The sequence below is a fragment of the Mytilus trossulus genome, chromosome 10 (assembly GCF_036588685.1).
Source record: "Mytilus trossulus isolate FHL-02 chromosome 10, PNRI_Mtr1.1.1.hap1, whole genome shotgun sequence".
Classification (NCBI taxonomy): Eukaryota; Metazoa; Mollusca; class Bivalvia; order Mytilida; family Mytilidae; genus Mytilus; species Mytilus trossulus.
In genome coordinates, this window is record NC_086382.1 from 44,153,051 (window position 1) to 44,225,139 (window position 72,089).

General features: G+C 32.4%; 3 protein-coding genes across 3 annotated transcripts in view; all 3 read right to left on the reverse strand.

The window, feature by feature from the left end:
* Positions 1-28,458: 28,458 nt before the first annotated feature.
* Positions 28,459-50,367, reverse strand: LOC134687931 (uncharacterized). Its single transcript, XM_063548391.1, has 7 exons — positions 50,254-50,367; positions 43,066-43,249; positions 36,161-36,549; positions 35,219-35,297; positions 33,392-33,424; positions 32,236-32,268; positions 28,459-28,910 (listed from the first exon to the last, which is right to left on the reverse strand). Exons 2-7 carry the CDS (start codon positions 43,148-43,150, stop codon positions 28,459-28,461), a joined length of 1,071 nt encoding a protein of 356 aa, XP_063404461.1. The 5' UTR covers positions 43,151-43,249; positions 50,254-50,367.
* Positions 50,368-55,491: 5,124 nt separating this feature from the next.
* Positions 55,492-60,765, reverse strand: LOC134686277 (trypsin beta-like). Its single transcript, XM_063545947.1, has 7 exons — positions 60,695-60,765; positions 60,089-60,159; positions 58,641-58,804; positions 57,781-57,859; positions 56,501-56,678; positions 56,047-56,183; positions 55,492-55,683 (listed from the first exon to the last, which is right to left on the reverse strand). The coding sequence occupies exons 1-7, from the start codon at positions 60,732-60,734 to the stop codon at positions 55,531-55,533; spliced, it is 822 nt and encodes a 273-aa protein (XP_063402017.1). The 5' UTR covers positions 60,735-60,765; the 3' UTR covers positions 55,492-55,530.
* An 8,242-nt stretch (positions 60,766-69,007) lies between these two features.
* LOC134686280 (trypsin beta-like) overlaps positions 69,008-72,089 on the reverse strand; it is a 5,387-nt gene continuing 2,305 nt past the window's right edge. Inside the window, exons 4-7 of the mRNA XM_063545949.1 lie at positions 71,411-71,489; positions 70,131-70,308; positions 69,545-69,681; positions 69,008-69,190 (exon numbers count right to left, since the gene is read on the reverse strand). Coding sequence (XP_063402019.1) covers positions 69,038-69,190; positions 69,545-69,681; positions 70,131-70,308; positions 71,411-71,489 — 547 coding nt within the window. The 3' untranslated portion in view covers positions 69,008-69,037. The remainder of the gene's footprint in view (positions 69,191-69,544; positions 69,682-70,130; positions 70,309-71,410; positions 71,490-72,089) is intronic.

Sequence of the window (72,089 nt, forward strand, 5' to 3'; positions counted from 1 at the left end):
ACTTTAAAAGCATCTAACATGCATTCCCCACATTTATCACTGATAAAGAAAATTTATACTGCTACCAGGAACATATATATTGTTCCCAGCTGTCACATTGTATTGGATTTTGACATAAAAATTTGTGTACAAAATATTTTCCAGCTTTTTCTTTCTTTTAAATATATCTTTTGGTTTTCAATTCTAGTGTTTATATTTATTTACCATGCATAGATGTATTTTTTCACCTGTGAGTGTCTGGATTTTTTTTAACATGATAGCCAAACCCGGGACTACTATTATCATCTTCCGGAATCGGATCCGATATTGTTATGGTCTTCTCGCGGCAGCCATTTTATTTTCAATGTTGTTTTTGACAGATGGAGTGAGATACGATTTTACTCGAATTTACACATTATTTGTCAGCGATTTTCTGTATAAATCTAGCGGTTGACCAAATTGAACATCGCTGTCATGGATAGTAATGACGAGAATAAGTTTGAGATCGTTTATTAGAAAAGTTTGGTAAAAATGTTTGGAAAGTTATTTTTTATTTTCTTTCAAGGTCCGTCGGGCGTAGCTAGTAACCAAGTAGAAAGTCCGACTGCAAAAGTGTCGCAGACCTCGGACCACTGCTGATTTGAACCCCTGCGTCCAAATTGAAAAGATACGAAATTTCGTCTTCTACTTCAAAATTGCCGCCAATAGCGTGATCAGTCGAACTTATCTTAATAGACTACTGACGTAGTTGACTACGTATTGATGACAATCAATATTCAATATTCCTACGACTTTAGAAAATTGGGAAATCTAAACTACTTGTCTTTAGAGATTTTCGGCGATTAAATATTTCATACATTTGTTCTTTGACATCTTAGCCAAAAGCTCAGGGGATAATAAAATACTTAAGGATTCCTAATGTGCTCTACTTCCTATGTGCAACTACAAAACTTTTGGGAAAATCGACAATCATATAAGGTTTTTTTCGTCATATTTTTTGTAATCCAGAATAAAAGGATGAAAAAAATGTCAAATAAGTTATAAATAACATAATATCCAGCTAGATAATAACAATGGCACGTATTTCAGCATTTATTAGGTAGAACACAAATCCAGGGTGCTCGCATAAGGCAGCTTAACTGCCTAAAATCATACAGTACACGACTTCCACATGTTCAAGCCTCAAGTATGAACATATGTTGCTCAACCTCTTCTAGTAATGGCTGACAAACCTTTTAAAGATGGTAAATTGTCATTGTCAAGGAGATAACCTAAGCACAGTAAACTTTGAAATCGAATTGGTGACTTGTGTTTCATGGCGAGTCAGTTGTGTTGCAATTGAATAAGGTTGTGGTTTTCGAAAAACTCATTACAACATCCAAAAATTATAAATTCGCCATTTTTTTTTTAAACATGAAAAAGCAAACTTATAAATCAAAAATGTTACAATCTTAAGAATTAAACAAAACAATAGATATGGCTGTATTTTATGATAGGTAAAAACTAAAATAAATGTACCTTAATACGGCATGTATTTCTCATGTAACGTATACATATTACCAGCTATATCTATTAAAAGATTTACATCACCACTTACTAATTCCACTTCCGGATTTTATTGGAGTTCGTGTTGCTCCTTATTTATTAATAATAACTGTTGATGTACAAATGACACAACATGAAAAAACTCACGAATAAGCAACACGAACCCCACCAAAAACTAGGGGAGATCTCAGGTTCTCCGGAAGACTGAGCAGATCCTGCTCCACATGAGGCACCCGTCGTGTTGTTCATGTTATAACAAATCCGGTAAATAGTACAATTTGGTAGGTCACATTTATGAAAGGGAAGGGATTTGTAGTTAAACATAAGGAACATATCCAATATCATCTGTAAAACGGTTATATATTCCATAACGGTCAACCAACTCGTGATGGCGTTTGTAAAATTTAAGAACGGGTGATTTCAACTTCACCATGATGTAGATCTTTTGGTGTAATAGCTACCTAGTTTACCTTGTCTTCTTATTTTAAACACATTAACTTACCCTGGAAAGTCAATTGTGGTCAAAACTGGTCATTTTGTATTTTATATGCAGCACTGAAACAGTAATTTGTATCGTATAGTCAGCTTTTTAGATATAGCCACTGGAGTAAGTACAGAACTGTTCATAAAATACGCATGCAGTCTATTATAATCTATTCTGTATATGTTCATGACGTTTAGACTGTTCAGTTATTTATAAATACACCTGGAAATCATACTGCATTAATAAAAAAAACTACTGCATATTTCTGCATTGACTGCAAATGGATGATTTGAACAGAACTGAATTGTCTCATGTGCGATTCAAGTTGGTTAACTAACTAGTCTAGTATGAACTCACTCAAACAAATGGGGGAAAATCTTTACCGCAGTTTAAGTAAGAAATATCAAAGGGGTTTCTTTTCTCTCTGTCAACGTTCAAATTATCTTTATAACCGACATTCAGATCTCATATATATATATTTATAATATATCTTTTTTAAAGTAATTTCAGAAAACTCACAGACGTCATAGGCGAGCCAGGTCCGCTAGCTTACCTGAAATACCCTTTTCCTGTTCAATCCCGTGTTGTTAAATTCCATGCACTTGATGAAAAATCATTCTTCACATGCAAAGGCGGTCAAAACTATATAACGTACAGTCAACAGAACATATATCATGGAAATATTATTATTGACACCATGGAAACACCTTCTGACATATGTAATGACGATTATCAACACATTTACATCAGTGCACAAGGATCGAATAACATACACAGATTGAAAAAGGAAGGGAAAGAAGTATATGACACGAGAGCCCATATATTTAAGGGAAAAGATTGGAAAGTATTAGACATGCCATTGGACTCCAAACACGGTATCAAAGAACCAGTTGCCATGTGCTTCAACCAAAACTATAGTAAATTTTACGTTGTCAATGAATGGGGGAAATCAGTATTAGTCTTTGATGTTATTTGATGATTGAAAGCATACTCTACCACTTCTCAATATTTTAATAGACATTCTGATTTGTTTTATTCAATTGTTTTCTAAAAAAAGATATTTTATACAGATATTACTCCTAACACATTAATGACCAAAAATAATGAATAGTTGGGAATCGTTAAATTCGATTTAAATCGGTTACTATTAATTGTGTTATATGTCGACAGACAATGTATAGAACAGACCAACTATAATTTGGAATGCTAGATATGTATAATGTTTTATTCTTTAATTTCGTTAAAATCATGAAATGTATATATATTCTGTTTCATAAAATATTTAGTGTTCACAATTATAGGTTAAATATCAAATTATTGCTTTGTCGTCAATAATCTGTAAAATAGGGTTAATACATGGCATTGATTTAGTAATGTAGATATTTTAATTTCAAACATAGAAAACAAAACCCAGTTAATTTAGGCGACAGTGCGTTATCTATGTTTCAATCACGTAAATCGACTTATCAAAACAAACAATGCCATACACAAAAACTGACGAAATCACATAAATTCAAGAAAAGTATAGTCATGTCCGTCAATAGGGTAAACGTCTTCTTGCGTCCATCTTCTATGATTTCAACTCGAATATTGCATATAGATTTTGAAATATACACATGATTTAAACCAATTGTTTAAAATTATAATCCATAACCCACATTTAAATAATGACATGAAATATCATACACAAATTGAAAAATGACTGTCTATCTGTATGGATGTTCAAATTCATGAGTAGAAATCTGCCGTGGTAAAACCCAAAACTACAGAAGGCAAACTGAACATAAAAAACTTAAGACTTAGCATCACAAACTCAACATAAAAACCGGGGATGATACAAGGTACTCTGCAAGGGTATGCATATCCTGTTATATGCCTTATCTTTTAAATTGCTTTCTAAATCTGCATCGTCCGTAGATCCACCAGCACATTGATGAATATACATCAGCACATTGCAAACAGACATTTATTAGAATATGACAATTTAAGAGTGCAATAATTCAAATGTTATTTTGTTCAAAAACAAAAATAAAACTTTTACACATTTACAAACAGGTTAGATATCTAAATATCCCGACTTTGGATCAGTATTTTAATACAAGGAGTTAACAAACGTAACACTGATGACTTTTTATGGAAGTGAATACAATTGTCAATTATAAAAAAGCAGTACTTGAAGTAAACTGTTCTAGAGGTGTATGTTTGGTTTTGAGGTGAATTGGTAAATCTGGTGTTTTTGACTTGCCGTAGTAAAAGCTTACCGTTTGGATTTACTGCAATGCGTTTGAGTGAGATTTTGTACATCGTTATAACTCGATTGAAGTTTCTACGAGTTTCGAGTAACTTCCATTTAATGGTAGTCAATCATGGAGGTGTCATAACTAGTGTTATGGTACCTGTTGGTGACGATGCGTGCTGCCTTTCTTTGTACTTTTCAATGTTAGTGGGTTTTTTGGTGGTTGGAGGGAGGGGGGGTTATGGGGCGATAAAATTGAAGAGCAGTATTCTAAATTTGATCGTACCATGGCTGTGTAAGCAAAACGTTTTGTTACTTTCTTGATTTTTTTTAAAGTATCTTTTAGGAAAATCAAATATCTAATTTCCTTTTGCAGTAATATTGTTTATATTGGTAACACATGTTGTAAGATAAGGTTTAACTTTTTGGAATTTTGAATCATCAATGCTCTTCAACTTTGTACTTGTTTTGCTTCATAAATATTTTGATATGAGCGTCACTGGTGAGTCTTATGTAGACGAAACGCGCGTCTGACGTACTTAATTATAATCCTGGTACCTTTGAAAGCTATAAACCAATATATTTTGTAATGTTGACGGATGCAAAGATATGGTCTTTGTATACAAAGTTATGTTTGAATGGAAGCTGTGATCTTGTTACAGTGAGAGATTTGCATTTTTTCTTTGTGGAATTGCATACCTGCATACCCCAAGTTTGTTTTCATTATGTGATAGTCAGTTACTATTTTGTTAAAGAAATTTATCCATAAAATAAACCAAAACATTATTAATAAATATTAATGTATATGATATTCTTATAAATATTCACATGTAATAACCCTTTCATTGTGGAATACATGGTACTTGTCAGAGAAACGTTCAGAAAAAGCAACTGATGCAGGCGATACTACAAGCATTAACAAAACCAATCAATATACCATGATATATCATTTTACGTTAATTAACCCTATATATTTAAAAAAATATATATATATATATATATATATATATATATATTCCGCACAGATATCTTCTTCTTTTATTATAAGACTTCCTTGCGGCCTTTATATTTCTGTACAAAAAATATAGTTTTTATTACAAAAATAATAAAATTGAATTATCATTAACCCACAAAAAAATATATTTAAAGTATATTGTTAAAATATTTTTTTTTTTTTAAATCAACTAAATTATGATTACAAAACACATCGACGATTGGAATATGAATTTGTGTTCTCTTCGCAAAAATATTTTTATAGAATTTGTATTTTTTTAATATGTGACGACAGATTATACCCAGCTTAAATTTTGATGGAAAACACCTTATGTGTTTAATGTTGGTGGGCCTTGAATAATTATACTGAACGGTTAATCTATTTGAAGATTAGAAGCACTTATCTGTTCACATAATTGTATAGGCAACATCAGTATACCATTGTTTAAAAGTTTTAAATCGAGGGAAATCAAATTCTTGTTACAAAGTAAAACATCGGAAACACATCAATTGTACGACGGAAATAACAAACACAAACAACATTGCGATATACATAGAAACAAACTTTTAGATAAAAGCTGCCATATTCCTGACTTGGTATAGTTCATTTAAAAAAAGAGAGTTGAAACAAGTTTTTACGGCTAGCCAAACTTTCAAGCTTAATGACAATTTTAAATATACTGATAAATTGACAATATCACTTGACGGGAATACAGAAAAAAAAAAAAACGAACACCAAAAACAGAAAAATGTAATCTGAAAAAGTGCAAAAAGGATACATATATAATTCATTATTCGGAGTTTAGTAAATAAACAATGTCATATCAGCATAAACACTTGTGGCGTCACATAACAGATCTTCTTTTCAAATGCTTTATTCTAAGTAATTGTACAGTCTGACTGTAATCAAATGTGTTTACTCTTTTAATATTAATCAAATAAAATTTGTTTGTATTTTATGATATTAAAATAAATGGTGGAAACACGCTATATTGCTAGCGTTTTAGAGAGGTTTGGTTTTCTCAGGCGTAATTGTCTTAATCTTGTTTGTCTTGTATTAAGTGTTCTGTTGTTTTGTTGTGTTGTTTTTAGTCGGTTTTGTTAAGCCTTTTTTTTTGCCAAATCATTTGTATTAACTGACCAAAATGAACTGCCGTCTTCTTCTTTATCATAACAATCAGAAAACAAGGTCAAAATTTAAAGACAATAGTCTATGCTTCGACAAAAAAAAATCGACATATGTTCAATATTTCTTAGTGTCGTGCGAGTATAAATTGGATTTCCGAATGAATTGTCAGTACCTTAATATCGTTAAAAGCATTATATAGGATTTACAAATCAAGTACATAAAAACAATGAATAATACTTTAGATCGTAAATGGCATTGAAAATATGCAATATACAATTGTATCAACAATAATATATCTACTAAATGTATCTAGCATTTAGCATTATAAAACAAGCAGTTCTACGTTTTAATTTTGAACAAACTTTTCACAAATAAAATGTTTTGTTTTGAAAGATTCTTTATTTTTGTTTTTATTTTTCATTCCTTTTCTTGTTAAAACATCCGACTTTTGCAAAAACCATCAACAACAGTTTTAGACACTTTTGGGCATGTTTTGGGATATATAACAAATGCTTCTGAACCTTAATGATATCAAATGGTTAATTGATACTATGAATTGGTATTTATGATAAAATATATTGCAAACATAATCGTGCTTGAGATACAATCCAATAAAAAATGGATCAAAAATCAATGTCATCTTTTTCCTTCTCTTAAAAAAAAATGAAGATACTATCGCTAAATATTAAGAGTAAAAACTAAAAAATATGAGAGTTTTATCTTGTGTTGACATGGCAAATGATATGTTTAAGATTGTCTAGTCTAAACTTTGTCAAACTGTATTTATAAAGTATGTAAAAATGTTTCCTCTATGCTATTTTTTCCCTCCACATTAAAAATAGTCGTTCCATTTTGTTCTTAAAACTGGGAAAGTTAACACTTCTGGTGTCCTCGATGTAATTTACCGACTGAATGGTGCACATATCAACTGACATTTCCTCACCGTCAATAATAAAGGGAATTATTCGGTCCCTTTTCTTTGGGTCATCTAAAGATTGTATTATATTAGCCTGTTTTCCAAACAGCATCAAATTATCCATAGACATATGTCGAGAATGATAGACAATAACAAGTCTACAATTTAAGAGGAGACTTGCTAATCCATCGAGGACGGGTGTGCCTGGTGTAATTATATCATCCGGTAAACCAATTGCAAGGTTTGGTACATTGACTTGTTCCAGCAAATTTTTGTGGCAAAGTCTTGCAGCCATTTCATCTTCTGAAGCATGTAGGAGTACTGCATCAAACCACTGTTCTCCTTTAAAAGACAAATAATCAACTTAACTTTCAATTGAACAAATGCATCTGCGTACAAGCTTTGATACACTCAACATGTGATTCTACATGCATTGTCTTCACTTTGCTCTGTTGTGTTGCATTTTTTTTGTGTACAATATTATTCTGTTGATCTTTTTTTTAATAGATATAAGAAGATGTGGTGTGAGTGCACATCAAAGTCACAATGTGTACTATAAAATATCAACTGAAATTACTTAACACAATTAATTAGTTTCTAGTATCCCTCATGTCTCTAACAGTTTCGCCTATATATCAAGTTCACTGTACTTACTTTGATACAATTGTGTTGCATTGTGTATCTGTATATAATATAGACATCATATTAAAACAGAAAATTAATAAACACAAGGAAAGCTAGTACGAACCTTTGGTATTATTTTTTTAAGTAAACTACTGCTTGGGTTTTCAAAGCTTTAAATATCATTTTTACAAAATATTGTTATTTTGATAAGTTTTGTATTTGTTTTTTTTCAAATCTCATTTCACAAAAATAAATTACCTCGGCGGCATAACGTGTTAACAGTAATGGTCAAGGAAAGAGAACTTTAATACTTGTCCTAAGTCAGGAATCTGATGTACAGTAGTTGTCGTTTGTTTATGTAATATATACGTGTTTCTCGTTTCTCGTTTTGTTTATATAGATTAGACCGTTAGTTTTCCCGTTTGAATGGTTTTACAATAGTAATTTTGGGGCCCTTTATAGCTTGTTGTTCGGTGTGAGCCAAGGCTCCGTATTGAAGGCCGTACTTTAACCTATAATAGTTTACTTTTTAAATTGTTATTTGGATGGAGAGTTGTCTCAGTGGCACTCACACCACATCTTCCTATATCTATTTAATAACATTAATCACTTTGTGTACATACCGACAGAACCCCGGTCTTCTTCCAAATCATTACCGTCTGAAAACAGTGCGAACATCTTTTAAACAAGAATGTTTTGTTTGGTGCTAAGTTTGTTTACATGTGTAATAAAATCTAAATAACATACATTTTAGTACTGACATTGGGTTGTCACCATTGTACAAAAGCTTTGCATCCGTATGGTATTATTTTTAATGAGTTTCATTATTGCAAAAATCGAATCATCATATAAATATTAATCCAAAAAGCAACAGCTTTTAAAAGCATATTCCTACATTTGATTATGAAACTTTTGAAATGTTTAAGATGATATCTTTTTTTATATATTTTCTATTAATAATAAGAGTCTGGAAGTGGAACCTTTTTTGCTATATTCTATACATTTGTTTGTATGACTCTTTCTTTATCCACATTAAAAAATAATGCTTATTCTCTTAAATGTTCATGAAAATTATTTTACCACTAGATTCATTTGTTATTACATGATTTCGTCTTTTGGAACATGGTGCCTTACTGTGATTCATATTTTAATGTCTAATTCTTTAGATTATCATAGCTATTTTATTCCTTTCCACTATTCTATATTCTATTCTTTTTACTCACTTTTCATTTCTTTCATTCTTTTTTTATCAATCATTCCAAATTTTGTAAATCCCGGGATGTCGGTTTATTTTTATTAAACGGGGATATATTTTCCAGACTTAAAATATTTTGTTTTACTTTTCACTCATATTTCTACATATATCTTTAAACTGGGGTCAAAATGCCGTATAAATAAAACAATCGTAACTTACTCAAACGTGCGTCTTCTACTGAATTATCTTGCATCAGTTGAGTACTGGTACGACTAGGTAAGTCTGATTGTGACAATGAAGCAGAGGTAGTTGTCAAGCCTAAATAAAATATGTTTTACTTGAAAACAAATCTAATATTTACTACAGAACAATAACGTAAATGTACATTTATGACGTATAAACGCATGACATGATAGTCTTCAAATCGAATTAAATTTTTCGTTTCTATAGAAAATAATCTCTTTATCTTAATGAATTACTTAAGGGTATAATACTTTGCCGATATAATAAGAGAATAAGTTACAAAGGCCTTTGTGCAGTTGGGTTTTATTTGTTCCATGTTACCAAAACAATACGTTGCCGATCTAATTAGATAATCAGTCACATATTACAAACGCCTTTCTTCGATTGGTTTGATTAGTTCAGTGTGGAGTCATTTATTTTCTTGGGTACCAATTTTCGTGAATAAAGGAAAACTTAATTGTTCGTGGATATTTAATTTCGTGGTTTTGCTGATGTCTGCATACAAGCGCATAGAGAATTTATTATTCGTTGAACATTTAATTTCGTGGTTCATCTGCAGCCACGAAATCCACGAAAATTGGTATCCAACGAATAATAATGAATTCGTAGTAAATATCTCTGTACCGAAGATTTCGCTAAAATAGGGTATCGGCGAGAAGATAAATTTGGCGCATAAATGTTCATTAGTTCTTCCTATTGTTCGCAGAAATGTCCTGTGAACCCTTATCACTATCGTTTAAATGTTACACAATCCTTTACATGTACACTTACAAGAGTCTGGAGGTGGAACCTTTATTTCTGTATCCTCTTCCTTTTTGTGTATGATTCTTTCTTTATCTATAAAAATAATGATTATTCTCTTAAATTATCATAAAAACATTTTTACCATTAGATTCATTTGTTATTACATGATTTCTTCTTTCTGAACATGGTGCCTTTCTGTGAGTACTTTATTGTCTTGATTTAGTTTTTCTTAGCTATTAATAGACCACTTTCGAGTTCATCCGTCACCGGAAAAAACTCGTCAATTATACGCGCCTTTATCATCGTCATTTGTGCGTTTAGGGGCGTCGTCACTTCCTTCCAATGTTGAGCGAGTGGTTGGAAAACTATAATTCTATATTGTACGAATTATTCGGCAAATTGAATTCTCAAAATTGACAATCAACACTGCTGTCATTAGGGAAATGTCAGTAAGTACCTACAGAGCAACCATTATTTCTAGTTTATCCTGCACAAAGACGATCACTAAGACGCTTGATGAACGTAAATAGTGCAGGGATACAGGCGAGCCCCTCTATCTGGTAAATGACCTCATAAAGGCGTGTATAATTGACGAGTTTTTGCCGGTGACGGATGAACTCGAAAGGGGTCTATTCCTTTGCAACTCCGGAGTATCGTTTTTTTGTTTTTTTTTCATTTTACTGGAATATATTTTCCGGACGTGATATTTTTATTTTCTTTTCACTCATATTTCTACATATATCTTTAAATTGTGGTTAAAATGCCGTATAGATATCGTAGCTTTCTCAAACGTGTTTATTCTTCTGAATTCCCGGGTATGAGTATGAGTTGAACACTGGTACGATTTGGTGAGTCGGATTGTAACAATGAAGCAGGGGTAGTTGTCAAGCCTAAATAAAATATGCTTTACTTGAAAAAATACTTTACATACTACAGTACAATTAGTTTCATGTCCATGCAGTACGTATACACGCATGTCATGGTAGTCTTCAAATTGAATGAAATTTTACGTTTCTATAAAAAAAAAATATTACAAAATTGCGAATGTTCATGTGTTCAAATCAACAGTATTAATGGGTCAAACTGGGTTGGATTGTTTTATATAAAAAAATATGTGGTATATTTGCCAATGAGACAACTGTAAACTAGAGACCATTAACAACTATAGGTCACCGTACGGCCTTCAACAATGAGCAAAGCCCATATCACATAGTCAGCTATTAAAGGATCCAATAAGACAATGTAAAACAATTCAAACGAGAAAACTAACGGCCTTATTTATATAAAATGAAAAGAAAGAAAAACAAATATGTAACACATAAACAAACGACAACCTCTGAATTACAAGCTCCTGACTTGGGATAGGCACATACATAAATATTGTGGCGGAGTTAAACATTGTATTGATATGTTAAAGTTTAACACGACTTTCGACATTATTGTGCAGTATCGTGGCTGTCTTTTTTCTATTGGTAGATAATTGGCATAATTGCTCGGAGAGACCAAAAGTTACTGATTTTTGGTAGGAAACCTGACAAGCATAGTCCTTAATTTAAGATTGGAGTTAAGCGCACCTGCCATGTACGTGCATGATTCGAACACACAACTACTGTGTTGACAGGCTAGTGAAACGGCAGATTGTTACTTGGACCACTTCTAAACCGAGTCCACTAAACCAGGAAGGAGGTACTATTCAAACCAATCACTCATTAACGGTACCAATGTGTCTTCAACAGATCTGTATTTAGACAATATCTTTTCAGAGATGCTAAAATCCGAAATATTCAAAGAACTTTGATGAATAGAAAAGTAGAGCCAAAGGCAAAATGGATATTTCAGTATTGTTTAGATGTGCAAAAGAGTCCCGATCTCCCTCCTTCAACCTCACCGCCCCCCCCCCCCCCCCCCCCCAAACTCCCAACCCATTCTTCCTCACCCTAAAAAAAAGGAAATATATCGAAGGCATTCCTTATATATGTACAGCTTGTAATTATATATAAAAAAAATACCTGTTTGTCGTTTAGTCCAGTAATACCCAAACATCCAACAAACTGCAGCTGTTCCGAAAACAAGGCATACATCTTTTCCACTCATGTTCAGCCTGCAAACTGTCAAAAAAATCGTGTTATATTAAAACAAATAATACAGGTTTTTTTAAACGATAAGCAGATGTTTTATTTTTACAAATGCATAAGACAACTACCAAAAAAAAACCAACAGACAAACATGTGAACATCTATAAGGTCTTCAACAATAGAAAAATAGACCATACAGTATAGATCTTTAAGGTATAAGGATCCGGAATATCAAATGAAAGCATAAGCAGCATGACATCAAACAAACAAAACGAAAAATCAATAGATATGTACAGGAACCAACGGCATTTATCAAACTATAAGTTTTTGGTATTGGTCATGCATATAACAAATGGCGACGTTAAAAAAAACATAGGAATATTTGGCATCATTGCCACTAAGACAACTTACTTTTAAAGTTGAAATGAAGTGGTTTAATATAATCATACATATAGGTAATTGCACTTCCTTCAACGATACAAAACTAGTGCGGATTCTGAACTTTTTTGGAAGGAGAAGGAGGGCGATTAACGACCTAAGGGGGGACCGCTCCTATCATATTTCAGTGATTCCCCAAATAATCAATCATTTTTTTTCAAACAAAAGGGGTCCCAGGTCCCCCTGGATCAGCATATGAAAAAATCCATACTGAATATTAGTCGGTGGTATTACAGCAAAATAATAGAAAGAACTGTATAAATCAGTTTGCCAATAAAACAATAAAACGATGTGAAGCAAAAAAATGAGCAAACATTCAACAGACACAAATCACTTATGTAAGAGTTCTCCCAGTTACTGAAAGCTTAGTTCAAAACCAATTGTTGTCTATCAGATCGTTTTTATACATTTTTACAGATTATTTTTTAAAGAACTTTTACTGAATTGAATAAAATTTGAGTTGAATTTTAAAACTAAATCATATCGACAAGTAGATCTATATTTAAATGTTTATAAATAACTTGATCTTTTATCATTTTATAAATAAATATCAAAATTCTATATTTATTTTTAGAATGAAACTTAAAGTTATCTCATTTTTGTTTTTATCAGCTTATTTGATATCAAATATGAATCAAAAGAACTCAAAAGAAAGTTTATTTTTTAAGAAATTAAACACTAAAAGTTTCAACTGTAGGGAAGCGGAAAATACTGTTTCGATTTCAAAATGTTTGTTTGGAAACATCATATATATATATATATATTCAAAAAGCATGTAAAAAAGCACTCCACAAAAATATTCTGTTCTATCAAAGGGTATATAATCCATAAATTAAACACAATAGAAGTCAACAAATTACAAATATAGGTAAACATACATAATCAAGTATAATAACAACACATACCTCTAATATTTCATTCTGAATAGTCCAAACTGTATCCATTGAATTACGTCAGATATAGTTAGTCATAACTTAAAGATATATCTATTAACCACAAAATACTACTATACAGCTATCATAAATTATGTACATGCCGGGTAGATAATAATTTTATAATCAAGATTTTATCCAACACGACATTGTCAAATATAGTTTATCATGTTTATTTAACATTGATCTAGACTACAAACAAACTTGGAGGCAAAAGAGTTGAAGAAGAAATATTTTCTATTTTTTTATCTTCTCTTTCTCTTTATAAGTACGTGTACAGGGTTTAAAATGAGACACCACGTATTCTTTATATTAAGTTAAATGTTCTAAGATGACTTGTAAAAGACAGGTGAAAAATATGAAAAGACACTTAGACTCTTATTTAAAAAGAACTATACCATGGAAAAAAAGAAAGTTAATCAAAAAGACAAACAACGGTAAATTAAACACAACAAAAAGCTGAAGACTGTATGTCTACAACACGGATCCCAAGCAAAATAAGGTGATGTCAGGTGTTCTGTAAGGGTGAAGTATACATTAACAAAGTTAACAATTTTCAAAAACAATTTGCAATGTTTTTTTAACTAAAAAGATAACTTTGATGTACACTACAGTCCAGCGTGCTAAATGCATCTATGCTACTACAATAACCAGGTCCAATGTGTTAGCCGGCATTCTGTTGTAAAAACGACATATCAAAGAATTCATAATTTTGTATAATTAATATAGGACAATGTTTTTGATTCCAAATTACACCATTCCAGACCCTTTTGTTTACACACAATTATTATGACCAATAATAAACAAGTTCCAGGTAGAATCCAATACAGATACCAATACTGATCGATACCTGTTAACTATATGTACTAGATGTCAGGCGCATCAACAAACAGGGTTTTTAATTTTTAGTCGGGGGGGGGGGGGGGGGGGAGGGGGGATACTATTACCAGGGTCATAATCAAATTATCGCTTTGTCATTTCATACAGATTGACACTACTAAATTCAACCATTGTCCAAACTATCTACAAGTAGTTTCTATTTAGGGTAAGAAAGCAAGGATGAATTCAAGCAGAAAGATTTTGAAAGCAGAGAAAAACTGTGCACCTAAATATCAGCATGATTTTATAAAATGAAAATACGAATACTAAAAATTCGGACCGAAATACGTTGCATGTACTTTAATTCATCCAGGAATCTGTGATGTCAGTTGTATGTTATAGTATATTTAAAGGAGTTCCAAGACTAAAATCAGTTAAGTATAATTTCTTACTTTTCAGCTAAAACTGTATGAATAAGATTCATCCTTTGATTCCTCCATGTCATTTTATGTACTAACGGTCAACTGGTTACTATGCGACTTTATGTGCATACTACCACCATCAGCGCCGATGTAAAATACTAATTACTGAGCGCACAGCGTATGTTTTTAAAATTTAGAAAATTTAGTAATCTTGAATCAGCAGTATGTTGTTTTTCAGTAGATAGCAAAGTCTACATAGTTCTGGGTACTCAAAACAATAAGTCAATTTATAGATATCAATGGTACCAGGATGTTAATTTAATACACCAGACGCGCGTTTCGTCTACATAAGACTCATCCCTCACGCTCGTAATTAAAACGTTTTAAAGCCAGACAAGTACAAAGTTGAAGAGCATTGAGGACCAAAAATTCCAAAAAGTTGTGCCAAATACGGCTGAGATACATCTATTCATGTAATAAGAACATCCTTAGTTTTTCGAAAAGTTAATGTTTTGTCAACAGAAAATTTATTAAAAGATGACCATATAACAGATTTTCATGTCCACACCAAATTTCTGACTGCTGGACTGGCATATATTTTAATGATGATAATTATAAAAAAAAAACTAGAGTCAAAAGATACCAAAAGAGATCAAACTTAAAAGTTTTGTCATTGGCACTCATACCACTTCTTCTTTATGATAAGTCGAAAACAAACTCACAATGCAATGGCAAATCATAAAACAACAGTGTATAAAAATACATCAAGAAAAATAAAGACTAAGGAACACGAGACCCGCCAACCATCGGGTTGGTCTAAGGGGCTCCAGAGGGGTAGGTATATTCTGCTCTACACATGGTACCTTTCTTGTTCATTAATTACAAACTCGTTGATACGTCTAAATATCCCTTCGATGAAACGAAAACCAGACTGTGCTTACGACAATTGCAACCTATCCGTTGTAATCTGTGTGAGGTATATTATAAAAGTTTTGTTAATAAAAATGCCCTGTTCAATAGTAACACGTTTCTCACATTTTAGAGTGTAAGATTTCGTAGGAAAAAATCTATAAGACATCCTGACGGAATAGAAAACGCAAAAGACGAAAGTGTGAAATGTCCAATACTTCAAGGTAAAAATCATTAAAAAACCTCAAGACAAAAGAGATGCGGGTAAATAGAAAGGATGAAATCGAAAGGTTTGAAGCTCATAAGACATTATCAATACATAAAAAGTATAGTTACCAAAGGACTTCAAGTCTTTTCTTCTGTTAACTTATGAAAGAGCATTACTAAGAAGATGTTATTTTAAATCAGTTATCGGTAGTGCTCATACCACTGTCCGTCGTTATACTACTTCGTCAAGTAATAGTATTTGGTTTCTAGTTGGATTATCGATCTTTGCAAGTGATTGATTTACCCATAATCCTCCTTTTGACGTCGACATTTAGGAAAAGCAGACGCATTTTTATCCATAGAATTATCTTCTAAAAAATCGACACCAATCTGACACATAAGTTGTTAAAAACCTTATTTTTTTTAAAACTGTTTCAAATGATATTTATCAAGGATTTAATTGTCGATTATTTTGACTCGATGGATACAATTGTCGAAGGGTCATGGCAAAATTATGATTCTTAGCAGACGGCATGGTCAGGTTTTGTCGTCATTCCGAGAAGAAAATAGTTACTTCTACATCGAATTATTTCTAAATTTTATTTCCGATATGCAATTTTGACAATTTTAATTTAGTTTAAATTTACAGCAAACTTTATTTTTGTTGATTAGAGACGCACGTTAAAATGTTAAGATGACTGGATTATTGAATACAAAATTTAAAAAAAATGTTTGTTTTACGATGGATGGGCCATTGGCAAATCTTGTATTCATTTTTTTTTTCTCGTGCGTTGAGACACGATCGGCCACAGCAGAATCAGCAGATGTGTTGGTTTATTTATTTATTTATTTATTTTTGTTGTTTTTGTTTGTTTTGCATTGTTTTTAATTCTTATATGTTCATATACATATTTACACAATTTATCATAGCATGTCTTTTTCAGTTTAAAATGCTTAGGGTATCTGGTAGGAAGGGCGACAATGTGGTCTACATCGGCTAAGAAATTTTTTTTGCGTTCAAACATTGATGGAGATTCGGGTGTTAACAGATCTATAGAGGGTCCAGTAGTAACAACTTTACACAGTTCAAAGGTTATGTCTATGACTATGGCTCCGGTATTCACGACCGCTACTTCTAGTGCTGCTGATGATTATCAGGTAATTTTCCAGTTTTTCCAAACCCATCTCCGTGTAGTAAGGACAATGACGAGCTTGCAAGAAATGTCGATAATTTAAAACATTTCAGGAGAATATGTTGATCTGGCCTTACTATTAGTTTATTCACAGGCCTCTTCTGGGCATAATTAGAAAGTCGTTGTTTCACAGGATCTTTTGATACCCCGGAAAGGGGGCGGGGGTGTTCTTCCTATATTTTTATATATACGAATGTGACGCAAAAACATGGTCCCTTATTTTCATGTCTTGCTGATTAGAACAGGGTTGCTTTTTTATGCCCTGCTGTCGGGAACAGGTTGATTTTTAAACAATCGATTTAAAAAGGACAGATTGGATACTGGATATTATCACAAGTATGTTTTTGCTTACATTAATAAACTGTTTTGTGACAGGTTTTATATTTCTGAACTAGTCTAGAAAATATAGGTCTCTGTCCAGAACAAGGTATACATTTTCCGAGCGTGTCTAGAACAGGGTATACATTTTCGAATTCTAAGCATTTCTAGAACAGGTATTTTTTTCAATATTTCTGTTTAGAACAGGGTATGTTTTGCAATGTTTTCTGGTTAGAACAGGGTATGATTTGCAAAGTGCTGTCGGCAAAGAAATTTACACAATAGGTACATTGTGTAACTGGACAGATGCGTTTTTTAGTCTATATTAGTATATTTTGTACTACTGCTCACTCGACTGTTTTTCAAGATCGACTCAAGTACATGCATAGTATACGGCTAGGCGCACTAGTCGTACGATAAACAATTTCGTCTCAGAATGTCGCAGGATCCAGCTGGTTCTTGGGCTGTCATTGACCCTGACTTATGGCTGCTCAATATGTATCCTACGTCTAGTATTGGTAAATGCAATAAGCATGGGGCGCTTAAAATGTTACGCATTCAATTACCAAGGTTCATGCGTGAATCAATCATGTGCATATACTCATTCTTGTTTAAGATGCTTTGATCAGCACCCACTTATGATTCAGTGCCCCAGACAAGACTGTTTTCCTCAAGGCAGGCAAAATGTAAGATTTGAGCAAACAAGCCTCAGTTTAGACTGAGATTTAAGGCACATGTGAGCAACTCGTTGCAGTATCCCATCAATACGAACTCGTATACTGGGCAAAATATGAAGTGAATTTTTAGGAAATGCAATTACAATTGATCTTAAAGAGATATCAAATTGAGAATTTTTTGTGATATTTATCTTATGTTTAATTTTGTATAAAATTTGGATTGTATTGATTTCGAATCCAAACTGATGTATCATCTATTGGATAAAGGGTGGACTCCATTTAACACAACTGAATTAAAAGAATTAAAAGAATGTAACTTGGGGGTTATACAAAAGTGTAGATTCCTAGCTCCGGCTGAGGGGTTTACTTTTGGCTTAAGGTTATCATATGAAGGTTAAAAAAAAAAAGATTAAATTAAACTACCGCAAATAAATTTAATGTCTTAAGCACGAAAATTCGTATTATCATGTTAAAATCAATCAAGAGCTGTGATCGGATACTTTTAATCTTATTAAATTTTTTTTAAATGTTAATTTGAACCTCTCAATTTAGCAACATTTTATTTTATTTATTAAGAATATATTAAAACCAAGCACTATATTTGATAATTAACAAGCAAATATCAAAATCAAAGTTAATATTGATGTTGATTCGTCCTCTAGTATTGTTATTAATGAGTAAATATTTTCAGATTCGAGCGTTGTATATTCCAGGCTCAAGTAATGCAGGTGCAGATTCTCTGTCTCTTTTACGGGTGATCCGTTCCCGTATATTTGGACCGGAAGCATTATAGGCGAGTGATATGAGAGCCAAATTTACATTTTTAATGCACCTATCTAACACACGGCTAAATTATATATCATTGGAAAGCTAAGAATGTGTACTTTCTAAATATCCCGTTCGTCAAAAGAAATTATGGTGCATTTTTTTTAAATCGAGGTCAAAGGTCATGGGTGCAATTTCAATTCTCGGATACTTCCAGTGGAAAAATCGAGTCAAAACAAATGCAAAAACAAAACAATTTTATGGAAATGCTGTATTACTGTTGGGAAAATATATTTCTATCATAATATTAATTAATTTTGGTTGATTTTAACGGTAACGCATTTTACGTAACGTTTTCTCTCGGAGTCTTTGAAAATCAATCATTAAGTACCACGAATGTATCTATAGTCACCCTTGCATCATCTAAATCTTATAATTCCTCCATATCATTTGATTACACGTATTTACAAACATATATCTTTAAATTTGATATAAATATTCCGAAATAAAATATTTGAAGCAAGGGGAAAATATAACATATGACGTATTTTTAATTGGTTAGAAAAGTCCCATGATGAGCTGTACAATAAAATTGAGGAAGCGAATGGTCTCCTGTTAGTTTGAAAGACTGCCAACTGCTTCAAGATGAGACAACAATAGGGCAGATTTCTTTTTATTATTGTAGTGCAATATGTTGAGTCTGGATCATACCGCAATTCCATTTACATCACTAACTCAAATATGATAAGAGTACTAACTAACATTACTAAAATGAGTAAAGTGCTACTAGTATATTTATATCAACAAATTGACAATTTTAACATAAAACATCACAAGGAAAATATGATTAATCATTGTACGTCAAACTGTGTTTGATTTTACTTTAGTCGGCCGCCGTGTATCTTGAGATATCTAGTTAATCAAACAACACTTGACAAAAGTAGTTTGTACTTTTTTAAAATTACGCTAGTGATGACGTTCGGCTACTTTGGCACTAAGTATTACTTTTTTGTATCTTGTTTCACCGCTTCAAAAGGGAGAACAAGGTTATCCTAATACTGAACCTTTTATTTGGCTTTCTTGTGTTAAAATTCCGTTAGCGTGTAACCTAAATGATCGAAACGTCGGACCAATGAGATGTTCGACCATTTAGGTGTATGGAATATTGCGATATCGGAATATTATAGCTTTATTTTATCTTGTAATCTGATCATTCTTATCGGTCAACATGTCCATACAAAGACAACTTCCTTGGCATGGCAATGATATTGTTTGCCTTTATTAGTGGAGAATAAAGGCTTTTCCCCCTGAATAAGAAACCCAATTTGGAAAAAAAAAGGCTTAAAATTATTCCCAAAAAGACAACTTTTTTCCAAAACAGAGCAGTCTCAGTAGTTATTGTGCATGAATTCAAACTAAAAAACACTCACTTATACATTTTTCATGCCTAAAATGACTGTATGTGCAGATATGAGGATCTAGCTATGTATCATTACTGACAAAAAGGAGTTTCATTCCAAAGTAGGACGTGACTCTTGAAAGGGGGTCTGTAAATCGAAGTTTCAGTCAAATTCATGGTTTATTTGATGAAAATTGCGCATATTTTTCCTAAAAAAAGGGTAGAGGTAGTTTTGAAAAAAGTCAACAATATCACTGTATGGGTATATATCAGTACAGCAGAGGGTTTGCTTAAAGCGGACATAAGATCTACTATATACAGATTGAAATAAAAATTGGGAAATGAACATGAAGGATTTGTCAAAGAGACACCAACCCGTTCAAAAAGCAGGCAACGACCGAAGACCACCAAATGGGTCATCAATGCAGCAAGAAACTTCAAAACCTGGAGGAGTTCTTCAGCTGGCCCCTAAACAAAAATGTACTAGTTTGAAATGATAATGAACGTCATACTAAGCTTCGAAATATACTCAAGAAGTTAAAATAAAAAATCTTCCAAAACTAAGAAAGGCCAGAGGCTTCTGACTTGGGACAGGCGCAAAATTGTGTCGGGGTTAAACATGTTTTGGGAAATCTCAAACCTCCCCCTATACCTATACCAATGCGTGAACAGATCAAATCTTGCAGAAAATTGGATGACATCATACCGGACCGATGTTGCCTTTTAGCCAACCAAAGTCATACGGAGAACTTATTGTTTCTGTTGTTAGGTCGACATTGTCTTGGATAAAACTTGTACCCCAGAAGAAAAACAATGCCATGTAGAATGTATGCCCCATTTTCAATTTTTCTAATCTCCTGATCAGTCAAACTTGTTTAATAATTATCAAAGGTGTGTCCATAAATACGGTGCATTTGTAATGATAAACATAAATGAACTAGAGTAAAAAAAAATTAAAGATTATATACATTCTACTAAAGCCATACATCTAAGAACTTTGTCAATAGGAATAATGTACGCTTTATTGACTGCCGCAGATGTGCCATCATCCAAAGACAATACAGAAATATTTTTAAAGCAGGTGTCATAATTTCAATTGAATAATCCAGTGAAATGTTTTTAGATAATGGATATTCATCTGATTGATTACAACTTTACCCTCTATCTGCTTCTGTAAAATACTAGTAGCTGCATAAAGTGCTTACAACAAGTTTCGCAGTCATTGCTCAGATCTTTAAAATTGACAGAATATATATCACAGTCATTTTAAACGGGTAGTTTTCCGTCATTACGGCATAAGACAACATTATAGAGATACTGTATACAATACTGGATTTACCTTGGTCTTGTTGAGGCTGTTTACATATAACTATAAATTAACATTTTATAGGTTTTGTTGAAGCTGATAATATGTTGTGTAGTTTTCTCGGCGGCGATCCTCGAGCAGAAATTAAGCCCGGTTAACTGATCAAGTAATCAGTAAAGTTGTAAACCAGAATACTTCCTTGTATACATGCACGTCGTCTTTAATCGTCGAAATGTAAGTAAAAGCTGTTTTATGCTCAGAATTAAATAGCTCTTTACTTTCTGATTTCAAATTGTGTAGCAAATATTTAGCGATGCAAGCTCGATGGTATAAAGATTTAATCTTAAAATTATCATGAGTTATTTTGTAAGTCAGATCATTGTAGGAGATATATGTAGTAACACTCAATACTAGTTTGCTCCTCAGAGGATACCTTATGAAGTTGTGTAACTTGCTTATAGTCTTTATACAATTGCAAAATATACAAACAGAAAAATCAGAATAAGTTGTAGATCTACTGCCCTCGTTGGTATATGAGAAGAGACTGGTCGTTAGAATTGGTACATGTAGTACAAAGTCTTTGTACAGACAAAACTTACTTTTGAAATATTTATAGCAACTCTTATGATATTTTGAATTTTCAAATGGGATGTTTTCATTTTTTTTAAATTCATCGACCAGTCTTCTGTAAATTTCATCTTTTCGTTTTCCCACTGCGGCAATACAACTGTATCTTCGTTTAAGTGTTTAACTGCATATTTTCTCTGTAGTAAATATATGACAGACTATGTATCTGTGTCAATTAATGGATCGTTTTTGCTTTTTAGCATAGGAAGGGTTTGATTGTGAACTGGACAGTGAAAATTTGACACGACTCGGAAGATTTTCGACAATTTTCCGATACGATTCCTTATTTAGAAAGGGGTGAATTCTACAGAACTCAAAAACTATGTTTTACTTTGATTTGATCTTAATTTCGGACGATTTTATATCTATTTAAGCTACAATGAAGTTAAAGATAAAAATATAACCGTTTAAATATGATTTATCGTACTCTAATAGCACTATTAGGACACGGAAATCGACTAATATATTCAGTAAAAAACCGACAACGAAATAGATAAGGGATTCCGGAAACGATGGTGATTTTACCCAACATCATAAAATTACAGAAATTCGTGATTTTAAGAAATGTTGAGATAAAGTCTTAATCTTGAATGAAAAAACGATAACTGATGAGTAATTTGGTGTGTTCTAAAACGGATAGAGTGCAAAAGCATTTAATAAAAAAATAATTGTAGATCCGAAAAGATCAGGATTATGAAAATTTTTGTACAAAATGTCAAATATTTAGAAGGAATGCAAAAGCATGCGGACTTACAGTTGTAAATATTGTTTTACATTATTTTAAGAATCTAATTTACTTAATTATTCTGTCTAAAAGAAGAGATACTACTAATTTCTTTTGCTTGAAAAATATGTCGTTATGTCAAAATTTTCAACTAATTTCTGAAATAAACATCAATTTTACAAAAACTGCACCGTACGATTTTGTGACGACCGGGCAAAAATCAAAGTTAAATCATTATTCTTTTATTTAAAGCAGAAATTAGCCGTGTGTTAGGTGGGTGCATTAAAGTCCTTAACTAGACGTCTTTTTCAAATATTACACTCGACTATTAATTATACCAGACATTCCTAATATGAACTTTCATATGATCATTTCGAAACTGGAATAGACTTTCAAATAAACAATTCGGTAGTTGATAGTACAGAAAAGTTTACCCGGGCTTTAAATTGTTAAACAGTTTCAGGAAAGATTTAGGTCTTGCCAAAGTATGGCTTTCGTCCTTGCTGGACTTGTTGCTCTTACTGCATATATGTTAAATTAGTACACATCGATCAGGCTTGATTAGGCTTAAGCATTTACAATAAGCTAATTGATTATGAAGACTTTACTTAAAATTAAAAGTAAGCGATGGTTTTGAGCGTTCAAGGTTGCTTCAGATGGACACTAGGCTGACTTTTTAAGAGGGATATTGCATCGTGTTTTGTCAATATTATCCGGTATATGAAGTTCTGCATACAAAGCTAGGCTATTACAGGCTGTTTTGTCCTTGGCTTGACGTGGTCTTTTTATGCACGGTTGGGGAGTTGAAATGTTCAAAATATGAGCAATGCATGTTCTAAAAATCATGCTTTAAACAAGAATGATGTCAAAATTTACAAGAAATATGTAGAAATTCAATTGGTTTCATCTAAGACCGATCAGTTTGGTAGAGGGTTAACTATACACATTCCTGCGCAATTAGACAAAGGTATTTGTCCAGTGGCTTTTATTGCATTGCTATTTGCCAGATAGACTTGTAGTAGGTGGCCCGCTATTTTGTCTTTTGATGGTTAGCTAGTTTGACTAAATACCAATGTTCTACAATACTCAAAATATCTATACATGCTTTAGGTATAAATATTCTCGTTGTTCGTCGAACTCATTCACCATAGGTATGGACCTATAATGGTTTAATTTTATAAATTGTGACTTGGTGGAGATTTGTCTCAATGGCACTCATACCACATCTTCCTATATCTATATGTGGATATAGCTTGTATCTTTACATATACGAATTCCCATTTAATTGCGCGTGTGTTGCTGATTCTCCTATAAGGGTTTGGATTGTTAGGTCGTCAATTATTAAGAATGTGATTTTGGAACGAGCTAATTTGGCTTTGAAAAGGTCGGGAGTGAAAATTTGATGTTAGGTTTGTTTTTACCGATGGTTAACTATCTCTAACTATCTCTAAGGTGAAAAATCGCATTAAAATAATGCGAAGATTTGAAGATCCTCCCAGCTTTATTATAGTGCACATTGGGAATTGATATAGATTTAAAAATATCAAACTAGGTTACTTTCATCATTTGCTTGTTCATTTATGTCAAGGTTATATATTGATTTGCCTGATACAACTTTGATTTGGTCTCAAGTTTTATTGCCAAGACTGCAATGACGGTCTTCAAACAATGGGAATTGTAATGTATGGACAAGTGCAGGCGTAGGTTAAACAGTTCCATTGTTGTCAACATGACAAAGCATGGATGTTACATTTGATATCCTTACATAAAAACTTAACACGAGGCTCTAGCAGAAGATGGGGTGTATTTAACAAAGAGAAGAACATTTTTTTCTGAACTTAATACAGGGAGCCCTATAAACAACAATTTCTAGTAAGACGGGTAGCATTACTTTTTCAGACGACTATTCCATGCTTTGAATTTTTATAGTTGACTCGTTGTCAGTAACAAATGCCTATATATGATCTTAGTGAACAATTAAACGAAACAACGGCGTTATTGGGCTGTTTTATAAATAATACAAATAGTTGCTTGTTAATTTATAATTTACTAGAACACACCCGCGAAATCGCGGGCATCCAGAGCGTATTTGAAAGGATGTAAAGTGTTGTAGGAAGAATTTTGTAAAAGATTTAATGACTTTTTTAACCCTCCTCCTTTATTTCCAAAATTCCCATTTTTTGTTTACTATTAATTTCATCATGAACATACATTTAGTGTACATGTATTATGAACATTCCAGTCAGGAGCCTGTATTTCAGTGGTTCAGTGATATTTGTTTTTCGTTCATTTTTTGTACATTAATAAGGCTGTTAGTTTTCTCATTTTAATTGTTTAACATTGTCATTTCGGGGCTTTTGCTTATTGCTGAAGGCCGCAAGGTGACCTTTAAATGTTCATTTCGGTGTCATTTTGGTCTCTTGTGGAGAGCTGTCTCATTGGCATTCATACCACCTCTTCTTTTTTTTTGTAAAACATTTAGTGACTTGAGAATTTCAGAAAAGATATCAAAAGTCATAGGTAACTTTGGACAGGATAATTGTTTTTCTAGCCCGGTTCGTCCTTTTTCCACAAAAAAAACCTTTTTTTTTGTTTGTTCTCTATTAATTTTAATGACACATGAATAATGTTAGCGATTATCTGTATATTATGAACATTCATTACAGGGAGGGGGTCGGTGCAGAGGCGGATTATTAGGGCTGCCCCCCTTTTCTGGAAAAGAATTGGTTGCTTATATAGGGAATCACTGAAGCATGACCGGAGCGGGCCCCTCTTAGGCAGTCATCGGGCCCCTGCGTATGAAAATTTCTGGATCAGCCACTGCGGAGGGGCCCTGATCCCAATATCCTGGGCTTAAAAACATGAAAGCCCGAGGTTCTGAATTTATTATACAAATTAAATATCTCAACATCCCGAAATTCGAAAAATGAAATCCCGGATCCCGAAATGGTCAATCCTGAAATTTCGATCTTAAAAACACCCGTTCCAGACGTCCCGAAAGTGTATTTTCTTTTTACAGTCAATTCTCAGTTTAATAATTGATCCACAGCAGTGATTGGTATATTATTCAGACCGAAATTCGAAAAAAGAAATCCTGGATCCCGAAATGGTCAATCTTGAAATTTCGATCTTAAAAACACCCGTTTCAGACGTCCCGAAAGTGTATTTTCTTTTAACAGTCAATTTTCAGTTTAATAATTGATCCACAGCGGTCATTGGTATATTATTCAGACCCTCTCTATTAAATAAACCCTGTGACTGCCGTGGATAGTTAACTTGAAAATGATATCAGACAGAAAATACACTTTATTCGTAGTATATATATTTGTTTCAAAGTAAAAAGAAAAACGCAAACCGGAGGTCTAATCTGACTTAAATTTCGTCCAATGACGGATATAAGACAGAAAATACACTGTATTCGTAGTATTAATGTATGTCCAAACGCAAACCGGAAGTCTAATCTGACTTAAAATTTCACCCAATGACGGAAACATATCCGGACGTCTTTTTTCTCGTTTTTCACCCAAAATAACTCAATCTGAATAATCATATGAATGGATGACAAATGCGATTATGCACTGTACCCATAGGACACAGAGGCATGATGATTAATTTATTGTGGAAAGAAGAGAAGCGACTCCAAAAATGAGGTCTTCTCGTTTAATAGTATAGATACCATATAATGGCATATTCATTTATCAGAAAATTATTTTAATCAAATTTTGCTTGAAATGGCACAGCTATGCGCAGCTCCCCCCAATTTTATTGGCGGTTGACGGTTCTGTGAAAATTTTAACTGTAGGCTAAAATTGTCGCAGCACCGCCAATTTGGCAGATTTTGCTGCGCTTAGATAACATATTTGCAGTTTACAAACTTATTGTAATCGTATGATAGCATTAGCCTCTGATTTCCAGGGTTAATAGCTTATCTTAAACTTCCCCTTTTCATATATTGTCTGCCACCTCAAACATATTCGGCGATCATCATTTAACATTTTCAAAGACACATATGCATTTTTATCAGTTAATTTTAGTTCATAGATCTACATGTATCACACATTACATTTTATATAATAGTTCTTATATCATATCACAAAGTGCATTTCATATAATAGTACATATATCATATCTGTTAATAAATGCTGTGGCCATTTCCTGCCAATAAAAATCTTGTTATTTTTTTATGAGCATCTAAGATAATAGGATTTTAAATCTAAATTTTAAATCAGTTATCGGTAGTGCTCATACACCTGTCCGTCGTTATACTACTTCGTCAAGTAATAGTATTTGGTTTCTAGTTGGATTATCGATCTTTGCAAGTGATTGATTTACCCATAATCCTCCTTTTGACGTCGACATTTAGGAAAAGCAGACTCATTTTTATCCATAGAATTATCTTCTAAAACCCGCCCACCCTCCCTTAAATTAGTAGAATGCAATTCATACGGAAGATATTGTGTTTGGTTTTGTTTGTTTATTTCAGAATTGTATTGTCTACATCGATTAACCATCACTCAATGTGGAAAGATGTACAAAAGTTTTAATGACGAGACGGTCATTCCAGAAAATGGACGAATCCTGGACGAGGATTGGACTTACATGCATATAGAAATTGAATGAATAACCTGGAAAGAAATTTAATTTATTACATTCAAACATGTAAACTTTGCGTTGGTAGCGATAATTTCTGATATCCAGGGTTAGTCGCTTGATTTATGGCAGATTTCGCTGCGCTTAGATAACATATTTGCAGTTTACAGACTTATTGTAATCGTATGATAGCATTAGCCTCTGATTTCCAGGGTTAATAGCTTATCTTAAACTTCCCATTTCATATATGGTCTGCCACCTCAAACATATTCGGCGATCATCATTTAACATTTTCAAAGACACATATGCATTTTTATCAGTTAATTTTAGTTCATAGATCTACATGTATCACACATTGCATTTTATATAATAGTTCTTATATCATATCACAAAGTGCATTTCATATAATAGTACATATATCATATCTGTTAATAAATGCTGTGGCCATTTCCTGCCAATAAAAATCTTGTTATTTTTTTATGAGCATCTAAGATAATAAGTTATAAATTTCATGGGAAGGAAATGATGTTCACCAAAACCAAACTATTTGACCAAAAGGTAACGACCTCGGAAGTTGTCTATTGTATCCATGGTTTTGTTTTAGCGATTCCATACTAACTATCAATCTGAGAACAAATTATGAAGATCGATGTTAGCAACTGCAGGTCAACGTACGTCTTTTAACAAAGAGAAACAGCCTTACCGCATAGCAAGCTATGAGAAGTCCTGACATGATAAAAATGAAATACAAACGGAAACGAGCAAGGACTGTTTCAGCATGTAATTGTAAAAAGAATAAAAAAAAAACAAATATGATATACAGCAACAAAAATCAACCACTGAGTTACAGGCTCCTGTCTAATGACAGACACATACCGGGTTTATATATGTGTGCCGATGCACTTTTTCCTGTGACATTAGTTGTTTCATTTATTCTTTTTATTTATACATGTTCCTACTCTTCAAAAATTATCGCAATGTCTTTCTCCAAGAGTCTACTAATTTTTCAAACTTCTCTTTGAAAGTTGGAAACTGACGATGATTTGTGTCATTAACATATTTTAAATGTATAATTGGGGATAATTCCACTGATATTTTTTCTTCATTCACTTGCAATGGGATTATTCTTTTTGCTTTCTGAGGATCTTCCAGTGACTGAATGACATTTATATCTTTCCCATAACCTGCAACTGTATCTGAATCAAGGCTTTTAGTTTGATAGATAAAAACTAGTCTGCATGAGTCTAAGATAGAACTTAGTCCAGGCAGGAGTTGACTTCCAGGTTCAAACAAATCTTCCGGTAGTGCAACTTGTAGATTTGATATATTTGTAAAATTATTCATTAAGAATGTTTTACACTTAGTTGCTTCATTCTGGTCTTTTTTCCCGTGTAATAATAAAATGTCATAGCGAAAGATATCTGCAACGATAAAATAAACTTGTTCTATCATAAATAGATAACTAGTCCGACAAGTCATAAAAAATCTCAGTAGTATTCTAAAATCGGTCATCAGATCGTAAGCATCTCTAATTCAATTTAAGTCGAAAGCATACGATCTTGAGATATAGTTTTTAAATATACAGTAAAACCTGTGTAAACCGGCTGGCTACGGGTATATGAAAAAGCAGATGGTTTGGACAGTGGGCTGGTTTATTCAGGGTTTCTTGTTGACCGGAAGTTAATGACACGCGACGTCCAATATACTGCATGTGAAAGTTTTGTCTGATCATTAATTATAAACTGATAAATATTTCGTATGATTGTTGTTTTAAATCGGCTTATTCCATTGGCTATAGAAATTGCTTCTCGAATTCATGAAATAATAGTTTAGCCGTTTGTTACACATCCTCATCTGCCAAATAGACCTTGGTAGCATCAGTACTCCACTAGTCAGTTACAACGTATTTACACTTTTGTTATTGAGCTATATATTGCCTCAAAATAACCTTAGATTTACTCTGAATCATCTTTTGACGTCAGGCAACTATCACTTTTTATTTGTGTCGTCAAATGTTTTTTTTTTTAATTATGATGTAAAAGTTTACGGGATTCTGTGTAATTTTACGTCATTACGTATATACGTCTTCGATTGTTCGTCATTAAGTGGGTCACTGGTTTAGGGATTCAAAACAGGGAACCCAGGATTTCGAAAACACGGCATCAATTTCTTACTTCGCGATTTGGAAAAAAAATATCCAAGTTACAACGCAAAATCTTTCCGAGATATTTTCGGCGTGTCTGTAACTTTGATTTACACTTGTAAAGAGTTTTAACAAAACAGCTAACCACTGTACCCTTGTCAGTTCACGGTTTAAGACCTGGTATATAGATTTTCCTTAAAACCCATCTTGTATAAACCAATATGTTTTGTTGCATATCTATCAATACTGTTATCATTTTTTAAATTAATTAGACAAACCTATTTTGACCGGCAATAATTGATGCTATAAAGAGTATAATGACCACACAGTTAGACCACATACCCAGGGGCCGGTTTACAAAGGGTATTCTAACATAGACTATCTAGGGAAAAACAAGGGATCTTAGTTTTCGACTGGAATGGACAGATAACCGGTTTATTTAGGGTCCGGTTTACTCAGATTTGACTGTACATAACTTTTCTTGATAGAGGGTTGTTGCTCACTAAGAAGCTTTTTTGAAAAGTGAGTGTTCCAAATGGTGAAGTTGAAATCATCTCTTCGTAAATTTTACGGACGCCATAACGAGTTGGTTAACCGTAATGGAATAACAGTTTCCCAAATGATATCGGATATGTTCCTAACGTCATGACTACAATCCCCTTCCCTTTCATAAATGTGACCTACCGAATTAGACTATTTGCCGGATTTGTTATCTCATGAACAACACGAAGGATGCCACGTGAGGAGCAGGATCTGCTTACCCTTCCGGAGCACCTGCGATCACCCCTAGTTTTTGGTGGGGTTCGTGTTGTTTATTCTTAGTTTTCTATGCTGTGTCATGTGTACTATTGTTTGACTGTTTGTCCTTTTCAATTTTAGCGTTGTCATTTTATTTTCGATTTATGAGTTTGACTGTCCCTCTGGTATCTTTCGTACCTCTTTAATAAATATAAAACGAATGAAAATAAATCAAACACAAAAAAATTGTAAAAAAATAAATATATATCGGAGTGTAAGTTCAAATAATAAAGGGGATATCATTTTAGAAATTATCTTAACTGTGCCCTGGTTCAAAGATTGAAATTAGGAGGTGGATTAAAAGGACATATAATAAAATATTTGTTGATCTTTGGTATATTTTGATTCATTGATTCATCAAGCCAAGATATATGACAATCAAGGTCGTTCCCTAGTGAATATCATATGTATGGGGTTGGTTACAAACTCATCAAAAGTCAAAATTGAGAAATTAACGTGGTTATTTTACTCCATTGACGTCATACAATAAGCAGTAAAATCACCTGGATACTTTGTAGAAAATGTAAAAACAATTTTAAAATTATTAACAAAGGTACCAGGATTATAATTTAGTCCGCCAGACGAGCGTTTCGTCTACATAAGCGTTTCGTCTACATAATAAGATTAACGGTACCAGTTTTCTTGCAACAGATGCGCATTTCGACAATACATGTCTCTTCAGTGATGCTCGTTGCCAAAATATTTGAAATCCAAAGCTTATATAAAAGATAAAGAGCTATAATCCAAAAGGTTCAAAAAGTATAGCCAAATCCGTGAAAGGAATCAGAGCTTTGCAAGAGGGAGATACATTCCTTAATTTATAATAATTTCTATCATTTGGTAACAGCAAATTTTAATAACACAAAAAAATCCGTATTTTCATGCCAGTACCGAAGTACTGGCTACTGGGCTGGTGATACCCTCGGGGACTAATAGTCCACCAGCAGAGGCATCGACCCAGTGGTAGTAATAAGATTAACGGTACCAATTTTCTTGCAACAGATGCGCATTTCGACAATACATGTCTCTTCAGTGATGCTCGTTGCCAAAATATTTGAAATCCAAAGCTTATATAAAAGATAAAGAGCTATAATCCAAAAGGTCCAAAAAGTATAGCCAAATCCGTGAAAGGAATCAGAGCTTTGCAAGAGGGAGATACATTCCTTAATTCATAATAATTTCTATCATTTGGTAACAGCAAATTTTAATAACACAAAAAAATCCGTATTTTCATGCCAGTACCGAAGTACTGGCTACTGGGCTGGTGATACCCTCGGGGACTAATAGTCCACCAGCAGAGGCATCGACCCAGTGGTAGTAATAAGATTAACGGTACCAATTTTCTAATGCATAAGACGCATCAGTGACGCTTATATCAAAATATTTATAAAGCCAAACAAGTACGAAGTTGAAGAGCAATGAGTATCAAAAATTCCAAAAAAGTTGTGCCAAATCATATGAAAATCAAAATACCATTCTGAAAAGTAGTATACTTAGTCTTACAAAAAGCTACCAGAAGTTGAAAACGCTATTCTAACTAATAGACCATCCTTTATATATCTCTGACTACAATATAAATCAGTACACTTCTAAACAATTTAGGGTGCAGAGGTCATAGGTAGAACTTGACCTTGTGTACTGAAACATATAAAACTACCAAACAAGAAAACCCCAGACTAAATATGCGACTCGTTATCTTTGCATTGTTGTCGTCATGAAAATCGTGATTGAAACTACAGACATGGGTAAAGGGAGCGAGGTGTAACATAATCAATTGAGTATAATTGAATGAGCCACTTTTATACCTAGCGCTCTGTCTTCCTCCACATCAAGTGGACCTGTTTAATAGAAAAAACACATATTGTGATTATTAATAAAATTGAGAATGGAAATGGGGAATGTGTCAAAGAGACAACAACCCGACCAAAATAAAAAAACACAACAGCAGAAGGTCACCAACAGGTCTTCAATGTAGCGAGAAATTCCCGCACCCGGAGGCGTCCTTCAGCTGGCCCCTAAACAAATATATACTAGTTCAGTGATAATGAACGCCATACTAATTTCCAAATTGTACACAAGAAACTAAAATTTAAATATCACTTGTTTAAATGATAATTATGTCGAACTAATGTTTTAGGATGTTATTCAAAAGCAAAGATAAAGTTTTTTGTCCTAGTCAGACATGACAAAACATGCATGACAGAAGATATTTATTTAGTCAGCTCTGAATTTGACCTAGTTCTATTCAGACTGTGTTCCCTTAATTATCGTCTGTTTGTACATGCTTTATGATGAACTATTCAAAATACTAGTAGCATTGATTATACAAAAATGAACAATAATATATCGATAAGGTCGAACAGAAGTTGTTTAGTATCAAAATATCAATAAAGGAAAATCTCTTTGATCAATCTGCACGGTCATATGCATGTATGGTAATACATTCGATGCCATTAAAACTTAAAAACTAGATATGACATGTCACTGATAACAAAGTAAATTCGGTTAAGAGAAGATCATCAGCTGAATTGATGTAAAACATAAAACACACATAAAACAGTTAACAGAATGAACTTACATGAAGTCAATTAAAATATTTCCCGCCCAAATCCATTAGAAAATGGAGATGCAAGATACCAAAAGGATGTTGAAACTATTATACGTTTCAGACAAACGGACATCGATAAGGGAGATAAAAACTAAAAATTACGAAAGTCTACAAAAACACAACACAGACAAGCGTTAAATACATGTTCGTTAGTTGATTTGTACAACACCGCTTTGATTTGATCAATGTGGACCATTTGCTTTCATTAACCGTTGAATGTTCCTGATTATCTATGATCATTTTCATTATGATTAGTATTATAAGCAAGAATATATCGCTTCAAATAAAAAAAAAATGAAATGTCCTTGGAATTACATTACGAAAGTAGAAAATTTAATGTGACCCATTTATACCTATAGGTCTGTCTTCTTCTATATCATCTTGACCTGTACAACAGAAAAAACAATAAATGTTACGTTTTCAAATAATTTAAGATTGGGTTAACAGTTTTGGGTCATTATTCCAAAACTATGTTCCAAATAAGGTATTGTATTGTCAGTCGATTTTTCAATAGTTATTTTTGTAGCTATTTGGTGTGATCTAAGGCTCCGTGTTGAAGACCGTACTTTTTCCTATATTGGTTTACTTTTACAATTTAAGAGCTGGATGGAGATGTATCTTATTGACACCCATTCTACGTCTTTATATTTCTATTTGCAAAATACGTAATAAATGCAAATTCGATACAATTAAACTGAATATGCAGTCTATATACACTTTGTAGAAATTGCACATGAAATACGAATTGAAATCACTCTTGATACGAATATAAAGCATATACGCAGATAAAAAAGATGAACCTTTTATCGAAAAAATATAGAAAGATATACTTACTGCTTTGAGCTAAAGGTGTGTTCGATTCCACAGAAAAAATATTTGCATCGATATTTTAATATATATGTCTGTACATATCATGTATATTAGTAAATTAACACATATATCAAGCTTCGTCATGTGCATTAGTACTCCCCACATGTGCTTTATCCTGTTATAATCCATAGTATTACAGAATAATTTCACGTTTTGTTCAATCAATAATTTGCAATTCAAATTATAACTATCATTTTTCTCAAACAAATATCTAGTTTTGAAGTTCAAATCATCACTTTTTGGTCAGTGACAGTATATGCCATAGTAATTGTGTATTATTCAGTGATTGAAACAAAATTTTACTTAGACTATACTAAAAGATATTGACAGAACAATTGTGAAAAATTATCAACAAAAACAAAAAGAAACAGATGAACTTGTACCTACTCGATGATATACTACATTAGGTACTTTTTTGATAGTTGTCTCGTAGACCTTTTAGTCGGTTCTTCTAATAATGTAAATAAATTAAATGGGATTTCATTTTCACTTTCAATTAATGTACACACTTTGTTGCGGTATTTTTCTACGTTGATTGGATATACTTAATATTAAATGTCTTCCTTTAAATGCCACTTTATATGACAGAAATATTATGAAATATTATAATTTTTCAAAAAAGGAACATAACAGTATTTGTTCCTTATAGCATAAAGGGTTTCGAAAATTTGTTCAATTAGAAACAGGTAGTATAGTTTTGTTTATTCAAGAGGAACTTCAGTTAGAGGGATCAATTAAACACTGCATCTGTCTAAACCGTAGTAAATCAAATATAAAATCAAACCTCCTTAAATTTTAAGAATTATATCTCATATAATGTTAGCAAGGCTCTTTTAATTCTGTTTTTTAAATTTGTATTCTCTCAATTTTTGTGTTCAATAATTTAAAGATACATGATAATAAATGTTGTTTTTTTTCACGGTATCTTATTCGAACGGTGCTCTAATAAGATACCGTGAAATTTTCATCGGTCAGCGCCTACCGACAATATTCAAAGTTATGCGGCTTAATAGTACGAACCTCCTTATACAATAAGCTTCAATGACTAAAGTGTGTTCTCGGCAATATTGATACATATGTAGAGACGAGAAAACAAACAAATTGTATTACAACAGTGACGATCTATAATTTATAGATGTATGTCTGTTTTTGAAATAATTATCTTCATTAAAGACAAATGTTATTGTTATTATACATGCTACATCACTAATTTATACATTGATGCAATTCGTGTTTACTGTAGGCATGTCAATCTAATATATTTAACTGTTTAACTGATGCGTTATTACGCTAAGAAGAATAGGTTTTACCTTCAACTGGAATTTCTTCATGAGTACTTGATTCTATCTTTCTGCCTATCCGTGGAGTTTCTTCTGTAAGACTGTCAATCTAAAACAAATTAAAAACAATTACAGGAAAATACAATACGAAATTAATCTGTCTTACGTTATCACAAACATTGAAAACAGCATGTATAAATGAAATGCGCTCGAAGGGCTTTTCTGGATGTATTTTCATTCGGAACGCTCCCAGCCGTATATTTGAACGCCAAGGATGTATAAAACAGAAACTGTTGAAGAGCTTTACAATGAAAAAATGACATAAGATAATAGCCAACTCATTCTAAAGATAATTTTGTCCGGGGAAGTACAAACCTTTATTTAAAAGATTCATTCATATCAAAAAGGGGTTCTTTTTTTCAATGTCTAGTTAATTATAAACACAGTCTTTTTTTCAAAGTGCTTTAATCTTTCATATAATTTTCAAAATGTAGATTCAACTCGTATGTAAACACGGACAATAAAGGGTCTGATATGCATTCAGTAAAAAACATATCTATTGTCTGAGACTGTATGTTCCATTCAGATATCTTTTGGGTTTTTTTTTGTTTTGTTTTGTTTAATTTATACATTGGCGGCACTCTTTAATCGTATCTACTTCATCATTATAATTACATCCATTTATTTTTTTGCGTAGAGACCATTCTATACACGTACGACATATGGTATTTCGTTTCGTCAGATATATGTTCCTGTTTATTGGAACAGTCGATTCAAACTAGCAAATATCAATCATGTGCCATTTAAATGTTGTTTTTCATGAAATTTCAAGGTGATAAGATCTAAATCCTTTTTATTTTTTTTTGTTGTTCAGACTTTTTCTTAAAGTACGATATTATACGTTCAAAAATGTTACTGGGAAAACTCAATAATAAAACAATGTTTATCAGTCCTTTAAACTATGTGCTGTACCTTCAATGATATTTTATAAACTTCGTCTTTCATAAATTGTTCTAAGCTGTCGCATTTCTCTTTTAGTAATTTTAGCTGGGATTCAAGACTGGCGTTGTAGTGGATGTTCAATTTTCTTGATCTTTCATGTATATTTGCACCTTCTTTCTTCAAGGATGTCATGATTTCTTCGAATTTTCTTTCTAACGCTTTTTTGTCATCTGTCTCAGCTTTGCCTAGTTCATTTTGATGTGTTTGTATTACTTCTAATTTATCTGTAACGGTCTTCTCGTATTTGGTATGTTCTTCTAGTTTATCCGCTATGAGGCTAGTTTGTTTTGCGTCTTGATATTGCTTTTCTTCCATTCGTTTTATATGCGCATCCAGTGCTTGTAATTGTTTCAATTGGGCTATGATATAAAACAAGAAAAGATCATACCTACGCTAACGTCAAAAGGTAAGCTAGCTATAACACAAGGTTTAATTAACCATTTTCTGCATATAAAAACGCCTGAACCAAGTCAGAAAAATGACATTTATTGTCCCTTCGTTTGATATAAATAAACTCATCATAGGTTCCAAAGACTCAATTTTATATATACACCAGAAGCTCGCTTCGTCTACAAAAGACTCATCAGTGACGCTCGAATCCAAAAATGATTAAAATACAAACCCAATTTAAGTACGAAGTTGAAGAGCATTTAGATGTGTTTGAGCGTTTGATTTATATTAGGGTCTTACCGTTTTCCTCCGAGTTCAGTTTTTTGTGATTTTACTTTTGTCTTAAAAGAGAACTATTTCGATGTACTAAGTACTTATTTTTTTTAAATAAATTTATTTTGTTTAATTGGTTGATTTATCTTGTCCTTCATTCATATAAAAAAAATTAAGGTGATTTGGTAAGATTATTAATAAGATAACTATAAAAAAAATCTGATATAAATCATAAGATCCTGTGACGGCTCTTGAATTTTACGATTTAGGATTCTAACAAAACCCTTATCTTTTTTTCTGTTCTGTCAACACCAACTAATAATCTTCCAACTTCTATATTTGGAAAGTTATGTACTGCTAAGACAATACCAAAGGATCCTGAGAGGTCTTTATAACAAGGAAAGTACGGAGCGTTGTAAGATCTATACTAGTAATACGTGGACATATGATCTGTATTTCAATCAGATGAGTCAGTCGATATGGAGCATTATTGATCAATCAACCGAAACTATTCAACAATGCAATAAACGTATTACTATGGAACACCACAGCTGTCTTATGTGGAACTCTGATATTACTTTATGTTGTTTTATTATTACTTAATGATATTTGTCTTTCCTTAATATGGTTTTGACATTACGTAATGGTGTTTAAATATAACTCAATATATAATAGCCATTGTTTGATGCTATTTCGATATTACACGATCATATTGTTTTGTATTGACTTCATATAGTTTTGTCATTACTCGTTGTGGTTTCACCATTATTTAAAATGGTTGTGTCATTAGTCAATGTGGTTTCAACATTACTTGATGTGTATGTGACTTAACGTAATGTAGTTGTTTCATTACATGATTTTTTCCGAATTGGTCACGTTGTTTTACCTCATCAAGTAATGGGATAACCACATCAAAGAATGACAGGACCACATCTAAGAATGACAAGACCACATCAAATAATGACACAAACATATCAAGAAGTGTAAAAGCGTCAAATTTTGAAACATCATTACGTAATGTTAAAACCATATAAAGAATAGACAAATCATCATAACGAAATAAAAAAAAAAATCAGGTAATGAAACAACTACATTGCGTTCAGTCACATACACATCAAGTAATGTTGAAACCACATTGACTAATGACACAACCATATCAAATAGTGGTGAAACCACATCGAGTAATGACAAAACTATATTAAGTCAATACGAAACCATGTCGTGTAATATCGAAATAGCATTAAGTAATTTTTATTCCATATTGAGTTATATAAAAACATCATTACGTAATGTCAAAACCATATTAAGTAAAGACAAAATATCATTAAGTAATAATAAAACAGCATAAAGCAATATCCGAGTTCCACATAAGACAGCTGTGGCGTTCCATATATTCCATACAATTAAAAGTGGATAATTATACAAGATGTCTTACACACTGCTTACATTCAGTGTAGCATAAGTTATCCTCGTGCTAATTTTTAAGAAATATGCCAAATTGTATCATAAACTATAAATAAGTAGCGTTGTGTACCCTTTTACATGCATTTAGCAAGTATAAAGAGAAATGCATTGTTGTTTTTTTTTCTCTAAGACGAGATTTCGACATTTTCATGTGATATTGTTGCGTAAAAAGTAAAATCACAAAAATAATGAACTCAGAGGAAAATCAAATCGGAAAGTCCCTAGTCACATGGCAAAATCAAATGAAAAAACGCATCAAACACGAATGGACAACTTCATATTCCTGACTTGGTACAGGCATTTTCAAATGTAAAACGTGGTGGACACCTAATTAAAAACACTTTTATTGCTTTGCGTCTCTGACGTCAGAAAATCTATACGTCACATAGGAATAAATTTTGTCGTTCGATATTTACAAAACAATTTTTAAATTTTACATGGTCAATATCAATGTTGGCATACAGGGTTTATAAATCTAAATGTGATAGAATAAATTTCAGAAATAGACCGAGATTTAAAATAGTCTAAAAGTTCTATAGAATAAATAAGAATCCACAAATTGTTAATTACACTACGCGATTAATTAGTTTTGACGTTTTTTGTTCAACGTATTTTCTAATATATAATAGAAGTATTATAACATTATGACTTACTATACAACAATAACACACTGGCGAGATAGTGTAGATAAATCAATGGTCTTTATATAATCTATGAGAACAACCAAGATTGCAATACTTTTTCGAATATTTAGACATCCACATATGTTTTATTCTACTTAGTGGGAGATATTATGGACATAATTGTGCAAATCGTGATACAAGCATGAAATTTGGTATAAAGGTTAACTAAATGATACTTATACAAAATCCGCTGCTGGCCAGAAAAAAAACCCAAATTTTTCAAAATGGCCACCACACATTTTTGAAATGGCGTCATTTCAAATTGGCAATACTTCGTTAATACTTTGAAAGGTGTGATATATGTAAAATTCAAAGTTAGATTCGATAAAAAGTAAATGACAGTTCCTTAATTACGACAAGACAATACATTACTGAAACTAAAGGTGACTTCCGGTTTCAAAATGCTGTCAAAATGGTCAAAAATTTCAATTTTTGTACTTTCAAGCAACTTCACATGGGATATAAACATGATAAATCATTAAAAAATTGTTTTAGGTATAATCCAATGTAAGTTATGATAAAACATTGAAAACAATTTCTAAGTACGACAAACAACAAATAAATGAAGAAAATAGTGATTTCCGGTTCCAAAATGGAGGCAGATACGGAAAAAATATTTTTATAATTTCCATCAACTTAACAAGAGATAACACTCTTTTGTTAAGTTTAAATGCCTAGTTTTGTTAGAAAGACAGGTTGCTTATCTTATAATTATCTGACAGCAGTCAATAAAAAAACCCGTACAAGGAAGAAAAGACAGGTAGCATGTACAGTTACCAACAGTTACACAGCTGGATTTTTTCGCCTCCGCATTTCAAAAGTTCCCAACAGGAGGATGCAACTTAAACGGCAGCCGAAGAAGTAATTTTAGGGTTTTCAACTGTCATCGATATTTTTTTCTTTCATACAAACCCAGTGTTCACGAGTCAGTACATGTACCTGTCAAATACATAAATCAGGCTGAGCCCAAACTTGTCCTCCTTGATATGCTTCTTTATGGATGTGCTCCGAAAAAAAAACTCTTGAAGGCGGAACTATATCTCGATTCCACTGATTCCTGGGTAACAATTAATATCGTGCCTCGTTGACAGCAAATGTTGACGTTGTTCTGTCATACTTTACTCATACATGATGCAAACAAATGATTCTATGATGTCCATGTATGTGTCGTCTTTATACTTCAGCAAAAAAACGCCCCATACATCTTGAAATACTTCACATGTCATCCAAACTGACCTATTCCCTTTCCCACGAAAATCCGACAAAGTTTCACATCTACTGAATAAATGAACGAAAGAAAGAGTAGCTACACGAGGACCAAACGCATTTGATATGTCATGTACATGAAACCATCAAAAGTCTTCATTCCTGCCAAAACCAATCCACAGTTTGTTCCACCGTATTTTTGTAGTGCTGCTATTCTGAATTCTTCTACATCTGTGTCGGTGATACCTCAAATTACCGTCTTACAACAATTTTCATAATCATACCGAACATGGACAAACATTCTTATATCTGCTTCTCCATGCTTAAAAGGGATAGCGGGAAAGTATCATTATTAGTCTCTAAAGAAGCAATTATGTCGGCAAGAAACTTGAAAAATTTAGAAAACATATAACACAATGTGTACTCTTGAATACTTATCAATGCAAGATTTTATGTAAGGCAGTTTGCCACATTTGCAAAATCATCAAATATTGTTGCCTAACAAGGTGGCCTGGAATTAACCATTGCTGCCCTTCAACGATAAATGCGTCAGAATTTGGATATGCAAATTGCAAAATGTTTTAAGTTTATCCATTTGCACCGATTTTATATCACTGTTTAAAATGACATCTTTAGACAAACGAGGAGCACTTTGTCTTTATGGATTAAAAGATATTCCAAGTCAATATGTCCACTGCGACAAAAAATACAAGTCTAGAAAATACATCGCAATCACTCTTAAGGTTCTCTAGCTTTGTTTTTTGACAAAATTTTACAATTTTGTTTTACAGACATAATAGAAATTTGTTCTTTTTTATCTGGTTATAAGAAACAGGTTCTCTTTTGTTTTTCATTTGCTTCTAACGATCTTCGTATTGTTTGCCTTTGATCTTTTGAAAGAAATCCTTTTGTGTTTATTAAGTCGTTCATCTGTTATAGAATGCCTCAAACCACTAGATCTTGCAAGTTCATCTGATAGTCTACTGACTTCTTGTCCAGCTACCATCAATACGTCTAAATGGGGTTTTCTTTTAAACATATGACAACAACATCGCCCTTCACAATTGCATTATTCTGGGATTTATTTTTGCTTTATATGGACTGCATGTGCAAAATCTGACTCATAAAATGAGCATACTACCACATTTCCAAGAAGTTCTTATTCTATAATTGAACGCCAGGAATTAAACTGTGGTCGAGATGACTATATTTTCTTACACCAGTCTACCAAATCATTGAACGTCACAGAGTCCTGGCGTGATCATAATTTCTGTATTTAGCTTTCTTTAGCCAATATTTATCATTCAATCTAACACACAGAGTTATCTGATGCGCGTGTCTAGTCCTAGATACATTTGAACATATACATACAAAGAATATGCCGTTCTCGGTGTTGCAATATGGGTTTTTGTGAGAATATATGTCCATCTATTATCACGTAATAAATCACCCAGAATTTTATAACAAGTCATTTCAATGTGCAATCCACCTCACATGACGATTAACTTATCTTCTCTGGACAAATCAGGCCATTCCCACTGAATAACCATGATTACTAAAAGTGGCTGATCTGCCGTTACTATTGATGTTTCTCTCGTATAAACCACATTTTCCGCCTTATCCATCGAATACTTGATCTTTGCAACTGAATAGGCTTGTTGCTAAAAAGTGGCATCATAGATTTTACACTTACTTGAACAGCTCTACAAGAGCCTTCGTTTGAGTAATGATATGAACTGCGATTTATACCAGTTTGCCCTGGTAGTACATACAAATCGCTCATTATGTCTATAAATAGGTTGCACATGCGCAAAATTGTCAAATCATATTTATCATAACCTTGGAAAATGTTATCAAACCAAATCATGATATAATTGAAAAGCCCAAAACATTTATTTTATAGTAAATAGTTACAATGTTTTTTAATGAATTTTGTTACATTTCGCGCATGAGCAAACCCTTCAGATGTCAAACATTCATGTCTCGTGAATTCTTACATGTAAGGAAGGCAGCTACCAAACCTGATAGCTGTTTTTCACTTAAAGAAGGTAAACGAAAAATTTCAAGAAAAAAATCAGTATTTTCTAGCTGAAAAAAACTACCATTTTAGAAAAAGGCCGTGGCCATCTTGAAAAAAATAATTTTTTTAATGACCAGCAGTTGTTCCTTAAAAAGTATATAATAATGATGCTTTGTGGAAATATCTATGATTGTATCATCATTTGCACAATTCCCTTGATTTTGCCTGCTAATATCTTCCACTAACTTTGCAACTAATGATTTCAATGAATACCTGTTATACAAACAATCTAACTCCTCGTATGTGTTGCTCAATGAAATATCCAATAAGATTTGCCGAAATCCCTATCTTACCAAGATACATCGGCTAACATGAACGAGAATTTATTACAAATACAGATATCCATACCTCTTTGCTGTAGTGCCTGGACAAACAGCTTCATATGGGGGTCTCATTGGAGGGTTCTGATCCCGGATCCCGCTTACTGTTTTGTCAGATTCCCGTATCCTGCTTACACTATGTAAGTAAGCAATTATCTTTTTTTTTGTAATTTCCTGGGTCCCGCCAGACTTCATTTCCCGTTTTCAAGCACAATAATTTGTATTTCACGTGTCCCGCTTACAAAAAATCGGCAATCCCGCGTGACGCTAAGACCCCAATGAGACCCACTCATATTTGAGGTTTTGAAATAAGTAAGAGATGAATGCAGTGTGCATACCACAAACGTCTCATTGGCTGATGGATACTTCAGAAAAAATCAGTAAGGGTTACTTACGATAATAATGCAACGGCTTTGGTGATATGCTTAATTCTTGGAACAAATGTTATAATATCCTTACCCGACTGTACTCTGAACAGTTTATACGAAATTCCACATCCAAGTAATACGCCGCCTAACACACAAACAGAATCCCTTATATTCATGGTTGGGCACTGTTGCAAAAATTACGGCTACTGATGAATATATCCACCATTCATTTAAACATTTTCATTTCACATCTTCATGATAAGAACACTCTTTTTCTGCAAAATAAAATAATTAATGTATTAAATTAAGATATTGATTTAAATCAGATCAAAATTTAAAGTATTTTTTTTTTTAATATTTTCGTAACATAAACAATATCGTATGGCTTTTTCAGTATCACATAGCGTATAAACACGTGACACCAGTATAATCCCAAGATCTCTGCTGTGATTTTGAAAAAGTCATGTCACATACATTTGTTATACAAATATACTTCACGTGGATTTGTTTATCCGACGTGACGTCATACAGATGAATGAAATGATTTCATACAGATAATAGGTGTGCCATGACGTCATACAAATAAGGGGTTCGATAACGCCGTTTGCAAAAGTGACTACAATTAATGACGTGACTTCATACATATTAAAGGTATGCTAAAGCCTTGGCTACCGTGCTGATATCGATATCATAACAGATGGCTGATACAGCTTGCTTGCCAGTTTTTGTATTACACATACAATCGATCTGGTTTTATTACTAAGTACATGTTTGTATATGCATGTTTTTCGAGATTAAAAATGTATAGGGTTTAGAGCAGCGTGGAAATAAAACTATTGCCTTGCGATAACCTGTTTCATTCATTGAAATTGATAGAATAGAAATTCGAAACATGTGAAAGAGATAAAAACCCATCCAAAGAGCATATAATAGCCGTAGGCAACCAATGGGTCTTCAATTGTATAAATTAATTTGGTGTCGACATCTGACATCAAAGGTTATCAAATAGTCATCAAAGGTTTCAGGATTATAATTTAGTACTCCAGACGCGTGTTTCGTCTACATGAGACTCACCAGTGACGCTGATATCAAAATATTTATAAAGCCAAACAAGTACAAAGTTGAAGAGCAAAATGTCATGATCTTGTTTATTTATATATAATATCTATATGTAAAAAATATCATAAAAGATTCTTTGGTTTTCTATGTTGTGTCATGTGTACTTGTTTGTCTGTTTGTCTTTTTCATTTTTAGCCTTGGCGTTGTCAGTTTGTTTAAGATTTATGAGTTTGACTGTCCTTTTGGTATCTTTCGTACCTCTTTTACAAATGCGGGAACTGTTCTACATATATTCCTCATCGGTCAACCGTTGGATTTATCCTTCGGTTTCTCCCATACAAGAGTAGCAACTCTAAGTATATAGTTTTCGTTTAAAAAGGTAGCCCCTCAATGTAAGATCAATGTCAGATGTTGTGTCTCCCACAGATTTAAACAGTACTCACACTATTCACTATTTGTTTTGTAATAAAATCATTTTCATTAGATGATTAATTTCTTTTTTTGTCGTCTTTATCCAAGATTAACACAGTACATGATGTGTTTGTGCATGACTTGCAGATCAGTTGTTATCTTTCGACAGATATATCGTTTAACTCTACTTTCCGCTATATAGATGATGTTCTTTCACTAAAACTAGAGGGTCGGTTGAAAACAAAACTTTACGACAAAAGAGATGATTTCAGCTTTTCAATTGCGAACTTTCCATTTCTAAGTAGCAACATTCCAGCAGCACCTGCATACGGGGTATATATCTCCCAATTGATACAATAATCCCGTGCTTGCATTTCCTATCATGATTTTCTTGATAGAGGGTTACTGCTCACAAGGAAGCTATTAAATCAAGAGTTCCAAATGGTGAAGTTGAAATCATCCCTCCGTACATTTTACGGACGCCATCACGAGTTGGTTGACCGTTATGGAATGACCGTTTCACAAATGATATCGGATATGTTCCTTACGTCGTAACTACAATACCCTTCCCTTTCATGAATGTGACCTACCGAATTAGACTATTTACCGGATTTTTAATCACATAAGCAACACGACGGGTGCCACATGTGGAGCAGGATCTGCTTACCCTTCCGGAGCACCTGAGATCACCCCTAGTTTTTGGTGGGGTTCGTGTTGTTTATTCTTTAGTTTTCTATGTTGTGTCATGTGTATTTTTTATTTTAGCCACGGCGTTGTCAGTTTGTTTTAGATTTATGAGTTTGACTGTCCCTTTGGTATCTTTCGTCCCTCTTTTACATATTGATACATAAGTCTAAATATATGATTTCTTTATGACGGATGCCTCCTTTTTAATAACCACGGGTAACGTATGACTAAGATTACAATGTATATATACTTCGTCTGAATCTTAACTGAAAAAGGATGAATCGACAATGTTTAGTTACATTGTACTAAGGTATCTAGGAATCATTAGAAATTCTATGTAAATAAAATATTCACAATTACTCGTGCCACGTTTTTATACATCAATAAAGGACTATTTACGGAATATGAATATATAAAGGAAGATGTTGTCTGAGTGCCAATGAGACAACTCTCCGTCCTATTGACAATTTATAAAAGTAAATCATTATAGATTAAGGTATGGCTTTCAAACCGTAGCCTTTGCTCACACCGAACAACAAGTTATAAAGGGACATAGTGCCTAGAACTGTAAGTTGATTGGGGTAATTCACTTAAACTCTGAATGAAAATTAATGCAACGTTTTGACCATTTACAAGTAAACTTTCTATTTATTCTATGTGTATAATAGTTTCTTATTGTGTGGATAGGAAAACCCGTACGTTGTTGCAGGAAAAAAAATAAGGAAAGCAACGTTAAAAATTCATTTAAAAAAACGGAGTGATGAGTGGTCGTCATGGTCGAACTTTTACAAAATGTTACTGTTCTTGGCTAGTTAATTGATGAACTTTGCGCGCATATAAATGAATTTGTCCACAAGGTTATGACAAAAAGATACACATATTCAATTTCAACACGAAACCATACAAACCTAAAAGTCTATCGTTGGTATAAGATTGAGCGTGCTCGTTTTTCTGTTAATGCTAATATTTAGGTTTAAAATGTACGTGTTTATGACCGTAGGTAGACGTCGGAGGTCCTAACAATGAGTAATTTGTTAGCGTCTAGACAAATTAACATTTGAAATATAGATAGCAACAATTTAGAAAAAAAAATTTTCAGTGTCTTCTAAAACTTATCAGGTTTAAGTCTCTGTTTCACAAATGGGCTCAGATTTTGTACAATGTAGTACTTGGTGCAATATTGGTTTACTGCAACATTTCAATTGAGTCACAAATGGTAGTTTTAAAAAAAATCAAATTTTGTAAACAGTTTATTTATCACTGTGACCATATAGGTGATAATTCGTTAGAATACAGAAATTGTAATTTCTAAGTTACAAAGAACTAACTAAAATATAGTTTTAGATCTAATTTAACATTTTTAGTGACAAAAATAAAGTTTTGATAATTACAAAGATAAAAACTAAATGCAGAGTATTTTGAAAAAATGTGGTAGGGGAACATCCGATATGACCAAGTTATTTGCTAGAAATTTGGATTCTATACCGGACCAATAGTCGACGCTTACCTGATGTTTGTTTAAAACCTCTATATTAAAATGATAACATATAAATAATCAAATGCCTACCTAAAAAACATATAAAGAATAATATGTGTTTAATTTCCTAAAGTAGACAATACGTTTCCTTTATTCAAATGTGTTTACCTGTACATCTTCTTAATTTCGTCGCTAAAGTTTCACAAAAATAATTGTGTTTATATTGTTGGTGGACATATTACAATGTATCTGGACTGTTTAAAACAGGTGGAAAATAATCAATTTACAAATGAATATCTCAAGTGATACAAACAATCGCCTATTATATTACATAGAAATAGACTCAACGAAACTTTAAACTGTTTTCCAGTCATACTTGAACAAGCTTTTTAAATTAGCACAGGTGATAAACTGTATTCACGGCCGACACTCGGCTAACCGAGAGATTGTTCGGTTAATCTATATTGAGTATGCGGCTATATCGGCAGTGGGTCTGTTAATCGGGTTGGCTATACGTCTGTTAAGAATAAAACGCACTCTTTAATGTTGAACTCTTAGACTATCAAATATACAGATTTTTGACACATTATGAGAATCAAATCAGAAAAAGAAAAGTGTCTGACAAAATGATATCTATCATAAAATATTTTCCACCTTTAAAAACATTTAATAGTCTGCGCAGTTTTCAGTAAAAGTAAATGGCCTCGCGCAAGTATGTAGTATTTATTATTACACGCATAGGAATTTTTTTAATAAGAGGCGAAACAAACAATTTTAGATATAATTTAAAAGACACAAAATACTACTTTGGTTCTTAAATACAAATTGACAATAGTAAATATTTCATAATTGTAATATAACGTGAGTAATACCACGTTTTAGTGAAAATTATTGGAATAAAGTCTGTTAATGGGTTGGACAATTGAAATTGTGTCAGTTAAGAGTTATTTAGCCACTATCCTTCCAGTAAAAGCATTTTTATTTTGACTTTCTTTGCATTTTATTGAAGAGTGTGTCATTTCAATATAGCGTGATCTGGGTTGGACGCTGGAATATGCATGAATTTATTATTAACGATTTCAATCAGCCTTAATTTTTGTGCCTGCTCAAAGTAGCATGTTCTCGAATCCGACTGAACGTGTCTTTCTAATACAACACAGGGTACATATAACGTGTTGTCATTCTCATATGCACATGATATTTGTCACTGGACGTTAAACCCTAATTCGTCATCATCATCCTATTAGTTCTTTTCTTCTGGTTGTTTACAAATCAGTCTATATAAAGAAGTAAATGGAAAGAAGCGCATGCAGCTACATTTGGTTGTATTAAGTTTTAATTCATTTTATTCCGTTTAGTTCCTGCAGTTTTCCATATGTTCACTTCAAGCATTTGTCACCAATATGAGTACATCGCAATCCGTCACTGTTTCAACACCCAGGGGGTTTCATGTCTTTATTCTTAAACAATTATTGGGGTTTATTTTCTCTCTTTTTTAGCAATGCATCACTCTTTATTGTCCTTATCCTTTATTTATATTCTGTATCTCCATCAAGATTCTCGTGTATACCATGAGGGTCTGGATTGGGGGGGGGGGGTTATTTCTGTATTCTTTAAATTGTTATGTTACTTTTCTCTACATTTTATTTATCTTACTCATTATTCTTTCTCTATTCTTTATATTTAGGCATCCTAATATATTTTACTTACTGATGTTTAGTTACATAATACGACGTTAATCTCTGATTTATATACTGGTTACCAATGTAGATGACAAATTTGTGTCATTCATGACAATTAAACAGAATCCACATGATCTATGCGACCATTTCGGATAAAATCAATTTTACTTTAATTCAACACATTTTGAAACCATTTTTATCAATTTTCAATATCCATTGCCTACATTGTTAATAGTTCATGTGTTTTGTTTCCGTATATTTCATATTCCATGATTGCTCATGTTTTGTTTCCGTATATTCCGTATGTCACCAAAATACAGATTTTCGTGTAGATTTTTCACACAATGATATCAATTTGGTTAACACTCATAATACCTGTCTTTTTACGATGTTCAAAATATTGCATGCAAGAAAATTCAACCCAAGTGTTATTTTGTGTGTATTTTGTGTGTGTAAAATGTGTATAAATTTATTGATGAGTAACTTGCCTTTTCATTTTATAGATCGTACATAGAAGCTAGAAAAATAATAATTACACCACTGGATTCAGTACATTGGATAGTTTTGTTAGACATAAATATTTTTTATGATAAACATATATTTAAAAGGTTATACAATGAAACATGCTGAGTTTTTAATGATTTTCTCGATAACACCTGATTAACAGACTTTAGCCATCCCGATTATAGGTGCATACTCTATATAGATTAACCGACCAATCTCTCGGTTAGCCGAGTGTCGGCCGTGGTACTGGTTATTCCAATTTTAAAACACCACTTCTACTTTATTTTCATCGTAAAAATAAAAGGTTGTGTAGCATATTTGCAACATGTATGACTCTAAATTTTTACAGTGTTAACTTATACTAAATATGTACTTTGTCTTCCTTTACTGAGGGTCTTCCTAAAAATTGAATTGACATCTGTCTACATTTATTCATACTTTCCCTTATGGCTCAATGAGATGACACATAGAGATCATATATGGGAACCAGTACCTACACCAAACAATATATCTATGAATATCATCATGATCACGTACCGACCCAAAAGAAGAATGGTTTATGGAACAGTTGTATTTACAAACAACTCCACCCTAGATAGGTGACTTCACAGTATGAAAATGAATTATTAATAAAAAATAACAGAATGTATTCCTAAATCAACAAAATAATGTAGTAATGATTGATTTCTCTTTGTTTTTTGTTTTGATAATTATATATTATATATAAAATCTATTTGCCAACTAGAGCTCTTGGAATTGACGTCTCAGGTCGATATGGATGTGATTTTGAAACGATTTTATAATTTTCGCAACACACTGTATATAGCATTGCTTATTCTGCAATCATTTTATTTTTATAGACGGGATCATGGAAACTATATGCCTCCAAAATATGTTCTGTAATTCAGTGGTTGTCGTTTGTTTATGTGTAACATATTTGTTTTTCGTTCATTTTTTATAAATAAGGCCGTTAGTTTTCTCGTTTTAATTGTTTTACATTGTCTTATCGGGCCTTTTATAGTTGACTATGCGGTATGGGCTTTGCTAATTGTTGGAGAACGTACGGTGACCTATAGTTGTTAATGTTTGTGTCATTTTGGTCTTTTGTTGATAGTTGTCTCATTGGCAATCATACCACATCTTTTTATATGAGCTTTTATTACCAGTTTATATTTGCATAAACGTGTTTCTTATTTTTGGGCAAACTGTTTTCTAGAAATACCATTCTTTAAAAAAAAAAACATAAAATGTATTGCAGTTACTTATTTGTAGTAAAATTGTGTTACGGTGCCGTAATTTCCTGTTACAAACAAGTATCGACTGGGTGTTTTAACGTGTTATAACGCCATGTTGTGTTTATTTGACCTACATTCATTTGGAATTGAATTGCATGGGTTTTTTTTTTTGTTAAAAAGTAAAGTACACACTTTCTTAATATGATCGTTCTATGATAACTTACCTTTTATTTGTTATATTTAAATCTAAAATAAATATAAACAAGCCAACGTGTCCCTAAAATCAAGTTGGCACTACTCCATATATACTCGTTGTACAGTATAACACATCCTTATTGTCCTCGTTCTATTTATAAAATCGTGTATCTGACTGTGATATCTATGTGTTTCTTTTTCAGACAAGAAAGCATGTATTAGAAATTTTACTTACTGTAAACGTATTTTATCAAAACTAAATAGATTGGCATTCTTAAACGTGTCACTATCAATGAAATATGATCACAGATCCCATATTGGCCTTCGATTGTAAAATTAGAACACGGATAAACTAAAGAACTAAATAGATTTGAAGGACAGGTTATTTTTTAGAATTTTTTTACATACCTCAGGCATAGATTACCTTAGCTGTATTTGGCAAAACTTTTAGGAATTTTGGTTCTTAATGCTCTTCAACTTCGTTCTTTTTTTTTTATGAATGAACTACTGTAACACATCCCTTTAACAAATCGCACGTGGTAAATGATTACATGACCAGAGTTTAAATGTAATTGAAATTAACATAACAAAAGACTTGATGTACGGTAACTTTGAAACTGCTTAATAAATACAGGTAGCTTTTGTGAGAAATAAATAAAGATACAAAACAAATTTTATTTTTAAAAAAATATATATGGTTAGAGGTAAAGATATAAAGATCGATAATGATTGCAGGTACATGTACATTTGTACAAGGACAGATAATATTTCTACTGAAGGTTGATGTTAATAATTTATAGTGGGAGTTTTTTTTCTCATTTGATTTTCCCCCGACAAATGAGACTGTAATAATTGGGGCCCCCTTAGTTGCTCCCCTGGGCAACTGAGGGTTGATGTAACAGGCGATTGTTAATAAAATATGTTTTATATTTAAAAAAAAAAAAAAAAAAAAAAAAATATTTGGCCTTTATATTTTTTTTGGATTCGAGCGTCACTGATGAGTCTTTTGTAGACGAAATGCGCATCTGGTGTATATACTTAATTTAGTCCTGGTATCTATGATGAGTTTATTTACATGTGTCATCTTTATTTTGTCCTTACGCTGTTATTTTTTAAGTCAAAAATAATATATAATAAAAATGTATTTAATATAAAGTCTAATCTATTTGAATCCGTTTATTTTATAATATAAGGGCTCAAAAGGCATATCATATACAAACAAGAGAAAACGAAAAACGTGAACATGAAAGATATTCGTTATAGACATTTGGGTCCTTCAAGTTTTTTCATATTATTATCCTACAATGCGTATCATATATTTTGGGATACGTCCTTGGTTAACACTTATTGCGCCACAACACTATGTGTTAGATGAACAATTTTGAGTAAAGTGTGTCGAAGACAAACATTTTTTTAATCTAAAGATGTCATAGTGACCACAAACAATGCATTTCTGTACTGAATGGATTAGCCGAAATTAGTTATTTGTAAAATAAGTTTTTGTCTGTATAATATTAAAAGAAATGAAAGAAACGTAATTGTGATTATCCATATTGAGTGTGTTTTTTGTTCGTTTTTTTCGAGGATTTTTTTTCTTTTTTATGGTAGAGCGTATTATATTTTTTTTTTTTTTGTAATATAGTTATAGGATCATCATTAAAAGAAGATGAGCGAGATATGATAATGAGATTGCAACACATCGACACAAATTACAAAAAAAAGTAATACAGAAACAATTATAATTCCTCCATTTACACAAAATTCTTCTAAAACGAAACAAAGAGAATATGACATATAATATCTTAGGTGATGTCGGGTTAACCTCAATGAGACACCACAACAACGACACCATAACCAAATGTCATATAAAGGATAATAAACAGTATTCAACAACATATAATGTCTTTACTATATAGAAATCTCTCAAAAGGGGTAAAAAGTAAAATCACACAAATACTGAACTTAAAGGTAAATCAATTTGGAACCATAATGCATTCCAAAAAATATCAAAGATATTTCATAATCAGCCAATTCTATAAATCGTTACAAACATCACGATACAACATTATATGTTTAATGACGAGGATAAGGACATGTCGAATATTAGACAAAAGCATTCAAATCTGGCAGCATTATTTTTTGTTAAAGAAAACACCTTGATAAGAAAAAATATGTCACCAACCGGAAGTACTTTGTGGTGTAATCTTCCTGCTGTCCAAGATTCAGGAACAATACCTCATCCAATACCACAATATATAGCTTATTGTAAATACATATCAAAATGATTGAGAGTTTTTCAAAAACAATTGCTTTAGTATTATGTCTGTATCAGGAGATTTATCATGCTTCAAGTATCCATACCTTCTTGTTCTATAATGACTCCATTTTCAATTGGTTCACTACACAGCGCATTTATATCAATTTTATTAAAATCGTATCTTACAATTTATTAACTAGATATATGAAGATGTGGTGTGAGTGCCAATGAGACAACTTTCGATCCAAATAACAATCTATAAAAGAAAACCATTATAGGTCAATGTACGGCCTTCAACACGGAGCCTTGGCTTACATCGAACAACAAGCTATAAAGGGCCCCAAAATTACTAGTGTAAAACTACTGTACATCAGATTCTTTACCAGACCGTTTCAAAAGGATCATTATGCATGTCAATATTACTTAAAACGTCATCAATATCTTGCAAAGCTTCAGCAAGGTAGTTTTTGATAAAGTTGAAGTCCAATTTACTTTAAACTTAGCACAAGTATTCCCTCTGATTTGATCTTTCTAATTGTAATGCTTAATTATAGTTTTACCTCAATTTCACGGTCCATAAATTATCTGTGACAAACTGCGTTGGGCTTATAAGGGTATTACACTGCACTGGTATTGTATTTAAATCATAGGTTTTACTGACCGTGCCTCTTAAGTGATGAATGATTGAAAGGGGTTCTGAAAGTGGCCCTGCTTTTTAATGAATACATCGAGAAAGTTTCGTGTAGAGACGGTAAAATATCTGCTATTTTTCTTTTGTCCAAGGTCTACAAACCATCACAAATTAACTTAACTAAATGATTGTTGATTGTTTTTGTTTATTGTTTGTGCTCGTATGCACTCGGGACTATTAAAAGCCTGATATATTGCATAGATGGTGTCGGTCTATTGGTGAAGACAATTTGTTGCCTTCTAGATTAAACCACAGAACATCTCCTTTTGTTGTTATTCAGAAAATCTATGGGATTCTTGAAATTGTAATTTTGTGGGGAATGTAATCGTATTTTTTATAATCACATTCTGGTTTGAAATTAAAACATGTGTATATTTTTTTTTTAAAAGACAAGAAAGTAAAATGATTTAAAATTAACAATGACGCCAAACTTTAAGAAATGTATCAGTTATATCTGTGTGCATGTTTTTCCTTGAAAAGCTTGCTTGATTTAAGGATTTATTTTTTCGATTAATACCTTCTCTCCTCTGTAACGAAAAAAACAACAAAACAATTAACACAATAAAAACAAATAAAAAGCACTTTAATTTAACCAGCTGAAAATATGCCTTTGATGATGGATGTTAACGGCTAATCAAGACATTTATTAAAACAAGTTCGTCTAGTCGCACATGCATTGATTTGGTACACGAAATTTTCATATCAAATATGACAAAGCCTTACAAAGCTTTTATATGAATAAAGCTTGGTGGTTTGAAAATTAACTTGTTAATTTGCAATTCCGTTGTTTGATAGAGATATTTTCTCGTGGAATTTGAGGATTATAGAACCCAAAAATGTCCTGTGTGTATCATTCGATTCTTAATTTCGTTGATTAATCTATTCATTACTGTCATAATTCGTAACCATCATTTGACAATAGTTTTTGGAATGATAGGACAATTGATCTACGAGGCCTATACAAGTGCTATTCTTATAGCTATAATGTCTTTTGATATCAAATATAAGCAAGATTTTTCATTTACAGTCCATCGCTTACACCCATTTGATTAGTTAAAAATGCTGCTTTTCTTTTTAATAGTTATCAAAGGTACCAGGATTATAATTTAATACGCCAGACGCGCGTTTCGTCTACAAACGACTCATCAGTGACGCTCAGACCAAAACAGTTAAAAACCCAAACAAATACAAAGTTGAAGAGCATTGAGGACCCAAAATTCCAAAAAGTTGTGCCAAATACGGCTAAGGTAAGCTACTCCTGGGCGTAGGAAAATCCTTAGTTTTTCGAAATATTCAAAGGTTTGTAAACAGAAAATTTATAAAAATGACCATATAATTGATATTCATGTCAACACCGAAGTGCTGACTACTGGGCTGGTGATACCCTCGGGGACGAAACGTCCACCAGCAGTGGCATCGACCCAGTGGTGTTAATAGTTATCAAAGGTACCAGGATTATAATTTAATACACCAGACGCGCGTTTCGTCTACATACGACTCATCAGGGACGCTCAGACCAAAACAGTTAAAAACCCAAACAAATACAAAGTTGAAGAGCATAGAGGACCCAAAATTCCAAAAAGTTGTGCCAAATACGGCTAAGGTAATCTACTCCTGGGCGTAGGAAAATCCTTAGTTTTTCGAAATATTCAAAGGTTTGTAAACAGAAAATTTATAAAAATGACCATATAATTGATATTCATGTCAACACCGAAGTGCTGACTACTGGGCTGGTGATACCCTCGGGGACGAAACGTCCACCAGCAGTGGCATCGACCCAGTGGTGTTAATAGTTATCAAAGGTACCAGGATTATAATTTAATACGCCAGACGCGCGTTTCGTCTACATACGACTCATCAGTGACGCTCAGGCCAAAACAGTTAAATACCCAAACAAATACAAAGTTGAAGAGCGTTTTAAGTCATGCATCTGACAAATTGATTGAATGTGGTTTTAAGGACGCATCAGACCAAACTATAAATATTTACATGAAGCTAATGTGTATCAATTTTATCCGAACCATGACAAAATATGGAACATTGTCAATTTTTTATATCATAATTTTACGTTTATTTTCAGCAACCACTTTCTAAATCATTAAAGCTTGACGGAAAACATTGATTTTAAACATTTTCGTTACTATTTGAATGCTAAATTCATGAAATTGTAGAGAAACGAAAGACGTTACTATATGTGAAGATGTCAATGTTTTGTATAGCTATTTCTACGTAGCCACGTGTCCTTGAAGTGTACGTGAAATAAAGACCAATACAGCAATCAAAGGGTTTGCTCGTATACATTCAAAACAAAACATAAAATTACACAGGTATATTGCATTGTTTATTCGGATATTATATTTAGGAATTTGAAGCCATCACGAATTCCATCCAGCTTTTGTACACACCAATTCGAGTGTACACGCTTGGACGACTTCCTGGACATCCACTCTGGCCCCAGGATGTTACACCAGCCAGTTGACCAGAACAAACCATTGGTCCTCCACTGTCTCCCTAATGATAAATAAAGATGATGAAATATAATGGAGGGGTTAAAGAGTATAGATGTATTTATAGTAGACTGTGGACAAATGAAAATGCATTGTATAAAAAAATAAAATAAGTAACATCTACACTTACTTAACACACATGTCTTATGACTAATGTTTCTCTCTTAATATCTTCAATAAACGTTTGTCGTTTATTAAACTCTTTGAATATTGATGAATGTAAAATCAGATAAATTTCATGCAAACAATTTCTCAGTAAAGAAACAATTTAATCCAACTAAAAACTATGACACGCTGAAATATATATATATAAAAAGCTTCATATAGAAACTTAATCAGTACCTATGTAAGAATATGCATCACTTACGTTGCAAGCACCGTAACCAGTTCCTTGGAATATACAAATATGGCCGTCAAGTATGTTGTTGCCAGTCCAATAGTTTTTGCACTCACTGTTTCTTAGAACTTGCATGCTTAATGCTTTCAAATTAGTGGGTAAACCGCCTAGAAAATAAAAAAAATGACAATTTCATACAAGAGACGTACTAGAGAAACATTATTATAGAATGGTCATACAGACGAGTTCCAGAGCTGTCTCAAAATTGTCAGTATCCAATCAATTTTATATTATATATTTAAAGAACATTCACTAAGAGCATGTGGACCTTTTCTAAGGAACAATGGACTTATCCCACAAGTTCTGCCAGATTTTGTTTTCGAAATGTACTAACATGTTCCACAAGTTGTGCCAGACTTTGTTTTAGTTATTTGCTTACAGGTTTCACAAGTTCTGCCAGACTTTGTTTTAGTTATTTACTTACATGTTCCACAAGTTCTGCCCCACCCAGTGATTTCACATGTCTGGCCAGCAAACTCGTCAGGACTTCCTGTTGCCAAGGTAATGGCTGAAATACTTCCGGTTAATGACAAACTGGATGACATTTTCATCAATGCAATGTCATTTGGGAATGTTCCAGATCCTGAGTTGTAGTTTTCGTGCTACAAAAAAACAGTTTATAAAAGGGTTACATTTCGCTTTTTTCACAATTCCAAAATGCAATGTAATGATGCTTCTTATATACAAAATTTTGTGGGTTTTCAGTAAATTGTTTTTCAGATTATTTTTTAAATGTTTGTACTACGATCTGTTTTACAAATCAAATATCATGAGAATATATTACAAAGGAATTTTTTGTGACAATTTGATAACATTTACATATCATTATTTATTTACTTATTAGCTTTCATAACAGAATGCAGACATTATATGAATAATATTTCAGAATGACTTATAAATTATTGCATGTATAAGACTTGGGATCCCATAGCTTACATATTATGCCCGATGATTATATTCGGACCCAATTTCAAATAGTCCATCATGACATATCGAATTTTTTTCATGTTTATGTTGAGGGGTCTGTGATGCCTAACACGTATTAAGTGAAAGTATCAGGATATTAGTTATATATGTTCATTTTAGATATTTTAATTATCACAAACACGTTTTTAAAGGTTGGCCAGATTCACTGTAGTGTCGTATATATGTTCATATACTTCTTCATTTTTGGTACTGAAAAGTCTTGCAGTTTACTTTTATTTTTATACCTTATATATGTGATAAAAATTATAAACATTATTGTCGACTCTAACAATATAATGTAATGGTGGAGATTTTTATACTTAACATTAGACTGATTGGTAAAATCTCTAAAAAAAAAAATCAAGCCTTGTATCTTACCTTCTCTTCATTTGTAGGAAAATCATTTGGGGAAAAGCAATCGCATGGAGACCGTGTATATTTAAAACGGGATTAGAAGGCGAGGTTTCCTATAATGTCAAAATATCACTGTGTAACTAATAATACACAACTGTGTATAGGGGGATATATAAAAAAGAAGATGTGGTATGATTGCCAACGAGACAACTATCCACAATAGACCAAAATGACACAAACATTAAATACTATAGGTCACCGTACGGCCTTCAACAATGAGCAAAGCCCATACCGCATAGTAAGCTATAACTGTAGTTTTGTCAATACTAGACAAACACGTATTTTACCCTAATTGATTAAAGAAATAAATGATCAGAATATTACCGATACGATGAGCTCTATACTTCTTGTAGTGCCACCACTAGCATGAGCTGAAGATCCTGCTCGTATCCTGTAGTCTTGTCTGAATACAGAGAGAGAAAAAATATGTATTTTATTATCTATCAGCAATATGGGAGAGCAAAATGTGGTTTCATATCACTGGTGGTCTTTTACATGTTCTAACTATATGAAACACACTACAAAGGAACCTACAACTAAAAGTCTTATAACAAAGTGTTTTGCTAAATACAAGTGGTTACGTTAGAAGGAATAACTCTATAAATTCCAAAATTGATTTCATATTTTCCTCTTTGTTATCACCAAATTAACCTTAGAGCCTGTTGTGTGGATCGGTGGTTACCTCAAACCACTCCGGAATCGACCAATCATGAAAAACTGACCTTCAACAAATAGTCAATGGTGTCAGTGTGGCGTTGAACATAAAATAATCCATTTGCTGAGCTGTACAAGTATATTAGTTTTTTATCTTTGCAATACGCCACAAAACATGGCTTGAATATTGATAATTATTTACTTGTAAAACAATGGCAAAACAAAATAAAAGAACATGGAGACCGAAAAACCCAAATATAATCCGTTTGGAAACGTTTTTTGAAAAATGTCAAGAAAGATTAAGTGTTAACCGATACTTAGAAATATGTTGAAAATGAAAGCGCTAAATCAAATATAGATACTAAGTAGGTGATTGTTGTTCTTGAAAAAACGCATTTGACCATCCACCAGTCCTTGCAGTCATTCAATGATCAGTTCTTCATTACTTGAATTATATATATCAGTAGATCTTGATGTGGGCATATAAGTTAAAAAAAAATTCTGTTATCACAATGTATCTATACACTTACGGTCTAGAACTGTCGACACAATGTGCAGCCGTTACAATCCAGTCAGCATTCACAATGGCACCTCCACAAATATGGCTATTACTTCTTTGTAGGGACACTTGATGAGGGTGCTGGGAAATTGTTGTATCTTCACCACCGACGATTTTCCCTTTCACATCATCGACCTAGAATGATAAAATATCAAAATTGATAATAATATAGGGTTATTGCATGAATATAAGGGAATATTGTCCCGAGTAGAATTTTATATTGCACCAGCTTGCGAGTCATGATTTTTTGAAGATTCATTGTACTAGTGCAATATTGGAATTTATTGCACGCTAACTTTTTGTTACTTTCTATGGGAAATATTATATTGCTATGTAATAATAATTATTGATGCATTAGTTGTATTAACAATCGGAGGGTTGTCAACATGTGAATTCACATACTTAGCCTTTCGGTCCGGACATAATAAAGTGCGGAATTATGTGCCTATCATAACAATAATAATAAGATATCAAAATTTATAATAATAATGATAAAATATCAAAATTTATCAAAATAATGATAAAATATCAAAATTTATAATAGTTATAATAAAATTTCAAAATTTATAGAATAACTATATCTATTTATACATAAGTTGTCGGAACAATCTGAGGGTTGTCAACATATACATACACATACTATTTCTTTGTGTCCAGACAAAATAGAGTGCGAAAGTGCGGCAGTATGTGCCAAATTCTTTCTCATTCTTAAGGTCATATTAATCTATCTTTTCTATGTTTCCCATTATACTTATTGCGTTATGTTCTAGCACCCCACTATTCTCTATGCTTGATTTTATGTCTATTTTTTATTTGTATTTGTCCTTTTTAAAACCAATTTTCAAACCCCATCCAACAGTTGCAAAGAGGAGTTTCAATGATAACTGGGGTTTTTTTTCACATCAGGATCAATTTTCCAAAAGACTATTAATCTTTACTGTTACATGTAAATATATCACCAAACGAAAAACGCATAACGACGGATGAAAATCATAAGTTTGACAGAAATGTTAGCAAATTTTGAGACTTATTCTAACACAAGTGTGATGACATCGTTGATTAAAACAAATAGCCTGTAGTTAAAATTAGCGATGTCCTCCTACGCAAAGTTTGAGACCAAATGACACAGAAATTAACAACTACTTGTATAGGTCACCGTACGACCTTGAACAATTAACAATGCCCATACCGCAATAGTCAGCTGTAAAAGGCCCCGAAATGACTGTTTATAATTTAATACTATATAAACAGTAAAGAATGTGACACCTTTTTTAGACTTCGACCCTGAGAGTGAACCAACTACATGCAAAATTGACTCTATTTCTTTAAAAAAAAAAAAAAAAGGAGATGTCGCATGATTGCTAACGAAACAGCTGTCCCCAAAATTATACCCAGTTATTTATAAACAAGAAAGCTTACCGGCCATGTGTCTCCCCTTTCTACACTTTCTATCAGCTCTTTCGCTGGTTGCCATATGTCAACAGCAGAGACTGTAATAATAAATAAAAAGTAAGAAATGAGATAAATTATTTACAACAAACCAAAAAGACACAACGCGCAATGATAATTCACAGTTAGTTGCTCATTTTTGTAAAGTTAATAATATTTATAATTTATTTTATTAGAATAATACTTGATTCCAAAAGTAGCATGTAGAGATAACTGGATAACTTTATAAAATGTTAGACAAATCAATTATATATGCACCATATCACATACAAATACGAGTAGCCTTCTTCTTATTTTAGCCCACTTTATATAATAAATTTTAAGTTACAATTCACCAAAAATGTATTTACCCACTTCCAATCAGATACATTTTTTTTATTAAACTTCAAAAGGCAAAATGAAGCATCTTTAATGTATTTTTTTATTGTATAAATGTATAAATACCATCAAAATTGTTCATATCAATGAATGAAATGACCTAATTTTAGAGCTTTTTTAATATATTCGGGTAACATATATATGAAGCACCAAGACAAATGTAATAGACTAGAATAAATAAAGGAAGAAAAAACATACCAGCTACAATCAGTGTAAACACAAGTACTGAGGCTCCCATCTTTCTTCTTCGTAGATGTCCGACTAGTGACAAACTTTAAAATAATTAGCTTTTTATACATGGTGTAAAATGAAACTTGCACGTCGTGCATGACACTTGTGTATTTCTAAGTCACCTATATAAACACTTAAAATTGAAATTTATAGACTCTGGACAAAAGCTAGAGATACTTCAAATTACTGCTGAACACACTTTATAGTTTGAATTTAGTAATTTATTGTCGGCTATCAGTTTGACGAAAAATAGTAAGAACTGATAACACGTGTTATAACATGTACTAAATATTGCTTAAAATGGTTTTTACTTCTACAAAACTTATGAAATAAATTTAGGTAAATACATTTGAAATTTATTGAATAATAAAGAACAATAATTAAAAGCAAAGAACGTTTTTCTTTAGAGAACTATGATCACAAAGTTTCTGAAATATTTTTATCCCATCATGTCTTATGTTGACTTGTATTTTTATGTAATTGTATGTTTTATGCGGTTCACCATGTCTTACAGCAGTGTTATTATAAAAACGAAAATGTCAATGAGACAACTTTTCGGAAGAGACCAAATGACACAGAAAGTAACAACTTACTAACTAACTATGAGCAAATCCGATGCCGGATAGTCTTATGCATCTTAAGTGTCAACTATTGTGCAGATATTTTGCATTGCCTTCAAAGTTGAGACTCGCTATTATAATTCATCAGATTAAAATACTGAAAAGTGTTTTTGACTGCGTTTGTGAACAAACTGCGTACAAAAGGTATAACGAAATTATGAAACTACTCATCTTGTCATTTACTATATAAAGAAAGGAACAAACACACTCAATGATGAAATTGTTATTGAGGTTAATAACATGCAATAATAGAAAAATGTCTCTATTTTCAAAATGTGTACAAGTTAAAATCGTTTTTAAACAATATGTTGTACATGTTCATGTGATAACATATACGGGGTACTTTTGGACATATTTTAACATGTATGTTTGGATTGGGCAATTTATATCATGTACAATATACTTTTACATGTTATAACATGCACAAAATCGCAACTTGTTCATTACATGTATATATATCAAGGTGAAAGATTTTTTTTTCTCTATTCATATACAATGAACACAATTTATTAATCTAATGAAAAATTAGTATGTTTTAATAATTGTTTATTTTGCTAATTATGTTATGAATAAGTATCAGTCAGGGGCATTACTTAAACAAGTTACAATTAACATTACCTATACAAGTAATGTTGAAAACGAGGCTTATTTAAATATAACTTATATAAGTTATTTTTCTGAATATTATTTTTATAGGTGTCCAAGAATACAGATTTTACTAGCTTTGAATAATTTTCACAGTTATCTGGTTATTTTTCCCTTGAAATATAAAAACTAATTCTTCAGAAACACTAATTAACTTTCCGACGCACTTATCTTTCATACCGACGCTTCTGGGTCAAAGATTGGTCTTTTGGGACTATTACATTATCATTTTCCTCTAAAATCTTGAATGTAGACTGATATAAATAGATAGATACTTGTGAATTGATTAAGACCTGAAGTTATTTATAATTTGTAACCTAAATCAAGTACATGTGTGCCTTAGATAAGTGTGATTGCAATTTTTTTCAAAAATGTTTAAAATAACGCATTCAAGTAATATTTTTGTCATTATTTTCAAAGTAACCCTTTATCTCTATACTCCTCTCAAATCTGATAAATTCTTTATTTTATGATATAAAATGTTGTTTAAAATCATGAAAACTACATTTAATGTATGTTTCTATTGAAAATTAAAATAACTCTATTAAGTAATTTTATTATTTTTAAAATAAAAAATTACTTTTATCAGTAATTAAAAAAAATAACTTGTTTAAGTAACGCCCCTGACTGAGTATATTGTATTTAATCTGCTTTTTATAGGACACCATGATTGGTTGATAAAATTATCAAACATTTATTGATAACGCCCACACATAAATGTGTTACATGCGGTTTAAGTATAGCACTCAAACAATAAAATGAGGCATTATGCATGCTGTACTTTTAAAAGGAGAGGAATTGATTTGTAGATATTTTAGAATAAACAAGCATTTTTCTTTATAACATTAAATTCATGTGTATAGACTTATGTATTTCATAGTAGAATGGACAATAGAAGTATTGTGGATTAATAGTATAATATCTGGGTAGATATATTTTATTCTACTATTTTTCATGCTGTTAGGCTACTGGACTTGTAGAATCCTCTGGGACAGATTGTCTATTAGCAGGTTCTGGTTCGGTGGTATTAATAAATAAAGGCAACAGTAATATACTGTTTAAATCAGTCTATACCTAACTAGAATTGGCAACGTAAATTTTCCGAATTTTTCATTCACCACAAATTTAGGTTCAGTATTTCTAATTTTCATTATTCTTTTAGAAAAAATCTAATGCATCTGTTGAATTATTTTCAAATTCTTAACCTCAAAACCATAAAGAATTGAGTGTATCAAAGAATAAAACATTTCAGTTACAAATCTATAGGAATGTTTTCGTTTCTAACCATTCGATATATAAAATCCATCGATTTCTGCGCTTAGTCAATAAGTTTGTTATTTTATCTAAAACAGTACTGTTATATTTAAAGATAATACACAAATAAGAAAAGTCTTCAACAACCTCAAGTCCATTGTGATTTAATTGCCCTGCTCTCCAAGTTTAATGAATAATTAGGTACCAGGCTATTAATCAATACGCCAGACGCGCGTTTCGTCTTCATAAGACTTATCAGGGACGCTCAGATCAACATAGCTATAAAGACAAACAAGTGCAAAGTTGAAGAGCATGTATGACCAAGAATTCCAAAAGGCTGTGTCAAATACGGATAAGGTAATGCATGCCGTGGATAATCCCTGCATGCAATATCACATTAAAAAGCTCAGTGTAAATACATATCACAATGGTAGAGAGTTTTTCAAAAACTATTTTAGTATTCTGTCTGTACCAAGAGCTTTATCGTGTTTCAAGTATCCACCACCTCTTGTTATATAATGATAAAAATGAAGATGTGTTAACTCTCCACACGAGACCAAATGACACTGAAATTAACAACTATAGGTCACCGTAAGGCCTTCAACAACAATGTACAAAGCCTATACCGCATAGTCAGCTATAAAAGGCCCCTATAATGACAAATGGCAAACAATTCAAACGAGAAAACTATTGGCCAAATATATGTACAAAAATAACTCCATTTGAAAGTTCATTATAAATTGGTCCACTCAACTACCGCATTTATATTAATATCATTTAAATTGTCTTCATCACTTGCATTCATGATTCTAAAATGTTCATGGGTTGCTTTAATACAGATAGATGGTTTGTACTGATATTTTTTTTTTAGTGTCATCCATAATACCTTAATTGTTCGATAATGATCTGAGTTGATCAGAACAGTTTTCTCTATACCGCTGATAAGTAATGTTAAGTGTCTTGTGGTATTCATTGACCGTACTATTTATTGCTAGCTTATTATCACCTGAATTTACTGTATTATACAGATTTCTAGCCTTGCGAAACTAAAAACGTTTGTCTTTGCAATTTGTATCAAACCATGGTCTATTTTCCTGTCGGGATGAACCAGTTTCTTTTGTCTTTTGTTAGTACTCTTTCTGTCGTATCTAAACGTTTATCATCCTTTTTATCAACTAGGCAGTTCACCATTTCAAAAGTAACATTATTTGTGTCAATATTACTCAAAATGTTATCAATCTGTTGTGAACTGCCTGGAGTAAGGTAGTGTTTGATGCAGTGAAAGTCCAATCAACGTGAAACCGAGTACACATGTTCATGTTCCTATGATAATTTTAATGCCAAATAAGAGTTTTTCCCCAATTTCAAGGTCCACTGAACATAGATAACGATAGTGCGAGTAGACCATCCGTGTATTATGGAGATATTCTTGTTAAAAATGTCTTCCAGAAAAGATTAATCTGTAACAAATTACCTTAGGCTTATAAGGGTATTACACTGCACTAGGTTTGTATTTCAATCCTAGGTAGCAATACACAGTTAGGAAAAACTTTAAATTGACACTCATAATTTCTAACAATCTTTTTCCCGTTCCTTTTTTCAAAAATAACTAGAACACACCCGCGAAATCGCGGACATAAACAGCTTGTAAACTGTTGTAAGGTGAATTTTGGTAAAAGATATTATGACTGAAGAATTTCACATAAGGTATCAAAAAACACTCTCCCTCCGTTATGTATTTCCTTTCTGTTAAAATCATTTTTTTTTCGTGTTTTTGGACTTTTACCACAATTATTCTTCCCCTTTGCTACAATGCGTTTTTTTGGTTAAAGTCAAATAAAATAAGAAAAATTGCACCGCTTCAACATGGAATAGATGAAACTGCTTATAGACCATTATTATTCTAAGAAATTGTGCTTCTATGACAATCCACCAGTGCTTTTCCTTTTGACAGCCCTATTAACATGTCAAGAGTAGGATTTGAATTTCGTATAAATGACTAAGGCTCATTTGAGGGGTGGTCTGAGGAGCCCTGATCCCGAATATCGGGCTTAAAAACATGATTTCCCGAGGTGCGTATTTTAATGAAATTCATATCCAAACATCACGAAATTAAAAAAAAATATATCCACGCATCCCGTAAAGATCAATCGCGAAATCCCGAGCTCAAAAACACCAGATCCCGACGTCCCGAATAAGTCCTGCCTTCTTCTAATCTCTACCCTACTTTCATTTTGGCAAAATCACAACTTTGACTTTCAACAAAATAAATTTGTATGTCCCATTTATAGGAATTATGTTTTCTAGTCTGTTCGTCCGTCCTCTGTCCGGCTTCAGGTTAAAGTTTTCACTTTCAACAATAAATTTTAATGCCCCATTTATGGGAATTATGTTTTCTAGTCTGTTCGTCCGTCCGACAGTCCCGCTTCAGGTAAAAAATTTTGTCGAGGTAGTTTTTGATGAATTTGAAGTCCAACCAACTCGAAACTTTGTAAATATGTTCCCTATGATATGATATTTCTAATTACAATGCCAAATTAGTCAGAAATTTTATCCCATTTGACGGTCCACTAAACATTATAGTAAATGATAGTGGCGATGTGGTGTCCGTATACTATGGACACATTCTTGTTTCCGCACGTTTTACTTATTTCAATATATATGCAACTGATATGACCCCTTAGAAAGTAAATATTTCAGAAAAAAAAATAGACAGAATACAGAGAGTCTCTGTATATTATAGTTGTATAATCGTAGTTTACAGGTGGATAACCGCGAAAACATAATTGTCTCTAAGGAGGTATAATAGTTGTGGTTCTTGCGATCTAAAAACCATGATATGGAGAACGCTCTGATTAGCTTATTTGTTTTTCATTTTTGTAATCTATCATACGATTGGTTGTTCTTGTGCACGTTTAAAACCGGAAGTCTTATCTATGACTTAAAGTCAGTCTAGTAACGGAAACAATATCCGGACACCTAATTTGTCGTTTTTCTCTCAAAAGAACTCAATCTGAATAATCATAAGAATGGATGACAAATGCTACTATAAAATTTAGAATGGAAATGGGGAATGTGTCAACAACCCGACCAAATAAAAAAACAACAGCAGAAGGTCACCAACAGGTCTTCAATGTAGCGAGAAATTCCCGCACCCGGAGGCGTCCTTTAGCTGGCCCCTAAACAAATATATACTAGTTCAGTGATAATGCATGTTACCTAAAAAACACAGAGGCATGATATTTCATTTATTGTGGAAGGAAGAGAAGCGACACACAAAATGAGGTCTTCTGGTTTAATAGTATAGATACTTTATATGTGTGTAATGCATGTGTATATTATTGGAAAGAACATCTTCCAAAGATTTTATTTCAAATAGTTATAATGGTGAAATATAATATCTTTTTGATGTAACCATGGCAACAATGCTTTTATTTGATACCAAATATTGGGGGAAAATGGGAGGGTGAAAATGTCACAAAGTTCTAAAAAAAATGGTCTAAAAGGAGAAATTTAAATCCATTACAGTGACACCTTTCATAAAACCATAGACATTTATCTGGCAAAAGGTCCAAAAAATCATATGCAATTATGCTCGTTTTTCCATAAAAATGTACTTAAAAGGTCAAGGGTGAAATCTTTGTTGAAAAACACTACACTAATTTCTGGACCTATGGGCGGTAAGGATGTGAAAAAACGGACTGTCAAACAGACAAATGGCCTATAAAACATGCTAACACAATTTAAATGTTCAAAATAACCCACTTGGAGCGCTATATTATTCTTCAACTATCTCAAATTCAATTTTATTGTACAAAACCTTTTATATTTAGAATAATCCCAATGATCTAGAAAACTAAACTTGTAACTGTGTATTTCTACCATAGGTTTTATAATCGGTGTCTCTGATTTATGTAATGATTGAAAGACGTTTTGAAAGTGGCCATGCTTTGAAATGAATACATCGAAGAAGTTCTGTGTAGAAACGGGTAAATAACTCTTCTATTCATAAATGATTGTTGATTGTTTTTGTTTAGTGTTTATGCTCGTATGCATTCGGGACTATTTGAAGCCCGACTAGATTAAACCACATCTCCTTTTGTTCATATTCAGAATATCTATAGGATTCTTGAAAGTGTTTTTTATACTGGGAATTACAAATTAAACACATTCTCGTATGAAATAAAATCAATTATTAAAAAGTTAACAATGGCATTAAATTTGAAACACATCAAAATGAAACAAAACAGCCAGGAGTTTTCCACTTGATAGAAACTCTGCATACGGCTAATCGTTACATTTACCCAAAAATTTTATCCAGTCGAACATGCGTTTTTTGTACACAACATATTGATTTTAATGTGGCAAATCTTCTTATTTGCTTATAGCTTGGTGGTTTGACAATTCACTTGTTGACAGATAATTCCGAGGTTTGATAGAGATATGTTCTCATGGAATTGCAGGATTACAGAACTCGAAGGTTTTCTGTGTTTATCATTCGATTCTTAATATTGATCCCTGCCATATTTCGTAACCAATATATGCAGATAGTTTTTGGAATGGCAGGACAATAGGATTATCATGCCTATACCAGATATATAACTAATATGTCTTTTGATACCAAACATAAGCAAGATTGTTCATATACAGTTCATCGCTTACACCAATTTTATTTGTTAAAATGCTGTTTCTCTGTTTAGTAATTTGGTAAATCCATTAATTGTGTTTAAGAATGCATTCGAATAAACAATATTATTTTCCATAAGGGAAACAGTCCATTCTGTAAAATATTGGACTGTTATAGTTGAAAATGATGTTAGGAAGAATAAGAGTAACACCACAGGTCAATTTTGATAACCTAAAGATGAACGAGGATAAATCTTTTGAAAAAAGAAATTCATAAAAGCAACAAAACCAAAACTTACAACAAGCATAATCAACTTATTGAATTAGTGCTAAAAGAGACAACCCAAAAACATAAGAAAAATGGCGAGTATATAAGTATTGGTAATGTTAAAAATCAATTTGAAAGTGGGTTTTTTTTCCTCAAAAAACCGTTTTGATGAGTGACAAACTATTGTATTGGTCGTTGATTTTAATAAAATGTTTTCTTTAATTGTCATTTGTTTTTTTTGGTTGTAGTTTTGATAACATTATGAAAACAATTAGAGTAATTAATAGTTTTTTTTTATTTCAGTGATTGAACTATCATGTTAATAAAACATTGAATTGAATTGTACCTGTAAGAATCAGTTATGCTACCTTTAGCTGTCCCATATGTTTAAGAAAGAGGAGAGCTATTCTTCAAAATATTGGACAGCTGAAGGTAACATAATGGTTTCTTACAGGTAAATTTTACTCCATTAACTGAAATAAAGAACGGGTAAAACAAGAGAATGACGTAACAACAATGTTTTAAATGAAGCTAATGTGTTTCAATATTGTCCAAACAATGATAAAATTTGGAACAATGACAATTTTTGAAACACAATTTTGCGAGATTTTTTTAGCAAACACATTTTCAATAATGAAAGCTTGACGGAAAATATTGACTTTAAATGTTTTCGTTACTTTTTTAATTCGAAATTGTAGAGAACGTGAAACGTTACTATCTGTGAAGCTATCAATGACAAGTTATCTTGTTTAGCTCTTTCCACGTAGCCATCTTTCTCCTGTCTTGAAACAAAACGTGTACGTGAAATAAAGACCAAAGAATCAATCAAAGGGTTGGCTTGCATACATTTAAAACAAAAAACTCAAGTATAGTGCATTGTTTATTCGGAAATAATAATTAGGAATTTGAAGCCATCACGAAGTCCATCCAGCTTTTGTACACACCAATTCGAGTGTAAACGCTTGGACGACTTCCTGGACATCCACTCTGGCCCCATGATGTTACACCAGCCAGTTGACCAGAACAAACCATTGGTCCTCCACTGTCTCCCTAATGATAAATAAAGATGATGAAATATAATGAAAGTGATAAATAGTATAAATATATTTATAGTAGACTGCGGACAAATGAAAATACATTGTATAAAAAATAATATAGCATCTACACATATTGAACACACATGTCTTATTCTAATGTTTCTCTCTTGATATCTTACAATATATTATCATGAAGCGTTTTTTTTTATTAAACACCTTGAATATTGATAAATGTCGAGGCCTATAACTTTCGTGCTAACAATTTCTCAGTAAAGTAACAATTTAATCCACATAACAAATATGAAACGCATATACAGCTTCATACAGAAACTTAATCAGTACCTATATAAGAATATGCATCACTTACGTTGCAAGCACCGTAACCAGTTCCTTGGAATATACAAATATGACCGTCAAGTATGTTGTTGCCAGTCCAATAGTTTTTGCACTCACTGTTTCTTAGCACTTGCATGCTTAATGATTTTAAATTAGTGGGTAAACCGCCTGGAAAATAAAAATTGACAATGTCATACAATAGACGTACTAGAGAAACATTATTATAGAATGGTCATACAGATGAGTTCCACAGCTGCTCAAAATTGTCAGTATTCAATCAATTTTATTAAATATATTTTAAGATCATTCAATAAGAGCATGTGAACCGTTTCTAAAGAACAATGGACTTATCCAACCAGTTCTGCCAGATTTTGTTTTCGAAATGTACTAACATGTTCCACAAGTTCTGCCAGACTTTGTTTTAGTTATTTACTTACATGTTCCACAAGTTCTGCCAGACTTTGTTTTAGTTATGCACTTACATGTTCCACAAGTTCTGCCAGACTTTGTTTTAGTTATTTACTTACATGTTCCACAAGTTCTGCCAGACTTTGTTTTAGTTACTTGCTTACAGGTTTCACAAGTTCTGCCAGACTTTGTTTTAGTTATGCACTTACATGTTCCACAAGTTCTGCCCCATCCAGTGATTTCACATGTCTGGCCAGCAAACTCGTCAGGACTTCCTGTTGCCAAGGTTATGGCTGAAATACTTCCGGTTAATGACAAACTGGATGACATTTTCATCAATGCAATGTCATTTGGGAATGTTCCAGATCCTGAATTGTAGTTTTCGTGCTACAAAAAAAGTTTATATAAGGGTTACACTTTTTTCACAATGCCAAAATGCAATGTAATGATGCTTGTTATATACAAAGTTGTGTGGGTTTTCAGTAAATTGATTTTCAGTTTAATTTTTAAATGTTTGTACTACGATCTGTTTTACAAATCAAATATCATGTGAATATATTTCAAAGGAATTTTTTGTGATCGCAAGAGCCAGTAGGATAACATTTACATATCATTATTTATTTACTTATTAGCTTTCATAACAGAATTCAGACATCATATGAATAATATTTCAGAATGACTTACAAATTATTGCATGTATATGACTTGGGATCCCATAGCTTACATATTATGCCCGATGATTATATTCGGACCCAATTCCAAAAAGTCCTTCATGACATATCGATATTTTTTCATGTTTATGTTGAGGGGTCTGTGCTGCCTAACACGTAATAAGTGAGAATATCAGGATATTAGTGATATGTGTCCATTCTAGATATTTTAATTATCACAATCACGTTTTTAAAGGTTGACCAGATTCACTGTAGTGTCGTATATATGTTCATTTACTTCTTTAATTTTGGTACTGAAAAGTCTTGCAGTTTACATTTTTTTGTTACCTTATATATGTGACCAAAATTATAAACATTATTGTCGACTCTAACTATATAATGTAATGGTGGAAATTTTTATATTTAACATTAGACTGATTTGTCAAATCTCTAAAGAAAAGATAAGCCTTTCATCTTACCTTCTCTACATTCGTAGGAAAATCATTGGAGGAAAAGCAATCGCGTGGAGACCGTGTATATTTTAAACGGGATTAGAAGGCGAGGTTTCCTATAATGTCAAAATATCACTGTGTAACTAATAATACACAACTGTGTATAGGGGGATATATAAAAAAGAAGATGTGGTATGATTGCCAATAAGACGACTATCCACAAAAGACCAAAATGACACAAACATTAACAACTAGAGGTCACCGTACGGCCTTCAACAATGAACAAAGTCCATACCGAAAAGTAAGCTATACATGTAGTTTTGTCAATACTAGACAAACACGTATATTACCCTGATTGATTAAAGATATAAATGATCAGAATATTACCGATACGATGAGCTCTATACTTCTCGTAGTCCCACCACTAGCATGAGCTGAAGATCCTGCTCGTATCCTGTAGTCTTGTCTGAATACAGAGAAAAAATAAATATGTATTTTATTATCTATCAGCAATATGGGAGAGCAAAATGTGGTTTCATATCACTGGTGGTCTTTTACATGTTCTAACTATATGAAACACACTACAAAGGAACCTACAACTTAAAGTCTTATAACAAAGTGTTTTGCTAAATACAAGTGGTTACGTTAGAAGGATTAACTCTATAAATTCCAAAATTGATTTCATATTTTCCTCTTTGTTATCACCAAATTAACCTTAGAGCCTGTTGTGTGGATCGGTGGTTACCTCAAACCACTCCGGAATCGACCAATCATGAAAAACTGACCTTCAACAAATAGTCAATGGTGTCAGTGTGGCGTTGAACATAAAATAATCCATTTGCTGAGCTGTACAAGTATATTAGTTTTTTTATCTTTGCAATACGCCACAAAACATGGCTTGAATATTGATAACTATTTACTTGTAAAACAATGGCAAAACAAAATAAAAGAACATGGAGACCGAAAAACCCAAATATAATCCGTTTGGAAACGTTTTTTGAAAAATGTCAAGAAAGATTAAGTGTTAACCGATACTTAGAAATAGGTTGAAAATGAAAGCGCTAAA

What these genes read in the sequence shown, in the direction of transcription:
- LOC134687931 (XM_063548391.1), bottom strand. Translation starts at nt 43,150, where the DNA reads ATGAATATAAGGGATTCTGTTTGTGTGTTAGGCGGCGTATTACTTGGA. An exon ending in AGAAGAAGACAGACCTATAG is followed by an intron (nt 32,269 to 33,391) that starts GTATAAATGGGT and finishes TCTATTAAACAG; the next exon opens with GTCCACTTGATGTGGAGGAA. An exon ending in GGAGGAAGACAGAGCGCTAG is followed by an intron (nt 28,911 to 32,235) that starts GTATAAAAGTGG and finishes TTATCGTTGCAG; the next exon opens with ATATCTTTCGCTATGACATT.
- LOC134686277 (XM_063545947.1), bottom strand. Translation starts at nt 60,734, where the DNA reads ATGGGAGCCTCAGTACTTGTGTTTACACTGATTGTAGCTG. An exon ending in GTTTACACTGATTGTAGCTG is followed by an intron (nt 60,160 to 60,694) that starts GTATGTTTTTTC and finishes TTATTATTACAG; the next exon opens with TCTCTGCTGTTGACATATGG. An exon ending in GGGCAGAACTTGTGGAACAT is followed by an intron (nt 56,184 to 56,500) that starts GTAAGTAAATAA and finishes TTTATTTTCTAG; the next exon opens with GCGGTTTACCCACTAATTTG.